At 51.5% G+C, this 71,463-nt stretch overlaps 3 protein-coding genes; all 3 read right to left on the reverse strand.

Annotated features, from left to right (window-relative positions):
- Nucleotides 1-24,458: 24,458 nt before the first annotated feature.
- CHC_T00001655001 (hypothetical protein) lies at nucleotides 24,459-24,572 on the reverse strand. XM_005712458.1 is given in 2 exon segments: nucleotides 24,459-24,497; nucleotides 24,498-24,572. The coding sequence occupies 1 exon segment, from the start codon at nucleotides 24,570-24,572 to the stop codon at nucleotides 24,498-24,500; it is 75 nt and encodes a 24-aa protein (XP_005712515.1). The 3' UTR covers nucleotides 24,459-24,497.
- Nucleotides 24,573-42,605: 18,033 nt separating this feature from the next.
- On the reverse strand, nucleotides 42,606-43,972 carry CHC_T00009401001 (sphingolipid delta-4 desaturase). XM_005712459.1 is given in 2 exon segments: nucleotides 42,606-42,898; nucleotides 42,899-43,972. 1 exon segment carries the CDS (start codon nucleotides 43,970-43,972, stop codon nucleotides 42,899-42,901), a length of 1,074 nt encoding a protein of 357 aa, XP_005712516.1. The 3' UTR covers nucleotides 42,606-42,898.
- Nucleotides 43,973-48,711: 4,739 nt separating this feature from the next.
- CHC_T00001656001 (hypothetical protein) lies at nucleotides 48,712-50,130 on the reverse strand. The gene has a single exon (XM_005712460.1). The coding sequence runs from the start codon at nucleotides 50,128-50,130 to the stop codon at nucleotides 48,712-48,714; it is 1,419 nt and encodes a 472-aa protein (XP_005712517.1).
- Between the last annotated feature and the right edge of the window lie 21,333 nt (nucleotides 50,131-71,463).

Raw genomic sequence — 71,463 nt, forward strand, 5'->3', positions numbered from 1 at the left:
TAAGGGGAGGCTTGCGGTCGAGATGATGGCGTGGCTCGGAGGAAAGTGGAGGTCTAGCGAAGTCCTCTTCGTGGCCCGGGTCCTCGAATTCACCTTCAGTCGGGAGAGGATTGCTCAGAGGCTGAGCATCGGGACGGAAACATCGAATGTTCTTCTACGTTGGCTGTCGGATAGGAGAGGGAGGATGTTTGAGGTTGCCTTGTTGGAGAGATGGGGCTTGCTTAACGCAATGGGCGTGTCGGAGCACGAGCAGCGCCGCTGGGAGGTTCGAAGGGTGGTGATGGCTTCCGGAAGGACTCATGGCTTCCGCCCGGGTCAGTACTACGCTTCACATCGGAGCGTAGGCGGGCGCAAGACCTTTTGGAAAGTGGACTTCCATACCGTCCAGGCCAGCGTGTTGTCCGTATTCGATTCGGCAGGAAGCCCAGTTACCAGCGACATGGAAGTGACTTGTCCGGGTGGGCAGGGGAACTCCGAAGTTGGGCTTGTCTTTGGTACTCGGAAGACAGCACAAGCCTTGGAATGGCTAGACGAGCACTGTACCAGTCATCAAGACGATTTCGTTGTTATTGGGGGTCTCGGGCATCGCGAAGCCACCGGACTCACTAGGCCTTATCGTACGCACCAGGCACTCTTCTGCCGCGCAACACACAGCGAGTGCGTGCGTGCTTCCTTCGCTAACGCGCTACACTCCGTTGTAGGAGAAGATCCGGCACTTGGAATGCTCCGCAAAGGACCCATCAAAGCTCGAAGCCTTGCAGAGTTACAGACCTGGAATGAAAAGCATCTCGGGAGGTATCGCCTCAAGAAATGCAGCGTCCCTGTGCTGGAAAGTCTTGTGGAGTAGATGGTCAACAAGGTGGACGGCACTTTCTTAATAAGAATCGCCGCTCTGGACGACCTAGGTGAACGTTTAGACCACGTGGTGGTTCTTGACGCCCAAAAAGGCCACGTTCTAGATCCGGTTGAGCGCTTTGCGCTTGATAATCGCCCGGAGTGCCGGGTGCGTGCCTTGGAATTGGTTGCGATGGCTTGAAATTGCTGAAGTTTGGAAGCTTGAATTGCAGCCAGTCGGGAAGGGGAAGAAGAATCGCAGGAAGTCTGGAAAACAGCGCAGCGAACGCAGGAAGACAAAGAAGAATCACATGAACAATGATTCGGCTGGTAGAAGGACTAAGAGGATGAGGGTAGTGGAAGACGATAGCGATTAAACGAGTTCGAAAGTTACATTGGCGTACTCGATGCTCTTTTGATCCGCCTTGAGCCTTGAAGAACCTCGTCTTCTAGAAGACCTTTCTGCATGATTCCATTGAGGATCATGAACATTTCTACGTTCCTCTTGGTTAATGCATGGGCAGGGTTTTGCGTACTGCATACCCATTGCATTACTGAAATTTCCCCATTTTCGAAGGAATCCCTCATCCTTGATACCGTCGGCCTCAAGCGGTAGTCTGCACCTTCCTGAACGGTGGTCACGGAGGAGTACAACCCGTGTGAGTCCAACGTCAGCACGAAGAAAAGCTTGACTGGGGCTTTCTGAAGAGTTTGCAGGCTCTCAGCCATTAGCAAGACTCTGTCTGATGATGTTGCTGTAGTGCAGTACCCGTCTCGGGTAGGGGGGAGGAAGGAAGTGAAGAAGGAAAAAAATTGGATACTGTAGTCCGGGTTTGGGGGACACACGTGTGTGACGAAGCGCACGATTATTTTAATTATTTAATTTATTTACTAATTAGATCTAGAATCTAGAGCCGGGAGCTACTGTACTCGCCCCGGCGGGGCTCTATATAACTTAGCCCTTTGACCGAACAAGTCAATAAACCAACCCGAGTTGCCGGAGTTGAATGTCGCCTTGGTCGAAGTCCGTCTCTACCAAGACGCTCCCTTTCACCTAAGCCTACGGCATCCTCTATCGCTCGGGGTTCCCTTTTCTCTTTCTTTTATTTCCCTATCCTTTTCTATCTCCAATTCTACCTATTTTTCCCTTATCTTGTGTTGGTGCCATCGGCCTCGGTTGCGACCGAACCGGTGTAGGTGTTTCGAGCCATCGGGCGGCACAGTTGACGTAGCGCTGCTACTTTCATTTCATCCCGTCGGGCTGCGTTGCGACGCCCTCGTCGAAGGCCTTGTCGCGTTACAAGGTGTCGAAGAAACTCAACGAGCATTGGCCTTACAACCCAGTGGAATCGGATTATCTACGTACGCGCCCCACTCCACACTCGTCGAGCAATTCTCTTCGCAAGTCTCTACCACACCGATCCCGGGCCGGGCTATTTCTCTGTGCCCCCCCCCCCATCAGGGATCTGAGCTACTACGAGTCGCAAGCTCGTTTAAACGGAGAAGGGAGAGTCGGACACTCCGTAGCGCTGTGCCATCGGCAGTTCTTCTTTTTGTTGCTGTTGTTGTTTTTGCTGGACCATCGGACCGCGGTCTCTGCCCGACAGGCGCATTGCACTACAAAAGTGGTCTCCCGACCTAGAAATTGTTTTATCTACGACAAGGAAGTGGTCTGGGTAACGGACTCTTTTTTTTCTTTTTGTTTGTAACTTTTTTGCTGCGTAGGTCCGCTCGTACGAGCGATGTCAACAAGCGCACCCGGGGACGTCGGTCCCGGGGCGAGTAGAAGCGGATCGGCACGAGCGTCGAGGATCCCGAGGGGTCCTCGCACCCGGAGCCAGGCCAATACGGCCACGGACCCTGGAGATCAAGAATCCCCTACGGGGATAGCCGCCGACAAGACTGACCTCGACGAGAACTTGGAGAAGATGAGCAGCGAAATTCGCGAAGAAGCGAAGAAAAATCTCGAGGCTGAATTAGCCCTCGTCCGGAAGCAACTGGAGTTGCAAGCATCCGAGTTCCACGCCGTTTTAGGAGAGCTATCGGCTCGAGTGGATCTCGTCGAGAAGGAGCGAGGAGATGCGACCGACGGTCTGGAGCCGGAGGTCCTAGCCTCGTTGAAAATTTCGGTCAAGGACGCGAGGCGCGACGCGAATCAAGCCTTGGAGTCCTTAGGAAAATTTAGAACAAGCATCGATGACCGATTCGATCGCACCGCGCAACGTCTCAAGGACCTGGAGCAGGCCGCGGATCAAGCTCCGCAAGGATCGGACGACGAGCCGCTCCCTTCGGGTAGAGAGGGCGACCGACGGTCGAAGAAGGACAAGCCCGCTCGGCAGCGGAGTTCCAAGTCGAAGCCCTCGAAGAAGGACAAGCGACGTGCAAGCAAGGGTCACTGTAGTGACGATCCGGAGAACCGCGACTCACAGTCGGAGTGGCTGGGTCCCTCCGAAGATGGTAACGGCGGTTCGTCGAACCATTCGGGCGATTCCGAACGCCGTTCAGAAGACGGAAACGGAATTTCGTCAAGCAAGAAAAATTCCTCCAGACGAGGCGGAGTCACTTCGTCCGCCTCGCGGAGAGACAAGAACGCGGAGCCCGAAGATGTCGCAACGCGGCGCGGGCCGCGATGGGAGGAGTTGGAGGAGCTGAATCCGACCAACTACCTCTTCAAGAAGTTACTTTCGTACCGAACGTACCGCTTGCGGAACCCGCAGACATATTTGTCAAGTTCCCGGCGGACCGCCGTGCGAAAAATCAGGAGAGATATTCCGCCTAAAGTGAAGAAGGACAACACGTTCACAGGTGAAGACGGGGTCCTCGTGTTGGATTTTTTGGCAAAATTAGTTCAGGAGTTTGATACTCAAGAAATGAACGAGGGGCAAGCGATCCGCCTGTTGCCTGAATTTTTAAGCGGCATCGCCTTGAGACAGTACACTTCGGTGTCTCAGACGGCCGGGGCCCATCACGGAAAGATATCCGTTTGGCCGCAGGCCGTACAGTGGTTGGTGAGGAGTTTCGCAACCGACGAGGCGATCCTTCAAGCCGTGCTCGCATTGCGAGAAGTTCAGCAAAGACCGTCTGAAGACGAGATGGAATTTTATATCCGTCTGACGGACGCAAGCAATCGATGTGGAAACGTATATTCGATGGAAGAACAAATGACGATGTTTATTGAAGGACTCGATTCGAGTATCAAGCCGATGGTATCTCAATACCGACAAGACAATCGGGACGTTTCGTTTTTGAGACTAGTTAATTACGCGAAGGCGCATGGCTCGGCGAGCCGCGCTAAGGACAAGAGGACCAAGAAGGTCACGATTCAGACGCCGTCGACAATTAGGGCGGGTAAGAAGCCGAGGGCTTCTTATCCCGGTCGCAAAAGTCACGCCGCAGTCCATTTAGCCGAGTCTATGTCCGCGTCAGATGAGCGCGGTGCGCATGGAAGTAGCAAAAATCACTACGAAGGAGCGTTAGTAGCGGAAGGCGAGTTCATTGAGCCATCGGAGGGCTACGGACACGAGGACTACGGGGACAGCGGATCGTCAACTTTACCGATGCCTGCATACACGACGGAGTCGTTTTCAGAGCCCACGGATCCCGTGATGATGTTTCGAGGGCGCGGCCACACGCCGGCGCCGCGCATTCCGATGGAAGACAAGGGTACGACGTTTCGAAGGCCAGGCTGGATGGGAAGGCCGCAACGTCAAGGAAGGCCGCCGGCCTGTGGAGGACCTAGGACGCCTTATCCCGTCAAGACGCACGGTCTGGTGTGCTATCATTGCTATGAAAAGGGGCACGCCGCGCCAACATGCATTCTTTCCCTCCGGGAAATGCACCGAGTTTTGGAAAATTATGAGGCGTTGTCTCCGATGGAGAGGTTAGGGATACCATCGACGAGTTACCTGAAGGTCAAGAATTGGTTCGATTCGCAGACGGCGAGCACGCCGAGTGCTTCAACGCCGAGGTCGAACCACCTCTTCAGAGGGCCTACCGCGGGGCCCGCGCCGTCGGATGTGAGAAGGATCCCGCAGCGGCAGGAAAACTAGAGAGGGGAATCTCGCATGAGTCGCGAGAGGCACAGGGTCGACGTACTGTGCCCGGGGCTCAGCCCCGTTCCCCGTCTCTAAAGGAAAAATCAGGCCTCGAGGAGGAGGTTGTTGGATTGGTGGATAAGCCCAAAGGGCCAGCTCAAGTCAAGAAAATTTTGAGCCGAGCCCGAGATCATCCGCTGGAAGAAGTTCGAAGATCCTGGTACAGGGTTAAGCGAAGGGAGTGTCCCGAGAAGATTTTGGTTCTTGCGCGAAAAAACTACAAAGTTTACGCGGACATCGGACCCACAATTGGATTGATGAGCCGGGTATTGTCTGTTTTAGACACCGGCGCGGGACCAAACCTTGTGCGAAAATCGGAACTCCCAGCTGGAATGGAATCTGTAGTGTCCTACGGACCGACCCAAGACATCGGCAACGCGAACAATAGGCCACTTCGGACTCTCGGCACAATTAGAATGCCTGTGAGGCTTGGAAAATTTGTGGCCGCAGCCGAGTTTATTGTATGCGAAAAACTAGCCGTCCCGCTAATTCTAGGCGCGGACTACTGTGACCGGTTTGTGGAAGCAATTTATCCAAGGAAGAAAACGGTTGAGTTGGTGGATTTCTCGGAGGTCCCGATAGTTAGGCGGTTCTCGACGAGAAGAGGGAAGAAGAATCTCGTCCCGGGAGAGGACGAGAATGATGGAAAGGGGGAGCGAATTTCCCCTAAGGTAAAAGTGGCAAGAGCCACGACTATCGAGCCAGGGACGCAACGCGTCGTGGAATGCACCTCGAAGAGGGCGGGCTTGGTTGTGGTTCAGCCGTACTCGTCGTTGTACGAAAGGCACGGGTTGACGTGCACGAATGGTGTCGTTCAGGTTGAGCCTGACAGGCCATTTCGTTTACTCGTTGCGAATTTTAGGGCGTACCCTGTCAGGGTGCAAAAAGGCCAAGTGGTGGCAGAATTATTATCGCACCGGAGAGCCGCGCTCGAGAGCAAAACCACCATTGGTGAAGTTCTCGGAATTCAAGAAAGGAAGAACGAACATTTTCGTAATTCCACCAAGACGCCCACGGGCGAGACAAGATGCGAACCGTCGGATCAAGCGCGCGAGGACCAGCCAGAAGAACGGTCGGCAGGGCTCTCCGCGTCGGCAGCTACGAAGCCGCAACGCAGGATTGAGCCGCCACCGCCGGACGTTGAGGACCTCGACCTGAGCCACGTGCCGGACCGGCTGCGCGAGCGGTTCCGTCGGATGTTGAAGAAGTATTCAAGGATGTGGGATGGGACGCTTGGCGAAATTAATACCACAGTCCATCGGATCGAGTTGATTCCCGACACTCGCCCCATCGCACAAGCCCCTTATCGGGCCGGGCCTAAAGCCCGCGAAGTAGAAGATGCAGAGGTGCAGAAGATGTTGGAGGCAGGAGTGATAGAACCAGCGCAGTCAGAATGGGCGTCGCCCGTGTTGCTGGTGCCCAAGCCGGACCGGTCAATGCGTTTTTGCGTAGACTACCGCAGGTTGAACGCAGTGACGGTGAAGGACACGTACCCCTTACCGCGCATGGATGAGTGCCTGGACTCGCTTGGTGACACCAAGGTTTTCTCCGCGTTGGACGCGATCTCGGGATATTGGCAGATGCCTATCCCTGAGCGCGACCGCGACAAGACCGCATTTTCGTGTCACTCAGGACTGTATCGCTTCTCAAGAATGCCCTTCGGGCTAACTAACTCGCCAGCGACGTTTCAGAGAGCAATGGATATCCTGCTCTCTCCGTTCCGTTGGAAGTGCTGTTTGGTGTATCTGGACGACATAATAATTTTTAGCAAGTCGTGGGAAGAGCACATCGTGCACGTGGATGAGATACTTTCTGTATTGGAGAAGGCAGGTGTGAAGCTCAAGCTTCGCAAGTGTGAATTTTTCGTCGAAAAGATCAAGTACCTGGGCCATGTCGTTCGGCCAGGTACATTGGAAGTAGACGCTGCGCGAACCGTCGCATTGGAACAAGTGAGGTACCCTCAAACGCAGACCCAGCTCAGGAGCTTCTTGGGACTTTGTAATGTCTACCGCAGATTCGTTCCGCATTATGCGAAAATCGCGCATCCGCTCAAGCAACTGTTGAAGAAAGGACAACCGGTCCAGTTGGAAGGATTCGACGAACGGTGGAAGAAAGCTTTTCATAAGCTCAAGGACGCCATCTTGGCACCGCCGGTGTTGGCGCTGCCGAAGAAGGACCTACCCTACTCGGTAGATTCTGATGCAAGCGACTACCAAATAGGCGCTGCACTATTTAAAACACACCCGGATGCGCAACGCAAACACATCGGGTTCTTTTCAAGAACGTTAGCCGCAGCCAAGAGAAACTATTCTGTATCAGAAAAAGAATGTCTAGCGGTAATTTGGGCCGTACAGACTCTAAGACCATATCTATATGGCGAGCACTTCATCGTGCATATCGACCATGCCTCATTGAGGTGGTTGATGAACGTAACCGACCCCAGCGAGAGATTAATCCGATGGAGGCTACGCCTCTCGGAATTCGATTTTGAAATCAAGTACAAAAAGGGAAAGGCTAACAGCCAGGCGGACGCTTTGTCAAGGTTGCGAACCGCAGGAGAAACCGTCGACGAAATCGACGACGAAATCCCATGCTTTATGGCCGAACCGGCCGAGGGTACAGTGGAGGACGAGGAAAGTATTGACGCGGCAGACGACATCCTCGCTCTTGAGGGGGGGACCGCCCCTGATCGCTTCGATCAATTCCAAGCTGTCACTCCGGAGAAGCTCATTCGCGAGCAAGCCGTCGACCCCTTCTGCAACCGCATCAAGGAAGAAATGGACGCCGGAAAGGTGAGAACGTTCAGCACGGAGACCGAGGAACTCGAAGGAACTCTATGCCGTACCGCAGCGGAGTTTGTACAAGTGGTAATACCACAATCGTTAAGGGACCGCGTCCTAGGGTTGAGCCACTACGCAAAATTGGCAGGCCACCCGGGAGGCAGGAAACTTTACAAGACTTTGAGAAGGTATTTTTATTGGCCTACGATGGCCCTAGACTGCTACGCAGTCGCGAAGAATTGCGCCGCATGTGCGCGGGAAAGGGTGAAGTTAAGAAAAAACACGAAGGAAATGAAGCTGTTCACGCCCAAAGCGCCGCTGGAATTTGTCGCCATCGACATCCTCGGCGAGCTAATTACAACTGAGCGAGGAAATCGGTATATTCTCGTGATCAGCGATCGATACTCGAAACTGGTACGAACCGTACCGTTGAAGAAGATATCAGCTGCGCACATCGCACAACCCTTCGTTCACCATTGGGTATTCGTGTACGGACCGCCGGTCAAGCTGCTGTCCGACAATGGAACACAGTTCACGGCCCGGTTCTTTCAGAACGTCTGTCGAATTCTTAGCATACGCAATGTGTTCACGACTACGTACCACTCGCAAGCCAACGGCCAAGTTGAGAGATTCAACCGCACGCTGACTTCCGCATTGCGAAAATACGTTGGAGAGCATCCCAAGGACTGGGACTTATTTAGCGACGCTGTGACGTTCGCCTACAATACACAAGTTCATCGAACTACGAACATTGCGCCCTTCGAGCTGGTGTTGGCTCGGGCGCCAAGAAACATTGCGTTACAAGCGCAACCAACATTGGAGAATTTCAGCTCGTCACGAGCATACTACCTGAAATGGCAGTCGTGGTTGGAGAGCCTAATGCGAAGCGCCGATAGCAGTTTGCGGAAGGAACAAGCCCGGTACAAGCGAAATTTCGACGCACGCCTTCGCAAACCGCAATATGAGATCCCACCGGGGTCCTACGTGTTCCTCCGGAAGGAGCAGGGCACGGCTAGCGAACCGAAACACAAGCTGGCACAAGTCGCTACAGGACCTTATCAGGTCAGAAGATCGGATCAACATACGGTAGTCATTGCCATTGGCGATCAGGAGGAACGCGTATCGCGAGACAGGGTGGAGTTAGCCCCAAGCCCGATGGAATACGCCGCGATAACTGGCCTACGTCAAGCGCTCGCTACAGTTCCTGGGAGCGCCGGAGCTAAACGAAGAAAGAGAGGCAATGGAGGACGAGAAACGTCCTCACACCCGTACGCCTACGACGTGGGACCTGAATAATTTAGTTGGTCAAACGCCGACAGCGGAGACACCTCCAAACCGACGCGAGCTCGGAACGTCCAGAGAAGAGGACGAGTTGGAAGATCTTCAGGAGGGGGAAGGAAACAGTTCAGAGAAAGGAGAGGAAACAGAGAACACGGAATATGTAATCGACCGGGTCGTCGACCACGATTATCAAAATGGTAATTTGATTCTCAAGGTGGAATGGTACGGCTATACGTCCGAAGACGCGACGTGGGAGCCCATTGAGCAATTACCCCGCAGTGCGGCCGTCACGTATTTCCGAAGGAAGAAGTTACCCTTGCCGCCGCAAGTCGCGCGCGCGCGAGTGGGATAGTCATCGTCAATAGAATCACCAGGTTATGGAACACGGAGGAGTCAGAAATTTGGAGCAGAAGGGATCCGCAAGCAAGGAAAGTCGGAGCGAGAGGAGTAAGGCAAGAGAACGCGGAACGCCTTTACGAGAGGGGAACGACGAGCGACGCGTTTTAAGGACTTGAAGTGATGCGGTGCCCCCGGACAAGGCATTGAGCCTACCGGAAGACGCACCCCCCTCATCAACGGATGCACGCGAAACGACAATCGAGATCAGTGTCCCGTCCTCGGACAGCAAGTTAATTCAAAATAATTACTTTTTTTTGTTGTTGTCGCCGCCGCCGACGGCACACACAGGGGACGTTCGCCGTCGATCTGCTAAGATTAAAGACCGAGCAAGACGCGCGCTTGTTTTGTACCACGTACTTTTACATGACCATCGTCCTCATCGAGGACTTACTTACCCCCTGACCACAGTAACCCACTATTTTTGTTTTTGTTTTTGTTCTACTCTGTTTTGTTTTTTTTCTTCTTTTTGTGTGCTTTTGGTTGTCTCTTGAAAGGACGCAGGGAGCAAGAACCCGCACCTCGGACGAAGGTGAATGAGCCCTACGACACCTATCGTTCGGCGACCCTCGGACGAGCGTACCCAGTCCCGTGCGAGCCGTCGATCGTAAGCAAGTTAATACGCTGTGTGTCGGGCCGAGGAAGAAGGGTATTCTACGAATAACTGAGCACGACGGACTGTGCCTAATTGAGTAAGTGTCTGGAAGAAACCAGACGGCGGAATGCAACGGAACGCGGAACGCAGTTGGAAAGGTGTAAGTGAAGGAAAAGTGTGGTGCTGTAGTCGTATGTGTGTCGTGTTACCGTCCAGGGAAAGGAGGAACAGACTACAGTATTCCCTAAGGGATAGCGGGCTGTGTCAGGCAGACGAGCGGGTCACCCTCGAGTCGAGGTAGAAGAAGTGGAAAAGAGGCAGTTGATGTAGAGGCGCATGCGAGGGAGGCTGATCAAGAGGAAGTCAATGATGCGGGACGCGATAAGACCGCGAGTGAAATGTTGAAATTGTATTGGGGATGATCCCTACCCGGAGGCTCTCAAGTTGGAAGTGATGCAGTGAACCGCGTCGCGGAGGGAGAGAGTAAGGACAGTCGCCGGAAACGAGATCCCTCAGAGTGAGGAGAAGGGAAATGAAATAACTTAAGCGATTTTGCCCGGGACCCTCGCCCATGAATGAAATGGCCTGCCCGGCCATGCCGTGGAATGAAAAATTTACTGTTGTCTCAGGCTAAGGTAATACACCTCCTTGGACGCGATCACGCGCTGCCGCCGCGCGCACGTGAAGGGACGCTTGGATCAGTGAGACGCCCTCGTGGGGCATGATTTAATAAAAAAATGGGGATGCTGGCAGGGAGCTGCTGGACGGGCGGAGAAAATCGAAAATCGAACACTGGTCAGCCTTCGAAATTTTAATCAAAATTAAGGGGGAAGTACAGTACTTGTTGGTCGCACGAAAAATGATTGCCGCTTGTTGCAGCCGACGGCACAAGTATCCAAGGTCACCCGACCGCATTGTCATCCGCCATCGCCCAAGACGCTGACAAGAGCGCACACGACGGCTCGTCAAACTCGCTATCGACGCTCTCCGAGCGGGAGCATTATTCTACGTGAGCAGATGTAATGCCGCCGTCGGCATGGCCGCATACAATGAGTTCCGTACATCGGCATAGAAAGGCCGTACCCCCTGCCCAAGACCACAAACATTTATTCCCGCGACACGCCTCCCTGTTCGAAGCAGCAAAAGAAAAGAGAAAACAGGGGAATGGCAACCCTCGCTTCAGCGATGACCGGTTTTTGATGTATTTATTGACAAGGCGATCGCGAGTCTCGCGCCACCCTCCAACACGATTGACCTGGAGGACCACGGCGGGAAGAGCAACTCCGAAGGAGAGAAATCGTCGTTCGATGAGCTCATTACCAATGACCCAGCTGTTGCTCGTAGCGACTAACGACGCCAAGCTCAAGTTCTTGTTGTTACGGCTAGCGATCTACCGAAACGATCCCCTCCTTTTCTTTCATTTACTTTCCTGTGCGTTGACTCTCTTTCTAGCTGTCTATTTTTTAATAGCTCTACGTTCCTTCTCCTGCTTACTTTTTTGTGAAGGCGGAACACGACTCCGCGCCGCGGCGTCAACACGCAGGACGACAAACAGGACGTCGATCACGACGAGACCCCCGCGATGGGAGGTAGATAAGCCAGTGGATCAAGACCGCTACGCACGACGTGCGGACTCGACAAATAATTGGAGGAACTGTCTTGTTAAGTCGAAACCCAAGGCTTGCGACACTAGTGAATCCGATAGACCATACAGGGGAGGCGCTGGCAGCGCCACACATAATGTTACGGGCACACTACGTCGGTGAGTGCTCCGATCTTTGAAGTTCGCAGAAGAATGGGAGACGTCTACCGTACAGGAGGAAGATATGTGCATACTCGCCGAATGTTTGAGATTGCTACTTGAAAATGCAAAGTAAGAGGCGGTCGCAGACTAAGGAAAAGCAGAAAGCCACGATGTGGATGACCACTCCGAAGTCGTCCAAAATGAGGACCTTTCATGATTCCGAATTGGGGCGCCCCCGTCGTAGGTCGCTCGCAATTGATAACAGTTCAAAGAGACGCTGATGTCCTTCGAAGAGCGTTGTTACGTAACGGGTGTCAACGAGTTACGGAAGACGCCAGGAGGAAAAAGGATCAGCGGACAATAGGAAGAGTGGCGTTTGCTGAAAGAACGCCGAGCTAGCAGCACTATACAGTGGCAATAATGAAATGCCGTGGTTGAGAGACAACACACGGTAGTGAGGAAAAATTATTACTCACGATCGTTTCGATCACAGTGGTGTGGCATTTTGTGTCACACTATACACGAAAGAGTACCTCGTAGCTTTGGGTGCTTTTGATAGAGACTGAAGAGGACCCATATGATTTTTTTTTGACCGAGCTCTGCCGAGTTGTCGCAAGAAAAAAAATGGAAAGAGACCAGTCAGAACCTGAGCAGCCTCTGCGAGTTGGCGTCACAAGCTTTTCTCACCCGCTCGATCTACATCGAGACCAGCCTTACGTGACAGTACGTCCGAACGGGAAAAAGAGGATCACCGAGTTGATGTCGCGGTGCCCAACGGGACCCGGACTGCGCGCGACAGATGCTCAGAAAAGAGACTTTCAGAGGGGGAAAGAAGAACAAGCCCCTACACTATGGAGAAGAGTCAAAGAGGTCATGTCGCGGACGAGACGATGGAAGTTTGGAAGGGCTTTGGCTGCTGACCGATAACGTACGTGCCAACAGTGAAACTGGATGGCTTGACGAAAATCTTGGGATATTTATCGTCCCCAAAAAGAGACACGGGAAGCTCCCGACCCACGTACGCTAGCCGAACTTCTGAAGCGAGTGTCAGAAAAGAGAGCCTCACGACTCTCGTAACTGTTTTAATTCAGAGGGATCACCGCCTGGGTTTCGGAAAGAGGAGGAAGTTGAAGGGTGAGGAAAACGAAAGGAGAAGGAAAAGAGGAGGGAACTGGCAATAAGGAGGTGCGACCGCGTTGACGGGGGCGCACGAAGAAAAGAGAATGGAGAAGGCAGAATGGGGATGCGACCGCAGAGGCGGGACGCATACAAAAAAAAGAGAGAAAAAAAGAGGAGGAAAGTGAAGGTAACGGGGGATACGCAGGTATTCATTTTATTATCCAAAAGCTACAGGATGACGTCAATAACCAGACGTCACCCCAAACGGGTAATAATCCCAGAACGGATCACGGGGAAGTCGCTCTAAGCGGCAGGTCATTGGGGCGGCACACCCAAGGATTTTTCCTTCGGGAGTGAGGTAACGAGTCGAGCAAGGACTCGCAGATCATCGAGGGAAGCCCCTTGGAGAGCTTCAACTTCGATGCAATGAGCGCGGAGCAATGTGCAGTAGATGTCAATGGCTCCGTCGCTCTTTTTGGGAATTGATGGGGACGGTGGGGAAGACAAAGCTTCCCTAACCGACAGAGTTTTGGTATGCCCTGCCGAGGGGATATCGACAGCAGGAGGAGCAGCAGCAGGGGCTGCAGGGAGAGGGGAATCTGGAGCAGACGGTCGGGGACAAATGTCGTCTGCGCGGGGATCTATGGCTCGTATGGGAGCTACGTCAGGGGTTCGAACTTGGTTGCCAAATTGGCGACTGAGGCGCGCTTCGGAAGGAGAGCACAAGGCGGATGTCCAAGGTTTGAACCAGACAAAGTCACCCGCTGCACTGTGACTTCGTCCGGGAGAAAAGGACGGGCGTCGCCTCGCGAAGGATCGGGATGAGTTGATAGAGGGAACAACATCCCAGTCGACCTGATTGATCTTTTCGAGTAAGGAGTGCAGTTCCAAGTCGGTGTCTGCTCCGCCCAAGGGCACAGTATAGTCCAAAAGGCACATGAGCTCGACGAGCTTCGGAGGAAGATACCAAAGCCGCCAACAATCGTATGCCTCCCAGAGCAAGGTGGCGGCTACCTTCACGCACCACTCCGTCAAAAAGACAACCCACAACCCGTGACGAGGATCAGTGAGATGGCTTCCAAAGTAGGTAAGGATGGGACCGAGCTCTGCCCAAAACCCTTGGCAGACCTCAAATTGTCCCCACCACGAGGGGAGTTGCTGGTACCGGTTGGGATAGTGTGACCGAGCAATTTCCCCCGCCTCAACCATTTGGTAAGCTAGGAAATATCCCGTGTCCGATCTCATCGTACGCTCGAATCGGACCGTATGCTGGAAGAAGGGGATGTTCCCGCGTTTCATATATCGGAAATTGAGGGGGAGGATTGCGCGCGTGTATGACATGGCATCGTTAGTCACCGTCAGTTGGTTATGCCACAGGCGGTCCGCCTCGAGCACGGGGTCACCCCGTGTCCAGCTGAGGAGGTTGTCGAGGTAATCACGCTCCCCCTCCGTGCGAAACATCCACGTGTCGCATCCGAAGGACGGAGGGATGAGGGCATCGGATAGGGATAGGTCGAGACGGTCGAGAACGGCTTCCATGAACCGCAGGGATAGGCCCTGTCGGCCACGAGGGGAGGAACGACGCAGGATAGAAGAGGGAATGGCGACACGGGCACGCCAATCGTAGGAGGAAATGGCTTGAAGGGGAAGGTGACCCGGCAGCATCCCGGCACCGTCGGCAAAGTCGCGCCCGATGCTAGTGACGTCGCGCACGTCGATGGCGGAAAACCAAGGAGTGGCCGCGTACAGTAAGGGATAGCCGCGCATGGATTTACCTTGGAGCTCGGCTAGTGAGGGGTATCGACAAGGGGCTGATGAAGGATGGAGAGCGGGATGAAAGACCGGTTCAGGAACGTTGGTGTTCGGGGGAAGTCGGGGTATGGAAGGAAAGTCGCTAGGAATGGAAGGCGTCTGTGAGAAGCCCACACCGCGGCGACCGCGGGCGGTATGTCTGACAGTAGGATCCGATGAAGGAAACATAGAGATCGTCTTACTCTCACGCAAGCGGCGACCGATGGTCGGAAGAAAAAGGAAGAAGTTGGGAAGCAAGGGAGTGAAGCCGCTGCGCGAGAGCGCTCAGAAGGGGGATATGTAGTGCAATACCCGTCTCGGATAGGGGGGAGGAAGGAAGTGAAAAAGAAAAAAATTGGATACTGTAGTCCGGGTTTGGGGGACACACGTGTGCGACGAAGCGCACGATTATTTTAATTATTTAATTTATTTACTAATTACATCTAGAATCTAGAGCCGGGAGCTACTGTACTCGCCCCGGCGGGGCTCTATATAACTTAGCCCTTTGACCGAACAAGTCAATAAACCAACCCGAGTTGCCGGAGTTGAATGTCGCCTTGGTCGAAGTCCGTCTCTACCAAGACGCTCCCTTTCACCTAAGCCTACGGCATCCTCTATCGCTCGGGGTTCCCTTTTCTCTTTCTTTTATTTCCCTATCCTTTTCTATCTCCAATTCTACCTATTTTTCCCTTATCTTGTGTTGGTGCCATCGGCCTCGGTTGCGACCGAACCGGTGTAGGTGTTTCGAGCCATCGGGCGGCACAGTTGACGTAGCGCTGCTACTTTCATTTCATCCCGTCGGGCTGCGTTGCGACGCCCTCGTCGAAGGCCTTGTCGCGTTACAAGGTGTCGAAGAAACTCAACGAGCATTGGCCTTACAACCCAGTGGAATCGGATTATCTACGTACGCGCCCCACTCCACACTCGTCGAGCAATTCTCTTCGCAAGTCTCTACCACACCGATCCCGGGCCGGGCTATTTCTCTGTGCCCCCCCCCCCATCAGGGATCTGAGCTACTACGAGTCGCAAGCTCGTTCAAACGGAGAAGGGAGAGTCGGACACTCCGTAGCGCTGTGCCATCGGCAGTTCTTCTTTTTGTTGCTGTTGTTGTTTTTGCTGGACCATCGGACCGCGGTCTCTGCCCGACAGGCGCATTGCACTACAGTTGCGGCGGCAAGAATCTCTGCCCCATCGATGAAAAGGCAACACAATTCTGCTTGCAGCTGATCTAGTCAAGGACGTGGTAGATCTCCGCGCCCCCTGCTGGCAGGTATAAGCCGGAGACATACCCTGTCTGGCCGTATGAGGAGCTACCTTGACTGGCGTCAGAAAAAGCGAGGTAGGAAGGATTGACGAGAGACGACGGCGTTCGAAATAGTAACGTCGGGGAAAGCGCTTTGATCTCTACAAGCAACTTGTTCCCGTTTATAATATCGGCCACCTTCAAGCGCCCAACGGCTTGCTGAAGGTAGCTGGCTGCGAAAGCCGCTTGCGGGAGAATGCCATGTCCGAGGAAATTGAGACTTCCAGCGAGAGCTTGGTATGAAGTCAACTCTGGAGCGGTGCACTTGTCTTGGTGTCGTCTTCTTCTTTCCTTTGAGACGTCGATCGGGAGAATTTTGTCCACGTACTCTTGCATATTAATGCTTAAAGAGCCGGAAGACTCCTGGTGGATATGAAGACGATTGAAGATCAAGTCCTTGTTCACGACGTAGCGTCCAACAATGAACCGGCGAGAGATAGCTTCGTGAAATTGATGGACGTGTGGAAGAACGCCAACCACGAGGAAGTCATCGACGACCTTTGCGACCAGTAGGTTTATCGATCCTTCGTCATTGTATTTGGCGAAGAGCTGAAGAAGGCCTGGGACTTGTACGAACGCTTGCGTGGACATCCATTACTCGGCGACGAGTTTCCATAGGCGTCCGGATTCTACAATTCCATAGGCCGGCTCGAGTATCTTCCAGACTGTTCCGGCAGAAGATGCCCAACCTTTCGGGGGTCGGACGTATATGTCCCTGGGAAAGTGGCCAGCTTGCAAATATGCTCCTTTGATGTCAATGGAGGCAACTGAGAAAGACATTATTGCCGCGACAGAGAGAACGATGCGAATTATTGGGAACTGCGCTGTCGCCGAGTTTTCCCGGAGGAATTATTTGTCTCGATCCCGGTTCCCGTGTGGGACTAGACGACACTTTAGCTTCAGCTTTCCTCCTTCTCCGTCGGTCTTGACTTGGAAGAAGTGGTGGGAAGAAATCACATTGGCATGTCGTTGGAGATCCCCATACGGAACTTCCTTGTATGCCTCGGCTTGTGCGTAGTTTTCTTTCTCCTAGGCTATGACCTGATCAACGATCCATCGCGGAGCAAATTGGAATTTGAATTCAGAGGTGGGCTTGTTCCCAACCACTTCCTGAATTTGTTGAAGGACCTTTTGCTTCGACGATGCAAGATGAAAAGGCAGCCTCGACGGAGCTACAACGTCTGTGGTTGCGATGCCTTTTTCCGGCTGCGGGGGCTCGTGAGTTGAGTTCAAATCGAGAGTGCTACTCGAATTTGAGACTGCATACCGTGTTCCAAACAAGGAATTGCAGCGATCGATGGACCTTGTGTTGACATCCAGCAAAGGGTTGTTCAACCTCTTCGGCTTTGAGGATGCTAATAAGCTCTTTGATATGGGGTGGGAAGCCCACAGAGCCTCTTCGGTCCTGAACTCAGAGATGTCCGTCAGATCGCCGGGGGGCTCCAAGTCAGGAAGGCTGTCTACATTCGCCGCCTCCTGCTGCCCTGCAGACCCTTCCGGTCTGCTTGGAGGCGACTTGTCACTCACATTCGGCATCTCTTCCAACTCCGAGAAGAGCGAAGGGGGTGCCGATGTTGGAGGGAACATATCTTCTTCAAAGTCCCCATCAATGACGGAGTACGACCGCGGGAATACGAAGTCTATGTCATCCAACTCAGCAAGTAGAGGGGAGGACGGAGTTTTCCGAAAGTCCTCATATCCCGCTCTTATGGGCTTACCAATGTGATCCTGACGCCTTGAAAGGACGAAGAAGTGGGGCTGTGGGTTCCGCACGAACGCGTGTTCCCACGAGCCAAACTTTTGGCCTCTCTTGAATTAATATACCGGGTCATCACGTGATAACTGGGCAGCTTGAAGCACTTGTGGACATCGCGACTTGTCGAGGAGCCTCAAAGCTCTTCGTGCCACCTGCTCGCTATGCGCAGTGATGAGATCAGAGGAAAGCTTTGCTTGAGGGAGACCAACAGGCGAGGGGGTGTAACCCCGAGTCATCTCAAAGCTGCTCAGTGACTTGCTTCCATATAGGATGTTGCTCAGATACACAGCACGTGAGACCACGTCTTTTCTTTCAACTGAGTCAACACTGCACGCGGAGGAGTTTGATCCATCCTTTAGAAGACGTTGGATAAGCACACGGACAACCGCATTCTTCCGCTCCGCGACGCCGGGTTCGTTATGACGTCGGGCTGGACGGGGTTCAAAACGTATTGAGAAGTACCTTAGGGCCTCGGCAAAACGGGAGTTGAAGAACTCGATGTCTCCCGATATGATTGACGGTACACCGTGAACGTTTACCCATGCGACTTCCAATTGCCGAGCTGCTCCGTCCATCTCACGGGTCCGCATGAGGGATGCTACTGAATAACCCGTATGGACATCAACCATATGTAAGATGGGGGCGTTCTGGAACTCCGCACAGAAGAAGAAGTCGAGTTGGACATGGTTGTTGAACGAGGCGGGTATTTTCCCAAAGGATATCTTCCGCGATTGGAGTGGGCCGCCTGTTTCTTTGCAGCTAGTGCACTTCTCGACGGCTCTCTGAAGTGCTTGTTTTAGCAAAGGAGTCATCACTCCTCCTCGACGACACAGCGTCTCCATGTCTTGAAGGGCAAGGTGTGAATATCCATGAAGCTTGTTGGCGAAGCGACCGGCGATTCTGCCATATCGAAACCTTGCCTTCATGGTTTCTGCCGGCGGGATAATGGACGCATATGAGATTTTGGTGGAGAAGAACGTCACAAAGGAGGATGTTTTGGACAGAACGACGAGAAGAAATGTGCGAACCGCATCGGGATCACTCGACATTGTTGGTTCGGTGTATGTCTTGAACGTGAGACGTTTTGACGAGACGTTTCTCACTCGTTTTGGAATAACCAAAAGGTTCTCCGGTCCAAGCTGGTACGAACGGTGAAGGATCGCGTTACCCAGAAGAAGGAATCCATCTCCTCTCGTGACGTAGAACAGAATTTTGACTTCCGTTCCACTCATGTCGGTCAAGGGAAGGTCCCACACTTCAATAGTGACCCCGGCGTCGCTACAATTCTTGCCATATCCGAGCAAGAACGGTTCACAGTCTAGCCTTCGAAGTTTGAACGGAATTTTCATGGCAGTGTAGAGGGCTGCGGCGCAAGAAATCCCTCCAACACTTCTGGGACATCCCGGATCAGTAATGCGATTTGGATCCAGGATTCTCGGATTGATATACGAGGAGGCTCCGGGATAGCTGACTAGGCTTGCCTGTTTGACGAGCCGCCGGAGCCTCTCCGAAAAAACGAGGGATATGCCCCGGAGCCGCCGTCACTGGGGTCTCGGCGCGTCCTCTTTTTCTTGGTGAAGGCGCTAGGTTCCTTGCAATCTGCTGCCCCTCTGTAGTGACCACGCTCTCCGCAGTCATAGCAAATGGACTGGGTCTCGTGATCCGAAAACAACTGCCTCTTGCGACTGCCTCAAGATGCGTTACCACGGCTAGAGGGTGGACCCATTCGATTGTCCTTCTTCTGCCCGTGACGTGAGCCGACTTCAGAGAGTCTGTCGAAGATGCTTGCAGGGCCAGGCTTGCCGTGGGTGCCAATGAGAGACTTGACATTGCGGTCAACCAAGGCTTGGAAGTCCTTCATGGAGAACTGGGGAGCATCCATTGACGTTGTCTGGGTCAGATTCCTCAGCACAATCACCGCGTCGTCAAGTTTGAGCCTGCAAAAAGTGTGCCGCGGCTGGAAAGAGTCAGCAGCTGACGTATTCGCAGCATTATTCTCTGCAGTCACCTTTAGGTCTTGGACTGGAATGTCTAAGGAGCGGATGAAGCTGATTGTTTGCGATCTGAAGTCGGACAGAGCGTTCTTATAATCATCGGCCGTGGACTCTGGCTCGCGGAGTGGAACGTCAACCTTCTTCAGCTTCTCGGATATCTTGAGGACTTCGTCGAGATGCACCTTGGATACCTTTTCAGTGTCGACGACTGCGGACTCCTCCTTGTTTCGGGCTTCTGCGTGCGAAATTAGTTGGGGCTTGGCATTGGTCAACGTTCCCTTCTCTATGTTTGCGTTATTGAGGAGGGTAATCGCCAAAACTTCACCTATCTGCGAAGAAGAAGAAGTGTTGGCGTGCAGCTAGTGCTTGGCTGCCAAACCTCGGAACCTCGAGACGAAGCTGGAGAGCTTCTCGTTCCTGTCTCGGCGACACGAGGTGACCTTCTGGTATGATGCGATGAGCCTCGTGACCATGGCAATCGGTGGGTCTACAGCAACAAGCTCGAGAATGGAGAGTGTCGCCTGCACGTGATCGTCAATCTGAAGGTAGTCGAGCTGTCCTTTGGACTGGGCTTCATCGACGATTGCCTTCTGAGCTTCCGGAAGGCCGCGCTCATAGAGCGTCCGTCCGAGGAGCTTGAACATCGTCTGAAAAGTGCGATCGGTGCCTTGGTCGTGGGCGACTTGAAGTGAGTCGACCCACTGTCCAACCTTCTTGCGCCAGGCTTCAAGATCGCCATCGGCGGCGAAGAGAGGCGGGTCGAAGAATCCTGATAATTTACTCATCTTTCCCCCTGGGCCCATGACTGTGGAAGAACGGGAACGATGAGGTTAGTAGTAACTGCGCTCGTCGCACGCAGCGGCAGGGGAAAGGAGTCGCGAGGGCGAAGGGGATGGGGATACTTCGGATGTCGAGTTTCGAGACTTTTCCCCGGCGCTGTCGCAGGGTAGCAAGATACCCCGGAGGGTCGGTCGGGATACCGCCCTCGGATTTTAATATATCCGGATTTCCCGCCGGCGCGTTTCCCAGATTTAGGGCTAACTAAATAAACTGCAATTTCTATCTTCCCACAAGATCACAACGCCGCCTTCATCTGCGAACTGTATTGCAGTGACCCTGTACTGTACGCCTGGTCACCGCCGTCGTGGGGCCGCGCTCCCCGCCTTTGACACGTGTACTGTGCGCGCACACTTGGGAAAGTACCCCACGTGTACCACACGTCGCCACATGTGTTCCACACGTGGACACACGTGTATGACAGTCGTATGACACGTATATGTTACGTGTACGACACCTGTACGACATGTATACGTGCGTGGTGCCCAACAGTTTCCACGCTAATTAGCGTCTAATGCCAAGTAGCAATTCTAATGACAGTAATTAATTTTTAATTACCAATTTAGTAACCGACGCCGACAACGGCGCTCGGCCTATATAGGTCGGGTGTCGGAATGAACTACAGTAAAGAGGCATCAGGTGATCGGACTCCATCTCTGGTAGGATCCTCTACGGTTCCTATCTGGTTGGCTAAGTCTGGTACCTCCACCCTTCGTCGTCATCCTTTTTCTTGTTTTTCCTTTACTTTTTTCCCTATTTTCTACGTTTCTACGCTACAATTCTCCTTCCTTCTTTCTTTTGCCTTCTTGTTTTGTTCTTCTTCGACGCTGTCGATAGCAGTCTGCGACGCGACTGCCACATTCACTCCTTCTAGTTACTCGATCCCGAGTACCCCTTCACGCGCTGACGGCGACTCTACCCGCCATTCTCGCGTTACCTCTAAGCTACCACGGACAGAGGGCCCCGAACACCCTGGTGGTGACTGGACATACCGCTTTCCCTCATAGCGAGATTTACGCCCTCGTTGGCGAGTGTGTCCACTGCACTACACGAACCGCGCAGACGTCTTTTTCGTCGCGACTACCTACACACCGCGCGTTGCGTTTCGCGTCTAGGGTACTGGAGTACCCGCCGGCACCGCGCCACCGCCGTCCCCTGCGTGCAGCAAATGAACGTGGGTCCCGTACCGCCCGCACCCGTCGTGCCCCCACGTCTTGTCACCGGGGGCCGTCTTTCTAAAAGGCCGTGCGTCTCCCTGCGAGCGAGCGCGACAGCACGGCGGGCGTGCGGCCCAGCCCCATGCGCGCGTCGATGACGTTGACGCAGCGCCTGTCGGCGACGTAGACGGTCTTGCGTTCCGCGTCTCGGCCGGCTACCGCTGCTTGCACGACCGGCGCGGCCACTCGCCCCGTCGGCGTGCACGCGCCCTTCTGCAGGTCCCACAGCTTGACGCACCCGTCAGGGCCGCCATGGCTCAGGACGGTGGTGCCAGGCCCCCGCCGGACCCAGCGCACGGGTCCGTCGCACCCGCGCAACACGGCCAGCCCGCGGCGGCCCGACGCCAACGGGACGCGCAGGGTCTTGTCCGCGCTCCCGGACACGTCGACGTCCCCAACGCGGGCCACGGCCGTAACGGCGCCGCGGTTCCTATTCATCACGCGGCCGAAGGCGCGTGTGCTTGGGTCGTACAGAGCCGCGGCGTCGTTGGCAAATCCGGCAACCTGTTCGTGCATCGATGCGTGCATGGCAGTAACAGGGTCTGTCTCGTGGGGCGCCAAACGGGTCCAAGTGTCCCTCCGGGCGTGGCAGTGGTGCATGGAGAAGGCAGTGCCGGCGGAAGCGTACAGAGAGGCGTCGCATAAGGCGATCTAGGCCGGGGCGTGGCCCTCCGTGTGCAGGGCGCGAAAGGGGGAGGTGGCGTGCCGGTGGTAGTCGTCGGCCAGGTCGTGTAGGGCGAACGCGGCGCGGCAGGGCGCGGGAATGCGGTGCGGCGGCGGGGTTTGGGGCGGGCGGCGTTGCGGAGGCGGTACACGTTGCGTCAGAGCGGGGTGTTGGTGGCGGCGAGATGGGCGCAGAGGACGCAGTGCGTGAGGGAAAGTGAGAGGCAGTCCTTTTGCGGGAGCAGGGCGGCGAATTGGGCGAGTATATCCCAAGAGAGCGAGGTCAGGGAGGCGCGAGGCGACCACTTTAATGCTCTGTACTAGGCGTCGCCATTGCCAATACATCGACAGAAGCAGCTGAAACTACATCCGGGTCAGAATGACAGCTGGCCCGCGCAGATATTGTACGCGAGGTCGGAGAGTTCTTTTCCTGTAGTAGGGATTGGATGAGCTTCTGTCCCTTTGTTCGTAGAAAAAGTGCTTTCATCTCCTTGTCTTCTGATGTCTCGTCTGGCATAGAAATATGAAAGGCGAGCATTGCGTTGTCGTCTTCCATAGCAAATCCCCTTTCTATTCATGCTCTCTCCTATAAAACGCAAGCATTGAACTGCCTGCCTCTGTCGCAGTGCGATCTCTTCATCTGCTTTGACGGCCCTTCTTCCCTTCATACCGCCTCGCGCCTGAAGTGATCGAGGAGTAGTGGACGGCGTGTCTTCATCGGGAATACCAGGGTTACTCTGGCTGCCAGTGACACTGCGTGTGGCATTTCCGGGATCCTCGTTACTGCCACCACTGCCAATAGAGCCACCATCCTCATTTACATGCCCGTCGCGAAGATCTTGTACGCTGCCTGTAGCAGCGTGCGGTGTATTATTATACTCGGAATCAACAGTATACTCGGAATCAACAGTATAATTTTGGTGCTGATGAAGCACTTTGCATGCTTTGACATAGACCCATTGATTAGCGTCGAAATATTTGAAGTTGTACATGTTCCGTGCCTCTACATTCGTGGACAACGGATTAAACTCTTTCAAGTGCCGGGCAACCGCCATTGTAAATATTTGTCTGCGCTCACACCTGTAGGATTGAACCCACGTACCTCTCGTAGACTCTTGTTGAACTTGGAAACTTCCTTGGATACATCTCCAACCTTCGCTCGAACGGGCAGCTTATCGCGCCTCTTATAGTTTTCATCCATAGAAATGAAGTTCCTGTGAAGCCCTACGCGGAAGGCATCACTCGTCTGGTCAATGCCGAGCACAGGGTTCTCCGTTGTTGCCACCCACTCCTCAGCCAAGTGACCGAGCTCTTTGTACGACCAGTTCGGACCGCGTACCATGACTCCAATTGCTGAGGACAGAAGCGCCACGTGAGATCCCGCGGTGGGCACCCCTCTTCGTCGAAGGAGGTGATTTCGGATGCCTTTTGAGGACCAGCTGTTCTGTTTCGCGAGCGCACATGTAGTTGCTAGCTGGCTTCCCGCCACCCCAGGTGTTTCTACTGTGAGATTTAATCAGAATTAATGGTCTTGCGCCCTAATCAGCTTGTGACGAGCTCGTGGCAATCATCGCTTTGGGATATATCTCGTTTCAAATCGGCCTGATTTGCCACGACAAAAACTCCAAACGCAGATTTAAAATTCGATATACGATGCAATTTGCGTCCTTGTGTCGCGGTGGAGACCAAACTTTACCCTGATTTGGTAAATATCATATTTGGACCGAATTTGCTGCCGCGGTGGAGATGCTCTAAAGAAATAAACAATCGACTTAAAATTAATCTTGTGCTCCAACTTCCTGTAATGCTCCTTGCAATTCTAAAAGATTTAAACCCCATTCAAATATTCGAACATTTCGAAATGATAATCAACGCGCTGCTTGTGCAACCCAGGGTTGCACATGTGGGAAAGCTAGAAAGCAGGATCTACTCTCTTTGCCGTGCCATCATTACCTCCTTTGAAACCTTTGCCCTTCCAGAGCCGTGGAAATGTGGTTACAGCTACAAGTAGCACACGTTGGAGAAAGGAAAGATGCAGAACGACGTTAAATTAATGTCGTGATCGCGTGATTGCGTGATTGCATGATTGCCAATCACGATGAATGGAGTGGCCCCATGGAATTACTCAATTCGGCACTATTGGGCGAGTCCTCTCTGTACTGTAACATGGACTCGGTCCCCGCCCCCTTCTCCGTATCGCCTTATTCCACTTTTGCTTACCATTTTTTGAAACGGCGTAAACCCGCAAAACCAGTATTTTCGGGGGAAATTCAGAACGGCACATGACTCATTTTTGCGGGTTTACCCATTTCATTGATCTTTGCGTATCGCCACCTTATACATCTCATTGCGTGGTGTGCTTCTATCTGCACTATCTTTCTATGGGCTTCTGTCTAAGTGTCTATCGGACCGTTAGTCCTCATATGAGGACAAAACGTATTTTATTTTTTCTCGACAACGCAACTCGCCATTTCACTTCTGTTGCATAGCCCCGTCCCACCTGCGTGCGGGAATTCCATCACGCTGGAATTTGGGTGAAAATTAAGTGAATTCGGTGAATCACCGTCTGTGCGTGAAACTCACCTGCCACCTCACCGGCTTCACTCAAATCTTCACCAACTTCACTCAAATATTCGCTGACCTCACCTAAATCCTGACAAGCCTCACGCAAGCCTCCACCTTCACACCGCTCAGGGACGCCTCAAAACCCCTTCCCTGTTCCCCGTCCGTCCGCAACCCCTCCCCTGTTCCCCGTCCGTCCCCAGCCCCTCTCCTGTTCCCTGTCCGTCCCCAGCCCATCTCCTGTTCCTCGTCCGTCCCGGCCCTCCCCTGAGCACATCCCATATTCCCCGTCCGCCCGGCCCTCCTCCCCTGACCCCATCTCGTGGTCCCCTCCGTCACCCACCCCTTCCCTGAACCCATCCCGTGTTCCCCGTCCGTCCCCCGCCCCTCCCGTGTCCCCCGTCCGTCATCCGCCTCTCCCGTGTTCCCCGTCTGTCACCCGCCCCTCCCCCGTCACCCTCCGCTCTCTGGTTTCCTGCAAAACGAGTCTCCTACGCGCTTTCTGCGCCCTATCGGCGCCTGCAGAGCACAGGGCCCCCACGTCTCACCAATTTGACTGCGCCCTGACTTCGGAGTTCCGCCCCGCCTGTAGCTCCCACACTGCTCCTCTGCTGCGCTGTGACACACACCGGTCCAAGACCGAGACTTTTCTCCCTGTGTGGCGACCAACATTGTGATGACCAACATCGATAGCGCTGGTCCGGCTGTGTCTGTGTTTGAACCCTCTCCTTTCAAAGAGCAAGAAGCAGACGTGCGCAGGTCTGTTTTCAAAGAGTTGCAATGTAATGTATTTTTACCTTAAGTCACTACCTGCGCATTAGTTCATTTGCCGCCAACACGGGAGCGTCCTCGGGAGGATCTCGGCCCCCGCTCTTGCGTATTGGTACGTCAGTCTACTGGAGCGCCCCGTGAGTCGTTTTTAGACCTGACCTTCTCCTCAAATGCTGCTCGATCATCGGAAGATATCGTTGCTCTGACTAGAATCTTTTCTGAATGCCATTTCTCCCAGCAGCGTTTACAAATTGCCTGTCTGCATGTCACACACCACTGTCGCATTCGTGCTCCCCCTTTCTTCCTTAAAATGCGTCTGTTCAGCTTTAACGAATAGCTGTATGAACATAAAGAACAGTAGCTATCCTTTCCTTTGACTCTCTGGTGTGAACTGTATCCTGTCAATCTTCGAGCAACGTCTGCGGGTCGATTGTACTTGGATACCGCATCCTTGACGTACAAAGGCACAGAATTGAACTGCACGCTCCTATTTCTACTTACATGACTTTGACTCTCTGAAGCTGTAAAATCCCTAGCAAGATGGCGAGCAAAACTGGATATTGTTGAGCATCTCGACACATTGTGTCGCACAGCGTTATAACCTTGCAAATAACCATTCTTGTAGGTCTCAAAATCTGGAAGAGCACCTTGCGCTTTTGCTACAGAGAAGAGATGTACCACCGCGACGTTGCTCACCTGAGCACAGAGTAACCTTCCCAACACGCTAACAATTGGGTTTTCGGAAGCGTTGTCGTATGCCAATTTCTTTAAAGCCCGACTAAACTCGTCTACACCCCCCTTGACATGATTCCAAAACACCAAATTTGATGGACGTATCATTCTGGCTAGTGGAAGTGGCCCGTGCTGTCCGATCAAATGCTTGTAGGCTTGACTTAAACTATAAAAAGATCAAAAGGAATACAAGTCCGTCGCGTGTGTATTTGTGAGCAGCTCGTCGTACTCTCTCGGGATCAGTCGTGCGGACTTCCCGACCCATTGAAAGCAGGAAAAGCGCAAGGATTCTAGAGAAAACTTATAATTGGCGATGAAAGATTCATGAAATTCGAGAAGGACAGAGTAAATTAATTTCCCAATTCCCAGTTCGCTGCCCTTGGCAATCACTAGTAAGACCCGCGGTTTTCCGAGAACATCACAATGGTGTAGGCATTGCAATGTGTACTGTGTCGTGGGAACCACATCACGAAACACACGTAGTGTTTCATCACAGCGACCAACAGAATTTAAACGTAGAATCGGACCGTATCTCTCTCGGGTATTCTCAGTTTTCTGAATAGTTCCCAATGCCGCCATAGTTTTGACTTCAATTGACCAAACGTTGATATCGTTGATATCGTCCTGAATCGCTGCGACACTATCTGGACTTCCGGCAATAATACTTGAAGACTTGGAGCCAATCACGCCAACAGAGCATATGTATTTCGCACAGTAGCGCATCGTCGAACCACTAAAAACTCCCAGAGCCATATTACGATCAAAGAAATCTGGCAGACCTTGTAGAACTTGAGTTTCGTTCGCGGAGCCCTCTTTCATCCCCGGAGTGCTTGTCAATGGCTTCATAAACCATGACCCTAGAGACGCAGTATACATTGCCCGACGAAATCTCCTCCAGCTTGCACCTCTACGCTCCTGATGGGTAATGTTGGTCTGCTCTGTCACATTAATTTGAATGGCACCGCTGATGAGACCCTGTCTTAATTCCAACAATTTCGAAACAATCTGGGGGCGGCGTGTACACGCAGGTTCCCTGTATCCTAGCGTGCACTGAAGGGATGAAAGATGTCTGACAGTGACTCTTCTGTCGCTAAGAGATTCTAGACTGCAGTTCCGCAACTCCTGGATGGCATCTGTAGTCGCGCCCTCGTCTGTACCAACTCGCTTTTGAAATCCCAGCGCGGCTGTTACGTCATCCCATTTGAATTTGATGGTAGATTCCGCCTCTTCGTCGTTTTGTGGTAGTGCTTCTGTGCCTCGAATGACGATTTGCTCACGTATCAACTCCGAGATACCATAAGTGTGCTGGTCAAATGTTGCACAAAAACCAGTAAAAAACGCATGAGTACATAAAAGCTCTCGCCAAGAACCACCACGGGTCTTCTGACTGAAGCAAGGTCAGGTGCTTCACACTTGAAAGTGCAAAGCCGACTCGCAATCGATCCACAGACATATCCAAAAAATGGGCACTTCTGCTACCGCTCCACATTCTGTTAATACTCTGCTCAACTCCTGTAGCACTGTAAATTTCCTGAAAGTGTTCAGCCGTTCTCTCACTATCGTTGCGGCCAGTCTTCCAGCGATACTCACTTTTTAGGATTAACGTAAACAAATGTGCGCCAAACAAACTCGTATTGTTGTGGTACACTGCCGCCACACGTCCTGTAAAGCTTTCCCTGTACACAATCGCTTGAATCTTTTTCCCTGATGCTCGAGCCTGCTTTCGTATTGCGCTATAGACCGCCCTGCAGCCTTTTTCACTAATTTTCATACCCTTGTGTCTTTTAGATATAGGTCCGTCACCAAAGACAAACGGATAATCCAAACTTCGCTTGTGCGTGCCAATTCCAGTGGCACCGAGAGTGCCATTCAAGAAATATACAGTTTCCTTTTCGTTATGGCCTCTGTCCGCAGCAAAGAACGCGTCGCTCATTGGTGCTATTGCGCCTGGTGTTGCAGCGCCTTGCAACAGTTGGACAAGTTTTTACCATACGTGAATAATGTTTTCTCTCGGCCTTGAGTAGTGACTGGCAAGAAATGCCGAGGTCAATGCAGAGCACAGGGCGTTATTGACGGGCCCCAAGGCCTTCTGAGGATTGTTAAGTTGTGACAGGTTTGTACACTGAGTAACCGCTCGTGAATGTAACCGCTGATGATCGTTGTCTAAGCTCAGAATAGTTTGACCTGGTATGTAAAGTATCGCGCGGTTGATCACTGCAAGTTCGTTTTCCAGCTTTGTAATGAGCTGGTTTCCTAACACGGGCCTATTTTGCCATCCGTCTCCCAAGTGCTGAACTCTTTGCCTCCGTTCCGTTGTCCCACTTAACGCCGACCAGATGTCATTGTACCGTTGCCTGCTTAGTTCCGTTTGAAAATAGAAGTCCTGATTCTCTGGGGCTGTTATGGTCGCCACATTGCTTCCATATGATGCTGCCTGGACGTGGGTTATTATGACTTTTCTTATCTCGTTCACAGTCGTAGGAGAATTTTTTCGTGCCTTCAGTACCCTGTTAAAATGTGCTTGGAGCTTACAAAGGAAGGCGTCCGGCAAAAAAATGTTCAAAATCCCCAACAGCGACAACAAACTCTCTGTGACGATCTGATCTTCCTTTGCGGTGACCTTAATTTCTCGTGCAGCGTTTTCTAAGACGCCATTCGCCTCCCGCACAAAGCGCTCACCTAACAGTTGATCAGCGTCGTCCAGCTTGATTTGTACGTCGTCAAAAGCAGAGGCGTACTCCCACCCAGGCAAACCACCATGCCGCTGTGCTAAAGAACGTGCAGATGTGCTTCCTCGAAAATCGCGGTCACCTTCCGACGCAGCAGCAATTTTACTCGACGTAGGCCCCTGCAAATCATCTCTCACAGTTCCTTCTATGTCAGTGGCTTCCCATAGACTTTCTGTCGGCTCAGAAAAAATGGCAGACCAAAAGTCTTCAGTTGCGAGTCTTCTCGCCACATTCTCGTTTGACGGAATTAATTCTCTAACATTCGGCTGCTCAGGAACTGCATCTCGGTACAGTTGCTCTATTTCATGGTCCGAAATGACGATTTCTGCTTGAGAAAGTGATTCATCAGAGCGGTGTTCATTTTCTCGAGAGCAATGGCCGTAGTAATTTCCCCTTCATCTACCTCAAAAACTGATGCCATAGGAGATTCCGTTTCGTCAGAAAAAGGACAATCGGACCCCGATAGGACATCATCTGTAACACGCTCGTCTCTATCTGCGTGTATGCATACGTTCTCAGAAGAGAAGTCCAGCTTACGGCGAATGCGTGCAGCTCCATCTGGTCCATTTTGTGCTTCCAACTCTGCTCCTGCCTCGAATCCATCACATTGCAACTCTTTGAAAACAGACCTTCGCACGTCTGCTTCTTGCTCTTCGACAGGAGAGGGTTCAAACACAGACACAGCCGGACCAGCGCTATCGATGTTGTTCATCACAATTTTAGTCGCTACACAGGGAGAAAAAGTCTCGGTCTTGGACTGGTGTGCGTCACAGCGCAGCACAGGAGCAGTGTGGGAGTTACAGGCGTGGGGGAGCTCCGAAGTCAGGGCACAGGCAAATCGGTGAGACGTGGGGACGCTGTGCTCTGCAGGCGCCCATAGGGCGCAGAAAGCGCGTAGGAGACTCGTTCGCAGGAAACCAGGGAGCGGAGGGTGACGGGGGAGGGGCGGGTGACAGACGGGGAACACGGGAGGGGGGGGACGGACGGGGGACACGGGAGGGGCGGGGGACGGACGGAGAACACGGGATGGGTTCAGGGAAGGGGTGGGTGACGGAGGGGACCACGGGATGGGGTCAGGGGAGGAGGGCCGGGCGGACGGGGAATACGGGATGGGCTCAGGGGAGGGCCGGGACGGACGAGGAACAGGAGATGGGCTGGGGACGGACAGGGAACAGGAGAGGGGTTGGGGACGGACGGGGAACAGGGGAGGGGTCGCGGACGGACAGCGAACAGGGAAGGGGTTTTGAGGCGTCCCTGAGCGGTGTCAAGGTGAAGGCTTGCGTGAGGCTTGTCAGGATTTGGGTGAGGTCAGTGAATATTTGCAGTCCATCAGATTTGACAAATTTTGAAATCGATTTGGAAACCTTGGTTCTGATTGGGGCAAGCATATTCTGATTCTGTCCCTGCTACCCTTATATCCACATCTGATGACCGTTACACTTCACTCACCGAATGTGCCCTGACCAGTCTTCAACTCCGAGCACTCTTTGAACTGCAGAGTGTTGCCACCCCACTCTCTATTTCCCCTTATCAAAGCGTGTTCGGAACGGCTCCAAACCAGCTGGTCCTATCTGTGTCATTTTACGTCCTCCTTATACGAGCATGACGCGTAGTTTGAGGGCCCAAACTTTGTACATCGCATGCACAGTGACCCTTCGTTTTTCGGTCGCCGAAAGTAGCTCTTAAGATCAACAAGATATTGTGTGGTTCTCATATGAACTTTGGGACATATGAGTACGGATTGCAGATGGGGTGGACAGGATGCTCTTCCGAGAAAAAAGTTATGGGATGTTCCTCGTTGGGTTGTTCTGACAGTATTTGGCGTGATTTGGTGGAGAATGTTTCTGTGCCGGGATATACTTTATCTGTTCTACAACTTCACAAACATTGCTGTCGAGGGAGAGGCTGCCTAGCGTATGTCATCTCTCGGAACGAAAATCTACCGACGGGATCTATCATTCAAAAAATTGTGGTGAGGAGAGATCTTGCCTTGAGACTGTATTGGAGATATTTGAAGAACGTTGCGATAAGAGGGGAAGTGGAACGGACCCATTCAGTGGTCAGTAGGGAATTCTTTCTCTCTGCAAAGACTGTCAGTGATGTACTTACAGGCATTGGGGATTACAAATTCTTACAGACACTATGCGAGAAAATGTGCAGAAAGTTCATTTCAAGGTTTAGCTCTGCATCGAAAACAGTGAGGCCATCCCTTTATTCACTCTGGATACTTACCTCATGCATTACTGTAGAGCTGTTTGCAGACGCTCTCAATGAAAGTGGAGTAATGCCTGTTTACTGTAGTCAAGAATACGATGATCATGTGTTTGGGTCGCTGGGTGCTTGAGAAGATATTGAAGGAAGGTTTGAGGGTGCAGGTGGAAATCCTCCATTCGAGAGGACGTTTCTCCAAAGAATGGTAACGCAATTTGACAACGGTGCTAGAGGAAGCTCCCCGTATTGCCGTTGTGTTTTGTTGCCACTATCAGGAAGGTTCGGAGTGGTTGACAGGACTTCCGGACTATCTTCACAAGGAATTATGCTGATGAGAATCCCCCCGGTTCTCTTTCATTTAGAAAGCAGGAAGGCTACTTTACCTCTAGGGCTTTGAAAGTGTATCACGGTTTTCAGGAGCTGAGTCTATTTACATGGCGTAATCGTTCGTATATGGAGAGGTATCCTCCTCCGAAGGATATAGAGCTTCTGTATCAACACCCTCACTATCTGCTCTGTGCATGACTTCCATGGCGCCTATAGGCATCTCGGTGACTCTATTTTGACATTTAAGGAAATTGCATTCGCATCCAATACACCCGACCCCGTGCTTGAGACATGAGCACTGCCTCGTGCTACAGCGTTGATTACACTTACACCTTGCTGTTAACGATTTCATTTTCTTACTAATTACGTCAATATCTTCTTCCCTTTCGAGCAGTAGAGCCCCGTCACTCATAAAGCCCGATGCGGAGTCGCAGCCGCCAATCGTTTCTGGTGATAAATCGTCATTGCATGCTTTAAGCCAGTACTTGAAGATAATGTGTCTCACTCGGTTTGCCTGATGTATGATGCGCTCTGGCGGGGGGACTAGTTCTTGTAACGATTTTGCCCGATCTGCAACAAACTTTCTAATATCAAGGCACCATTCCTCGGACCCAACTTCATGTTCGCTAATGAACAAAGCCTTCATTCGAGGCTGCATCTCATATTCACTCAAACCCTCGGACCTCCACTGGTCATGCAGTATACCATTTTGTCGATAGTCAGAATTTTCTAAACCCGTAATTTATCATCAAGTTTGACCGTTTCAAACTCTCCTCTCTTGGCACCCTCCCTCTCCCTTATAAGCTGCTTGCCAAATGAATCGCCTTTTTCAAACGAAGTAACAACTCCAAGCGCGTGCAAAACACTACGCCAAGATGCAGTACATTCTAGAATAGCTGCGGTGGACAATGTCGACGTCAAAGGTCCAACACAAACACGAGAACGCGAGTACACTATTTGTTCCAATAATTTAAGAACGCGAAGGCATAGCAAGTAATCTGCTCTTGAAATGGCAAGGTTGCCATCGCAGGTACGCAAAGAAGTACTGAAATAGTTGTCCAATTCTGCAACTGGGAAATGTTCTCGGTCATTGCACACGGGAAATATTTTGTGAAGGGGTATTTCGCTTGCTGTGCAAGCAACCTTCCACGATGCAATTTTGCTTGTTAGATGCCATATCTATGATGACTGAAGCCCACAGTTTCCCAGGAACAGCACATATCTCCTCAGACAAAAACCATGAGCCTCTTCGATATTCATCTCCTCGCGTTAGATAGCGCTGAGATAATTTGGTCAGCATTCGTCTTCGCTCCTTCGGACGCAGCAAAACCTCATCCATCGTAGATATATGCATAAACGAATTAAACGTCTTTGAAATCGCCTATGCTGTAGCATAACAGCGGAACTTCCTGGATAAAAAATAACAGTAAAATCTCCGAGCAGCTAACACCGGTGCAATACGAGATTCCACAGTCTTGCCACAAATATCCTTCGAGCCCTCAATGCTTTTAGAGTGTAACAACGTTCGCAGTTTTTGTACTTCACTGATGGGGAGGAAACAGGCATTTGGTACATCTGGGAGCGGAGCAACAATTTTGTGCTTTAGTTTCAGTGCTTCTATTTTCACTTCGTCATTACCACGCATATATACGGAGTCCACGTCAGTCTCAGCATTTTGTCGAGCGCAAAAAGAATGCAGTCGACCAAACAACGGTCCGTAGCGCACTTCAATACAGCAGTATCGACAAGCGGCTTCGTCCCGTTTGAACCTTTCGTCAAAATGTAACGACAGGTACCACATGCCTGTTTTCCAATCACTTCCCTTGGAGTCAAAGCACCACTACAGTGACTCATGACCGCGTCTTCAAAATCCCTGTATGATTCTACATCTTCCAAAGATTGCTGTCGAGGCGTGGGAAGGGGCCGTAGAACAAAACTTGTCTGTAAGCACCCATTGTTCCTGAAAATACAGAAACCCTGCTTCTCCCCTCGTTTTCTTGGCTCTATCTCAGACGCGAAATCTTTTGAATGCCGTGTTTGGTTGTGATGCAAGTAACAAAAATGTGCTTCTGGAAGTCTACATAGCAGAAACCGTGCGTCAGAAATGTTCATTCCCGAACGCCTGCTTAGATCGACACAAAAACGTTCTTGCGATTCATGTGTGTACAGAAGTAATTGCATGAGGGGAAGATTTCGTTATGATAGCTTTAGGTAAGGCGCAGACGCTTGTATATGCATGGATTCGAGGCATTGACAAATGCAGCATTCCAATGTTTTCGTATTTGACTTGGAGACGTTCTCCGCTTTCAAGGTTGTAGGGCAGAGCGCGATTTCGCCCCATACCTTCTAGGATCACATATGACCCTCCAACCGTGACTTGAAGATCGACAATCGGAACATTTAGCGGTGCGCAGGGTTATTAAAATGAACAGAGTGACTTACTTGTGTTGAATGGTTTTGCAAAGCGGTTCTTAAGTTGGACACACTTGGGGTTGCAGGTTGGGTGGCTCTCAGGGTTAGTGAGTGGTTGTGCCTGACCCCTTTTGCTTTCCCCGTCCGAACGCCGCGCCTTTTATAGAAATCGTAGCTGAAACTTAGAACAATACAGTACCTGCTAGACTATAATAAACTATCCTTTCACTCTACAAGTAATCTCCATACCATCGCTTATGTCCTTGCCTTCAATCTCCCCGACCATCCTCTTTAGTACTAGTGGATACTGTACTCCTCCTTTGACAATTCTTTTAGGTATGGCATAGAAATTATGTTGTAGTTCTATGGCATCCTTTTAAAGAATGGAGGAGCCAGTCCATTCAGGAAAGACACGCGCAGTATGTTTATAAAAAGTAAAACTACAAAGACATACATACTGTGCTTGTCCTTCAACCGTTACAACTCCTCCCCCTTTAAGATGGTTATTCGTCCTCGAATAAGCTTGGAGGTGGGTAGTAGGTGATGGAGTCGAAGTAACGTTGAATAGAAGGCTTGTGGCTTGGAAGGTCTTGTTCGTCAATCCATTTGTCTTGAAGTATGTTTCCTGAGTTTTCTGATACTAAGAAATCGATAGAGTCTTGAGTGTTGCGGTGGGAAATGATGTCAATTGTAGGCGGCATCTTGTCTTCGGTCTGAAATGCAGACTCGCGACCGATAGTTCTTCTATGTTGATCATTGTAGTATGGTTTGAGAAGAGATATGTGGAATGTAGGATGAAGGTTTTGATATTTCTCTGGTAGTTGCAACTTGTATGCGTTTCCGGACGCTAGGATGTCGATGACTTCGAATGGTCCAATGTACTTCGGTGATAACTTTTTGCTTCTTCCTGTCTTGAGTGGTAAGTTCTTCGTCGAGAGCATTACTTGGTCTCCTAGGTGAAATGAATGATCTCTTCTGTGTTTGTTGACTTGTTGGGCGTTTCGTTCGTTCGAAGCTGTGATGGACAGCTTTGCTATTTCATTAGCTCTTCTTATGTTCTCCAAAAACCTTTGTGTGGTCACAGTAGGTGTTTCTGATCCATCAGAGTGGAGGACGTCAGAAACAGAGAGTGGGTGCTGGCCATACTCTAGGAAAAAAGGAGTTTGTTTAGTTGTGTCACTTATGTGATTGTTGTACGCAAACTCGAGTCCTGGTAGGTGTTTACTCCAGTCTCTTTGCGTATAGCTAACAAAGCAACGTAGCATTTCTTGCAATGTTCTGAATGCCCTTTCTGATTGTCCATCAGTTTGAGGATGGAAGGCGGTTGATAAGTTTAACTTGACTCGTAGTAGCTTCATGATTTCCTTCCATAAAGTACTTGTGAATCTTGTGTCACGGTCTGATATTATCTTTCTTGGAAGACCGTGATGTTTGTATATCTCGTTGTAGAACACCTCTGCTGTATCTTTGGCAGTATGGTTTGATTCAATTGGAACAAAATGCGTGTGTTTCGAGAGTTTGTCCACAACAACAAGTATAGCAGTTTTGTTCGTATTCGTCCTCGGGAGGTCGAATATGAAGTCCATAGATATCTGTTCCCATTTCTTTAGTGGTGGCGGAAATGGTCTGAATTTTCCCAGTTTGTTCTGGGTTAGGCTTTTGGCTTCTTGACACTTTGGGCATGTCTTGATGTATTCGTGTAGTTCTTTGTTCATGCTAGGCCAATAAAAATGTCTCCTGACATATTGTAAGGTCTTTTTGAATCCTCGATGTGCACCAAAGAGAGATTCGTGATTGTCGTGCAACACGATTTCTCTGATCTTTCCTTTCGGAATACAGAGCCTATTCTCAAAGTAAAGGCGGTTTTTGTTCTTACTGAACGGAGCAGTTTGGGTTTCAAACGCATTCTTGAAATCGGGGTCCTTTCTGTACTCTCGTTCAAGGCTTTTGAGAATATTTTCATCCACCTGTACTAGTGTAAATGCCATCAACTGTTTCACAACACTGGCTGATGTCTGGTGCACTTCCTGGTACTGTCTCGATAATGCATCAGCTACTGTATTCTGCTTTCCCTTGATGTAATCAATGTGGTAGTCGAACTCTTGCATGAATTCAACCCATCTGGCTTGTTTTCGGGATAAGGTTCGTTGTGAATCCAAGTATTTCAATGGGTGATGGTCAGTCAGTATCTTAAACTTTGAGCCGTGTAGGTATGGTCTCCAAGTTTGTAAAGAGTACACAACAGCAAGAAGTTCTCTTTCATGTGTACTGTATCCTTGTTCTGCTTTATTCAGTTTCCGTGAAGCGTATGCTACTGGGCGGCATCCGGTTTCGTCAGTTTGCGTCAAGACAGCACCAACACCTGTTTGAGATGCGTCAGAAGTTACTTCATACGGTAAACTGGGATCTGCGTATCGCAGTACGGGAGCCTCTGTTAGTTTGCTCTTCAGTTCTTCAAATGCTCCTTTTGTGATGGCCCCCACTGAAAACGTGTACCTTTTCTTGTTAGATTAGATAAAGGAGTTGCTATCGTCGCAAAGTCCTTTACAAATCTCCGGTAGTAGTTACAAAGACCAAGAAAGCTTTGAATTTGCTTTACATTACGAGGAGCTTCCCATTTTTGAACAGCTTCAATCTTCCTTGGGTTCACTTGAATACCATTCTCACTTATTATGTGGCCAAGGTACTCAAGATTATGACAAAGGAATTTACACTTTGAAAGCTTTCCGTATAGTTGATGCTCCTTCAATATTTGCAGTATTGTCCTAAGATGGTTCAGATGATCCTCTTTCGTTTTACTGTAGATAAGGATGTCGTCTAAGTAGACAAGGACAAACTTATCTAAGTGTGGTCTGAAGATATTGTTCATGAGTGTCTGGAAGCATCCTGGAGCCCCTGTTAATCCAAAGGGCGTTACTAGGTATTCGTATTGACCATATCTAGTTCGGAATGCTGTCTTTTGAATATCAGCATCCCTCAACCTTATTTGATGATACCCCGATCTTAGATCAATGGTGGAGAAGTATTTCGATCCTCCTACTTGATCCCATACTTCATCGATTCTCGGTAAGGGTACTTGGTTCTTAATAGTCTGTTTGTTGAGTGCTCGATAATCGATGCACATTCTTAGGCCACCGTCTTTCTTTGGAGTGAACAGGACAGGGCTACCCCAAGGACTTATACTTGGGCGTATGAATCCATTTTCAAGGGCTTCTTCTATCTGGTTCTTCATTTCTTCCAGCTCTTTTCTTGAAAGTTTATAGATGGGACCCGTTTTGGGTCTTGCATCCATTTCTAAGTCTATTCTCATTTCAACGGATCTTTTCGGAGGCAATCCTTTAGGCAGATCCTGCGGGAATACGCATCTGTATTCTCCCAGGAGTCTGTCTAACTGTTTCATGTAATCGTCCTTTTCACTAGTCTCTATAGTATTTTCTCCTTCCTCTTGAGAAGGTTTCAATACGACATGATATATGGTGCTTTTCTGCTTTTTCGCTAACCTCACGAACTGTTTACTCGTAAGCATGTATGTCAGGCGGGCTTCCTCATGCTTATGAGCCTTTGCGTCCAGAGTTATTAACCTTTCTTCCTGTTTAAGGAGCATACGGTTCATTTTCCAATCGATTAAAGGGTTGGCTTCGAATAACCACGCTTTGCCTAGGATTAAGTCGTAAGCAATCCAGTCCACCACGTATGGCCGTACGGTAATGGTAGCTTCCCCAATCCGTATGATAAGGTTCTCGCAACACCGTTCCATAGGAACAAGTGTTCGGTCCCATAGTTCTGCACTCAGGTTAGTATTCTCCTTTCTCAACTTCAATTTCTTTGCATATGCCTTTGATATTACTATTTCTTCGCACCCACTGTCTACCAGAACAGTGCAACGGGAATTGTCGGTTGCATCTTGCACCTCCCCGTTGAATACTAGTAGAGCTTGCCTCTTTGTATTTCTTCTCTTCTTGTATGGTGAGAATGTACATACTTTGACGGACTCTTTACCGTTGTTCTCTCTTGAATACTGCTTCTTTTTGTCTTTTTGTTTTTTATCATTTTTTTTGTGTTTTTGTAGTTTTGTCTTCGGCTATAGTACATTTATCCGCCAATGTGCCGACTTCATTTAACGGAACAACTAGTTTTTCTTTTGGGTGAACGCGTTAGGTCTAGGCCTCTGATTGTTGTAGTGGTTTCTGGCTATGCAGTTTTGTTTACCACAGACGAAGCATAACCTATGCTCAATTCTTCACGATTTTTCTGCTGGGGACAGTTTCGTACTTCTGCGCGGTTGCATGTTCCCAATTTGCATTGGTGTAGGCGCAGAGGAGAAATTAGGCGTTGATCTTGCGAATCCAAAGTAGTTTTGACCACTATTGAAGAGACTATCAAGTCTGTCCGCAATTTTCATAGCGTCTTGTAATGATTGTGGTTCCGCCCGCTCGACCTCGATTCTTGTGCGGGTCTTAAGTCCCTGGCTGTAGTGGAATATCTGTTCCGCGGATGTCATACTTGGGATCTGCAAGAGCCATCTTGAGAACTCTCTATTATATTCCCGGACAAAGGTTAACTTGCCCATTTGTTTTAGATCACTCAACATTTTTCTTGCGGTCAACTCTCTGTTCACAGGTTCAAAATAGTTTAATAGTTCTTTTTGAAACTCATCATATGATGTTATAGCATTGTCATTTAGGTTTGCTAACTCCCACCATTGTAGTCCCGCACCCGTCATATAGCTTACGGCATAGTTGATTTTCGTATTGTCATCGATTGTATTGCTGTGCGCTGCAAAAATATTTGCTATACTTTTCAACCAGCTTCGGGCATTTTCACCGTTGAATTTTTCAGGTTTGCCAGTTTTTAACAAAAGGCTATTGCTATTGCTATTCGTGGTATTTACGTTAGAAATAGATTGGGTGGCGATAGCAACAGCTTGATTTGTCTGAGCTATTTGCTCCTGTAATGACTGATTAGCTTGAGCTACTTGCTGGCGGAGAGAGCTGATCTCATTTTGCATTCGGATTATTGAATCTGGCTCCATAGTGTACAGTAGACAATTTTCAAATTTTCAAACAAGGCAATTTTTTAATGCAAAATTTCTACTGTAGTCAACACCTCTAAATTGAACGTTTGGAGTATTTCTTGAAGTGCCCCAAGGTCTTCGATAGTACACCGGGGTTCGTTTTCCTTGGTTTAGTAACCTTGGTCCAACGTCCAATCACGCCCTTGCTGGATGCCAAGTGTACTAGTCGATGTAGTTCCTTGACACAGCGGCGGTGCTCGGCTTCAACCTTATGCGCGTTGAACAATAAGGCGTTCCTGTAGTTCGTATGACATAAATCGCACTTTATTGTAAGGATATTAGAGTGCTCGCGGTTAAGGTTTTCGACAGCAGGGCCGAATCCACGGCTTAAAATGAGGTCCCTTATATGGGACTCAGACCGGTTGTGCTCCGGCCACGATTGGTTGTACGGCTTGTTAAGTTGACAAGTGGAGCACTTCTCTCCGCTCGGTCCTGCGTTAGCCGACGGTAGCTCGAAGGTAGCCCCACGGTCGAGCTTACCCCTTTCCAGAGCAATATTAAAAATTAACTCTTTTTCAGCCGGCAGCGGTGTTGCAATCTTGTTAGCCGAGGTAGATTGGCTCTGAGCTTGAATTTCGACTTGTTTGTCGACAATAATTGGCTCCGGCTCGCTATTGGTGCTGCCTGTGCCACGTGTGGAATCTGCGCTGTTGGTGTTGATTTCGCAAACTGGAAAATTTTTGGTAAAAAATAGGGTTAGATCGATTTGGCGATGCTACCACTTTTAGCGGTGCGCAGGGTTATTAAAATGAACAGAGTGACTTACTTGTGTTGAATGGTTTTGCAAAGCGGTTCTTAAGTTGGACACACTTGGGGTTGCAGGTTGGGTGGCTCTCAGGGTTAGTGAGTGGTTGTGCCTGACCCCTTTTGCTTTCCCCGTCCGAACGCCGCGCCTTTTATAGAAATCGTAGCTGAAACTTAGAACAATACAGTACCTGCTAGACTATAATAAACTATCCTTTCACTCTACAAGTAATCTCCATACCATCGCTTATGTCCTTGCCTTCAATCTCCCCGACCATCCTCTTTAGTACTAGTGGATACTGTACTCCTCCTTTGACAATTCTTTTAGGTATGGCATAGAAATTATGTTGTAGTTCTATGGCATCCTTTTAAAGAATGGAGGAGCCAGTCCATTCAGGAAAGACACGCGCAGTATGTTTATAAAAAGTAAAACTACAAAGACATACATACTGTGCTTGTCCTTCAACTGTTACAGAACACAACAGAATGCTCTTCTGCGACAATTCAAGAAATGGGTTGTTTTGGTGTGGCGATGTAACTACATTCGCTCGCTTCTGGAGCTGTTTGTCGGTTAGGATAACAGTCTCGGTAGGTCTTTTCTTCGAATTCTGCCCACAAGCGTGGCAAGAATGAATTTCAGATACCGGAAAAGGGTCGGCTGTAACAGGCCTTAATTGGCAAGCCATTGCCGAAAGTCGCTCTGATGGATTTCAGGTCTTAAATTTGGCACATAGTTTTGTAACAGGGTAAAGGGAGGAGAGACGAATGTGGGCGGGTAGACGCAGACTGAGGATGAGAGAGAGAGTCTGACAAAGTTAGAGCGGTACATGGGACTGAAAAAGATGGATATTTAGAGGGCGACGGGGGTTTTTGTTGCGTAAATTTTGTGATATGTGGGATCATACCCACTCTGAAAACTACAAATTCCGAATTTTTCAAAGCGGACGGACTGTTTGGGTGAAGTTGGTGAAGATTTGAGTGAGGCCGGTGAGGTGGCCGGTGAGTTTCACGCACAGACGGTGATTCACCGAATTCACTTAATTTTCACCGAAATTCCAGCGTGACGGAATTCTTGCACGCAGGTGGCACGGGGATAGAGCCCTCAACGCAATGTTTCGATGCTACTAGTATAAAGTTAGCTTAAAGAAAAATACTTTCTGTAAGCCGGCTTTTCCTTTTGAACACCTTTATATGCATCCACAAGTTGGGTTTCGCTAGAATTGACAAGCAAATGCTTTACCTGCGGTGATGGCCTTCTGGTTTTTTTAAAAAAACGAGGTGAAATCGTGCGTTGGGTTGTCTAGAAAAAATAAAATAAATTTTTTCCTCATGTGACGACTAACGGTCCGATAGACACAGAAGATCCAAACAAAGTGTTGCCTTTCCCCGTTTCGCGGTATCCTGGTTGATCGCAGTACCAGTATGCGCTTCGGAAAGTTTTCCTGCAGTTCAAAGAGCGCCAAACCAACGTGCAGTACACACTGTACAGTACTACGCATTGTCGCAGGGTTCTGATCTACAGCCGCTTAGCTTAGCAGCGCGATAATGGATTGGCGACACGCTCCCAATAATACCTGTCCACATTTGGTCCTACAGAATTGCAAGCAGTGGCAAGCAGGGCAGTTGTCTGCTCTGTGGAGTGAGTTCTTATGTAAAGTTTACAGACTTTGTGCCGTAGACTCTACGGCATTTATGACGGGTCTGCTTACCTCTACGGCGTAGAGGTAAACAGACCCGTCATAAATGACAAGTCTACAGCAAGCACCTACACGTGTACCGGTTTTGAGGAAACATGCAAACATTGGATCTTACAGCCGAAATCAACGCAGAATAGGCTCTGCACATGGCAAGCGGGAAACCCATCATGCTGTTTCCCTCTTAGGATGGCGACGAAATTCAACAGGAAAAACAACATAGCCCCTATTTAATCAATGCCAGTCTCATCAAACGCCCTCTCTGTCATCTGCATGACTTACAAAGCAGATGCACATTAATTTGTCGACAGGAGCTCCTCAAGAATTTCTTTCTTGTCCTGCCAGGACATGGCGAGATGCCGCTTCGCCCACCACGCATCAAGAACCGATGAGCCATATTGTACAGAAGGGATCGTGTCCAGCTCCGTTCTTTCCAGGTCAAGCGCAGGCGGACATCTCGTTACCATGATGGCCGGCATTTGCATGAACATTATGTCAACACTTTTGCCTTCATCCGGATTCGGTGACCATATACGTTTGCGCACGTGCTACTAATATCTCCAGCTCAGCCCCGGCTTTCTAAATATAGTGCAATGTTGTCGTCTTGAAAAAGGATGCTGTGGAACACGATGATTCAATAGAGATAGGTTTTTGGGACTCATGAGTATATCTTGGGTGAGACGTGAGACTTCGTGGATGCAGAGGAGCCCAGGATGCAAATTACGTGCTCCAGCTAATATGCGAGCGAGACTCAGTGAAGACTTACAAACATGTAAGCGGTCTATTCTGAAGGACAGATAAAGCCAAGCCATTCCTTCGTCATCTCCAACCCCTGCCTCGAGGCCGAAGGCTACGTACGATCGTACCTGTGAGAAAATCGCGCCACGGCCGGCCACAATCCACCTGGGTGAGAGCCGGCAAGACACTTCTGGTTCAGAATAGGAGTTCGGTTGTATATTAGTTTATCGTTCAACGTAGAGTACAGAATAGAATGGGCACACAATCGGTGGTCAATTTCGAAACAACCAAGAATATACCTGACAACAACGAACAAGGTGTTTGTGTCGCAGTCGTTTGAGAGGTGCTACAAAGCGTTGTAGTTGATCCGTTTGTGAGTACAATGCCCTGGCGAGATTCGAAAAAATACATCTTTCAAGTCGCGTGGTATAAATACCATTGACGGTAGTCAGGGCCGAGAGAGCGCAAACGAATAAGTTGACAGAGTCAAAGAGCGCAGCCTACCGCTCCTTCTTTGTAAAAGCGTCAGCACCTGGTGATGCCTTCTCATTCATTTCGCGCTCCACTTCAAAGCGATTTGACAAACTCCACTTGCGCTCGAAGATGAAATCTTTCAAGAGCTCGGAGTAGCTCGTATAAGCGAATAGGGTATCATAGTACTCCGGCGCCATGGCCTTGAGAGCGGGCAATTTATTCCATGGGACGGATGGAAAATCGTGGTGCTCGACATGATAGCCAATGGCAAATGCGAAGCGGTTTGCAATACCATAATACGAGTAGGTGGCTTGGAAGGGCTGAGTCGGATAATGCTCCTGGATCCAACGCGCTCCGAGTGGGTGAAGTCCGATGGAGGAGATGCTAGCAAATGCTAGAAAGAAGATAGGCTTCCATCCGAAGTACAGGACAATAGGGGCGAGGGAAGCAATGTTTGTGGCCCAATTGAGCGCCATCCACATGACTTCGATGCCCTTAGGAATTCGGTATGTGTAGAAGATGGTGCGGAGAGCTTGAACAATGAAGAAAAACGCCAGCCAGATAGACTTACGGAAAGGGGAATTTCCGATTAGACGGGCCTCCCACTCAAAGGGAACATCTGGGTCTTTGTACGCTCGGTTGAGTTCGATATGATGCAGGATGTGATAGTAGCGGAACATCATGGCCGAGGGGAAAACATGGGGGATATTGCACAAGAGAAGGACAACACGGTTGGACCAGACATTGCGGAAGACGAGGTTGTGGGTAGCATCATGAATGAGGACCCATAGAGCATGGTCGACTATGGCGCCCACTGTGTAGCTGACTACCAAAGCGGCCCACGTAGGGAGAAAAGAAGTAGCTGCCACAGCGAGGGTTACCTGGAAGAAGACGAGGGCAAGGGACCAAAGCGCTGTGGGCGGATGGATGCCGAAGAGGGATGAGACATCGGGATGAGCTGCGAGGATCTCTGCGCGGCGCTGCCCGTGCGGGTGCTTGCGGTTCTTTGCACGGGCCACGACGGCTTCGGCGGCTTCGGTGGAGAGGAGGTTGCTGCGAGCGGAAGCTTCCGGGGTGGATCGTTCGGCGCCTTTACCCATGGTTTCGTTTAGGGGGTGGAGCGCTGGGGAGGGGGGGTGAAAGGCCTGTGGCGCGGGTTGAGAGGGATGAGGCCGTTAAGTAAAAAAGAATGGGGCAGGGGTACACGCGTAGGTGCCAGCGATGAGAGACAAGAGGGGGGCGCCGTTGTGGACTTGATGTGGGAGGGGTTTGGGAAGGAAATTGTAGAAATATTGAAGAAATATGGGCGGGATGAAACAGCGATGACATAGGTATGAGGATGATTGGCTGGATCGGGAATTCGTTTTTAAAAGTTTTTTTTTTACGGCGAATTGAGTGGACAACTAGTCGCGGATTGATTGGTAGGAAAAGACGAAAATTAAAAAAAACAATCCATGCATGGTGCATTGCTGTTCAATGTATCGACCGAAGTGCGAAAGTACACATCGAACACGTGTTATATCGCTTTCCAAGACCAGCGAGCGGATCTCGCTGCGGTCACCTGCATCCTTATTCATCTGTTCTGCTCGTTCTTATACTGTAAAGGTATGGTATCCAAGGGTGATGTACGGAACCCTTGGTACTGCTTGTACAAGCATCAAGCAGATTTAGCATCATCCTTCCGAAGGCTTTTGCTTCCACCTCTCCCCTCATCAACTGCGCGACGAAATGACTTCAAATCCGAGTGCTGTGCAAGGCGCATCATGCAATCATTGGACCTCTTCTCATTGCAAGTCCCGTACCATCTCCAAGGCCCTCGCGAAAGCGCTCGCCAAGGAGCTGGCAACCTCAGGCTCTTGTTGCTGCTGCTCCAAGAAATGCGAAGCCATTAAAATCAAGGTCAAGGTGAAGAAGCTCTAAGAACACCGTGTCGTCGAAGAAGAATAATTCGAGGAAAAGGAAGAGTAGCGCTGTGTTTGTCGTTGCCTATCGAGATTTAAGTGGTTATCCTTGTTGTTATGGTCCTCATTGGCCCCACTGTTTTAATATGTTTTCGGTCTCAGTCTTCTCTCGTCCATTGTTCTCTCCTTGTTGAGAACAAGCTACGCCGTTCATGACTGCAACCTATCATCCCGCTCGCCAGCGTACAGTTTCTCCGACCTTACATCACGTCTGCTCTAGAGGGATGTCAAAGTAATGATCTGATATTGACCGCCTGTTTTCTAATGTTTCAGATCGCGGTTTTTCGGACCGAAGCGTACTATTATATCCTGCGTAAATAACATGCATTGCATTTTGTAGAAACTGTGTGAAGGGTATCCTGTACACATATATTCATAATTTCGCGCGAGAGGATTAAGAGATTCCTACAAGTTTCACATCGACACATTCTCCATGTCTGCAAATGGTCAGGGCGGAGGCCATCGAGAAGATTTCGGTTTCCTTTCTGACCTTGGGAAGGCAAATGATGCAGTCTTTGACATCAATATTCTCGTCCATTGTCAGGCTTTCCCTTTAGCCGAACGCCGGAGGAGATAAGTAACTCTCCTTAAACTAAGTTCTCAGATAGAACACGCGGATTCCTTTTACAGTACACCCCTCTAGATACCGCACCCCCCTCTAAATACCGCACCCCGTGCTATACGTCGAAAAAGTGCGACACTAGCAAAGTGCGCTAATGATAAGCCTTAAGACGACGAGTCCCTGTTCAGTCTTTAAGCATTCTACGATACGAAGGTGTCTGGGTCTTTCGCTTCTTGCTTTGCTTCTAAATCGATGGACAAAAAAGTGGAGGTTTCTCTGGCCATCGCTCTTGTTCGGCGAGCTTTTCTGGTGCCACTCTTCACAGCAGTGCTGCATACGCTGCCACGTGGCAGGGTAGTGCCAAAGCATGCGAGGGTGTGATACTACTTTATCACCGGTGTGCAGTACAGGGGGGGGTCGCGATATAGTGCTACCCTGTGTCAGTGGGCCGAAAACAGCACTATATCGAACCAGGCACTGTTAGATAATGAGATTTACGGCTTTTTTGCAGCCACTTCCTTGCATCACTGCTCAGAAAGACCACTCGCAGGACGCCATCACTCATGCTTTGTATCTTCACTACAGACTCAAGTCTAATCAAGCATTTCTGTTATTACATGTAGGTCAACATTCTCTGCATCTTCAATCTCACGACTCATTACAACCTTCCCTGCGACCGTTCGTAGGTCAACTCAACGTCCGCAGACATGCAGAGGGACGCACGCATAACCGTGCTCATCGGCGGATGAGCACGATGGCATCCGGGACAATCGGACGAATTCGAGCATGGTAGGTGACGGCAGTTGCCGACCATCAGCAAAGCAAGCACCACAGCATACGGGAAGGACGCAGCGGAAGCAATGCAATAGGGCCTACCGGAGCCCTTGCAAGGGCGAACGTAGGCACGGCGATGTGGAAACGCGAAGGGGCGAGAAGGGGGAGTCGATGAGCTGACAATGGCAGTCAGACTACAGCAAACGCGACATCAGCGAGAAGCGAAAAGGCGCGTGAGCGAAGGAAGAAACCGGCCACCTTCAGGCATGAGGGAGGCTGGTTGGGCGACCGAAAACGGGTACTTCAAGCGAGCGAGTAGAAGCAAAGTAAAGATAGAAAGCAGATGCCCGCCTTAATGCTGATCGACTTGTGCACCATCCTCCCCGGTTCCTATCATTGTTGGCCACCAGCACCATGTCGGCACAAATGTTAACTGTACATTGAAGGGTACTGGTTTCCATGTTTTTTGACGGCTGGAAATCGTCGCCTTTGCCGCATGACAACATTTGATTCCACGGTGTCGTCATTCGTGTGTTGACGGGTCTTAGTAGGGCACCCCGCAGATACTAACGATTTGTGCGGGAACGATTATGAGCAGGCGGCATTTTCTGGACGAGATAAAAAGCGAGTGAGGTCGTGTACGCAGCTATTGTCCCGCACAAAGATGCCTTCTTGAGAGCAGGGTGTGACATTTAGCGTTGTCTCACGGCTGACAAAATTATGGCACAATATCAACCAGGGGACAACCTGCGATATCAGCACAGTGCGACAGTGCCGGCGCGACACGCAGTATATTGCTCCGACGCTCGCCGAAGCGAAACTTAGGCGATAATCATGCAAGACAGTGTCAACGGCGCGTATAGCGTTTTCGCGCACAGTATATCAAGTGTAGTCCACGATCCGCAACTGTGGTGCGGGAAAAAGCGCGGAGCGAACCGCGACGGTAAGGTTGTGGTTCGAGGGCCCAACGAGGAGCCGGGCAAGGCGTAGTTTTGCTCGTCGTGGCTTCTGGGCTTTTACGAAGCCAGTCTGCAAAAAGCGGAAGTTGGTGAGAAATGCACAAGTCGAAGCGAAAGACGCATAGCCTTGAGATATGTATTTAAGCCCGCATTTGATAAAGGCAGCACCATCGGGGGAAGAGAGAGAGAACTTGAAGAATCCCCCGCTTGGTGACAGTGCCCTCCGACTTTTGCTCAGACTCCGTCTCCCTTCGACACTGCCCGTCTCCCCAAAATCAATCTATCGAGCTCAAGCTACAGTAGTCGGATCACGCAGACCGTCATTTTTCTACACAGGGCTTCTCATCGGATCGGCTGTAAGCATTGAAGAGGGGAAGAGGGGCGGGAAGTTGTGAGCAAGGTTGAGTTGGAGGAGAGTAGGACAGGGAACGATGACGAAAGGAAGTGTAAGGGAATTTGCAGTTCCAGGACGAGGATGTAGACATATATTCGCGCGAAAACATTTGTTCAGGGGATTTGGCGAAGTGATCCCCCCCACGAGAGAGGCACCACTTCGTCAGAAGTGGCGGCTGTCCGCCAGATTTTCTGAGCGACGATTGGCCAAAAAAGTGGTACAGTGGTAATCTGGCAATTTCTGGATGGACCTACTGCACAAGTTATCCCTTCTTGTGCTACATCTGCCCCAACCTTCCTGTCACAGCTCTTGTTGACGCTACCCCCCATCACATTGAAGAAAATGAGTTGTTTCAATTTCCAAAATCCCTTCTTGCGCTGCCCTGTACTGTAGTGCAAGCAATTCCCTTTGCGCATAGATAATGCGTATTGAATTGAATAATGTTCCATTAAATATAGCTACTGCTTCACATCTGGATTTTTTGTCAAAAGCTTAATAAAAGTAATGTAGAGGGGTTCGACTCTGTTTACTCTTAGCATGCATATGAAAGCAGTATATGCTTTCTCTCGTGAAAAAGAACCATTTCTTTAAATCGTCCCTGCCACACAGGAGAACATAGACATACGATAAAAATGCGAAGGTTTTAGCTGGCAGTTCGAAAAGGATCGATACTTATTCAAGATCTATTCCACCTTCTCGCAAGCATTGACGAAAAACGCAGTAGAGTAAGAGTTTTGGGAAACCTCTTTTCATCTCTTGTCTGAACATCGTTCCATTCCATTCGGGAAAGTAAGAGATCTGCGACTGCCCTGCATCTGTACATCTATACACCCCAGTGGTGCGGCAAGACTCCTGCCTTCCGCTCTCTTCTTTCCAAGTTTTGCACCGATTCTTCCACACATTTTTTCACGTCATCACTTGTGGGGATTTCGAGACTTTTTCTTCCTATCCGTCGAAGAGTGGAACTCCGCTCCGCGGTTATAGCGACTAAAACCCTTACAAATGATTTTGCATCTCTTTCCTCGTCGTTCCGGCGCCATAACGATGACAACTAAAATGGACATGAACGGATTGCGGGAACAACTACTGATTGCGGTTCAATCGTCCATATGCGGAAAGTTGTGCATTTTCAAGATTTCAGTTTTACTTTATATGCGCTGTACAATACTGTCGTATAGATGTTTGAATACTACGACGTACTTGGAATGGAAGAAACAATTAGTTCCGCCGCAGCCACGCTTCCACAAGCATTTTTCTCCTTTTGCGAATACTTTTCTACTCTGTGAATTGTCTGTTCACTTAGAGCCTTCTTCAAAGCAGTTTTGTATGCGTCGGCTGTAGCGTCTCTCAAATTTGGTTCAGCAACACTTCCCAGTTGTCGGCCCTGAACAACGTGACCCCAAAAGAACTGATCGCAGAAAAGCGGGGCAATAATTACCGGAATCCCTGCTCGCAATCCAGCAAATGTTGTACCGGCCCCCCCATGGCATATTAGACCAGAGCACTGCGGCAACAACCACGCTAGTTGAGACGGTTCCTCTGAGAAAAACACATGATCATCTGCCCACCGCTTGAGCTCGGAGTCGCTTGCTGTCAGGTTGTGCGCCCCAAGATCACAGCTGCCCTTCAGTAGGACAACTTGATTAATCCCGGTAGCTCGAAGCGCCTTGAAAAGTTCCCGTGTAACGATTGTCTTCTTTTCAGCCACATTCATAGACCCGAAGCTAACGCAGATGGGCCGCTTTGCTGTCGAGAGGTACTCTTTCAGTTTTGGACACTTTTTCTCTGGTGACCATCCTGAGGGAATGTAGTCAGCTGCAAGGGCGGAAACTTGATGAACATGTTCTGTCCAATCCATGCTTCTTGGGATCAATTGAGGACTGAACGCATTGAGGACGTAGACATTTTCAAGCCGACCACTAAATAGAGCATCCACATCAGACATATCCATAGAAGGCAGACAACACGTCGAGCGATATGTGTTGATGTAGGAAAGAGAGTTCTTGTGTGCTTCTTGTTGAATTTCGTAACTTGCAATGTTCTGCCTGTTCTCTGGTGTTTCATCAAAGTGTGAAAACATTTGAACAACATTCTTTCCTGCCACAGCTGCCGTTTTATTGCCAGACATGTAGTACGGGTACGCCGCGGTCGGGGTAGTTGGCTGAAAGTTAATCAGCCACATAGGAATATTGAGTTGTTGGGCTAGGGTAGTAGCAATGAGACCACCAAGGGTTGTGGCGATTAATAATGATGGGTTTTCTTTGGTGGCAATTTCATTCAAAAAAGGGAGTTCTGGTACAAAGAATTGCTTTATGATGGAAGCGAGGCAGCGACGACTTGGGCGAGAAGCATCGAAATTGCGGGTAAAGAAGCTGAGGAATGAATCCTTGAAGTACTCGTAGTAGTACGTCTTTGCGAAGTTCTTCGTACTGAACGAAAACTGGTGGATGTGAATGCGGTTATCTGAAGGCACTAAATGCATGTATTCTGCTTGAATGCATATGTCGAGACGGTGGAAATTACCGGAATGAATCAATGATTTCGCCAAAGCAAAACATGGTTCAGTGTCTCCGCGGGAACCGAGTGCGATAATCAAGGCTGAGACCATGTTATGCGCGTCTTTTGTTTGCCCAGAAACTGGCAGAGTGTGAGCTGGGATATTTTTGCTGAAGTTCTTTTCTGGTCCAAAGATATTAAGGTTGGGAAATGATGATGTTATCCCTTTCCGACTTGTGTTCTCGACTTTGCAGGTCTCCCGATGAGATGTGCAAAACTTTCTGTGCTTTTATATGTAAGTGCTCTCGTTGACAGAGGGATGGATGATTTGCCATATTGGGCTTTGGCTCGGCTAAAAGGAGATCCCTTCAACTGATACCGTATGATATGTATATGTCTACTCGTTATGACAGAGGCCAGCCAAACATGTGTAGTACTTGCAGAATACATAAATAGGACTGTGAGCGAGAGTTTCACATGGCTGTGGGTGCTTAATGTCGTGTACATTGCTGGTGCCGCCATTGTCTAAAAGTACAGTAGTGGAATTGTAAAGTGGTTACATGTTGAAACTCGAGGCCGTCCTCGGAATCGAGTTGATGAGGGCGACGATCCGTGAAGTGATCGTTATGTCAAAGAAAGAAAGCATCACCAGCTGATTGGTTTAGATATCTGCCATTGAGAGATAGCGGCAAGGCATGATCATCAATTCGATCGTATGACCCTCCTCTGCATACACGTGTCCATACCAACAGCAATGAAGGCCGCAGCTACAGACTGTATCGTTTTGCACAATGGCATACTGTAGCCTACAGTATGCCATTGTGCAAAACGATGAGCACTGCGCGTATGCCACGCCTGCTTTTCCTGCTGTATCTATGATCCTTGCAAGTCCGGTTTACAGATAGTACGGAGAAAATGAGCTCTTTCGAGGACAACCACGCGAATACTCTTGGATTGACAGCATCCTCCTTCTTACTGCACGTGGAAAACGCATTCAAAAACCTTTGCTAGATTGTCAAGTCTTCATGCATGAGTAATTTCACAACGGACCATGTGGAGATATGCGCCGAAAAGTTCATACTATTTCGTTTCAAAAAAAGCAGATATCATTTGGTAGCAATCTCCGACCCCCTTTGAAATAGGCTTTGCTTCGCTCCATAAGCAACGCATTCTGGTATGGCCTCGTTCATTATTCAGTGGAGAGGGAGAAAAAAATTTGTAATTAAAAATATGCGCTCGATTTCTTGTCGAGCTTGTGCGCCTTCCATATTGTAAGACAAGAAAACTCCATCGGTAACGAGAGCATGGGGATGACGGACAGAAAAAAAAAAAAAAAATGTACCGTCAGGTTTTCCTGATGGCTGGCTGCTATGGTCTGGACATAATTTGCTCGTGCTCTATGTATGTTATCAACAGGTCCGTTTTTTCCCCATGGCTCTGATACAGTAGCATGTCAAATTGTTTTCGATGCTGCTGTTATGGCACGTGCACACATGCATCAATGTTTTTATGCTGAAAACCACTGGACAGAATATCCGCCATTTCCATGAACAAATGGACCTTGAATGCTCTGTAACCATGAGTGAAATCGGTCAACTCAACATTCAGTATACAGGGGGTCCCCTCAATAGTTCGCTTACAATAGTGCACATGGCCAAAAGTGCATCCCTTTCAGCGATGTCACCATTCATACCACGTGTACACCTGTGCACGTGGGCGATTCCGATGTAGATGCACACCGCTGCGTTGCCGATGACGACCACGACCGCATGCTTCAGAGGCACTGCGACGAACCAAACGAGCCCTGTTTGAAGCCTATCACCAACAAGCGCGCAAGGAGCGACGTCAAACGCTCATATCAGAGCATTTTGTGGCCGGTGGGCCGTGACCTGTGGATATACCTTCATTAGTTCGTGCTGTCAGTAGTGCGTATCTATAGCTTATGGCACAAGGATGCACTATTGAGGGGTACCTACTGTATATGGCTTCCATAACTAGACCTCAAGACACCACCATACTGTTATTTCTGTAGATATCGTGATGTAAAAGACGTGCAGTATCGTACTGTGAACTGTAAATGTTACATGGCCCCGATCTCCCCGATCGCCGTACAGGATGATTATAGGAGTATGTTTATTTACATGTTCCAAACAACAGTTGCGCCGCATATAAATAAACGAACGTGTCGCCAGAACTGGACAGATGAGTGCGCATAGAATTCAATGCAATAAATGAAACAGCCAACCAGATCTAGTATCCATATTCGTGCCAGCGGTGAGGGAAATAGCCTCTCCATGTGATTCACTCCACCACCGCCATGGGTGTTCTGGATGTGGTGAACTTGTCCTGTATCAGCGTACTATTTTTCAATAAGCAATATGATGGATTTGGTAGAATAAATCATGATATCCCTTCAAAGAAGCTACCATATAGTTAGTTCTACCTGTGGTTTTCAAAGGTGGCGGGGTGAGCAAAATACGCGCACCGCTGAAACAGAGGGATGGTTGAACGAAGTTTACCTTCTCTCTAATGGACATTTTAAAATAGGTTCAGTATTCACGAGAGGGCAAGACCAGTTCATAGCAACCCTGCGTTTTTCATCATTCCTGACAGGAGGCGGTACTGAACATTTCTTTAGCGGCCGAATGCCGTGAAGTTTATACTATGCGATAGAACACATAAGGTAATCTTGCGAGGACTATGCTGATGCGAGCAATTTTTTCTGTTAGAAGTAGAGCACAACAGTGAGCGACTTTTTCGTGATGCTGGATAAGTTTGTGAGAGGAGAGTTATGTTGGAGACAAGTTTTGGGCGGTTGTTCATGTGCCGGCGACATACTGTTCAGTTAGCCTAATGCGAAATCTACAAATGGTGAATGGTTGGTTGGCCGCAGCACCGTAAAAGAGAAACCTCCAAAGCCAGGCGTGCAATCTCAACCTGAACCTTACCCCTACAGCATTACAGTAGTCTCTCCTTATTTGTAACAGCCAGTATTTGCAAACACCTCTTTTTTGCAACCAAAAGCGGTCCACCAAGTTGGGAGAAGCCAAATTTTAATCAAAAACCCATGCTGTTCCATTTTCTATTAATGTAACCGGTTTAATGGCTTCTTAAATATATTTTGCCTGCACTGAGAGCAATAAACCGTCAGAAAACTCTGGTAGTGAACCGTTGAACAGTAGAAATGCTGCAAACCCTGCTTTCAACTGTTCAACGGTTCCGTTGCAGATTTTGAAAGAAAACAAAAACTGCCTTCTTACCAAACGAAATGGTGCCTCTTTCCGGCACGAAGAAGCAACTTAGAGTGCTTCCAATTGCGAAGCGCATCGTCGAGTCCACTTGTGATGATAATGCTGCGATTTTGCGTGCACTGCGCATTGCGCCGAGAACAGTAAGACTGCTGTAATCCGAAGCTCTACAGCAGAGCACCTTTCATGAGTATTTGAAATACATATGAGACATTCCAAACGATTGGTCAGGAACGCATGGTATGATACATTTCTTTGTCTGCAACCCCCCTTTTGTTGCAACCAGACCTGTCCACCAGGCGGTTGCAAATAAAGGGAGACTACTGTAACCCTGTGCGCCAAATAGGGAGAACTTCAGATTTTGAGATTATCAAAATTTGACCCGCGTCCCGCCAGAGTAACTCAGGGCCATTCCCTTCATCGTGATTGGCAATCATGCAATCACGCAATCACGCGATCACGACATTAATTTAACGTCGTTCTGCAAGTTAGAGCACAAGATTAATTTAAGTCGATTGTTTATTTCTTTAATGAGCATGACCATTTTTTAGGAAACGTAATATAAACAACCAACCACAAGGGAGCAGGCACCATTTATTGACGTGATTGCGTGATTGCGTGATTGCCAATCACGATGAATGGAATGGCCCTCACTTGTGCAACTGACGACCACTGATAGAACCGTCTGATCTCGCCGATTCTTTTGATACCATTGTCAAAGTCATAGGACGTCTAGTTCTCGTTTTATCTCTACTGCAGTCAAAAAAAGGGAGAACATTGTGGAGAACGTCTCCTTATTGTTCTCCTCATGGTTAATTTGTTCTCCTCCTGGGAGAACATCTCTTTGCGAGTAGAACTTCTCTCCCGTGAAGTGAACAATCGTAGTAAAATTGAACGTTGCTCCTGATTCGAAATAGAACGTCTCCATGTCGATTTGCAACTCCCCATTCCGAGTGGCCAATTTTGAAAGGGCGTCAAGAAGGCATTTTAGTTGACCAACATGTCTGATTTATCGCATCGACTTCCTAGCTTTGTTATTGAACCTACATATTTCTACCACAGGAATGACAGATTTTTGCAGATTTCTCTTCGAATGCCACGCACCCCAACAGTTCTTACATATAGGTTGTTTGCAAGTGCCACACCATTGTACCTCTTTTGCACCGCCCTTATTTTCAAAATTTCTCCCTCTGTAGGTAACCAAATGATTATAAGAGCAAAGGCTACAATATGTAGCCTTTGCTTTCACTCTCCCATGCGATTCAGGATTGTTCAGCCGTCTGGCGGCGTCTTCAGCGTGATAATATTTCTCTACCACGTTTGTGTAATACATCGGAGTTACTTTGCGTTGGTTAGTGGACTCAGATGGCAAGTTCTGGGATACGTTACTTGTTTGGAAGCTATGCATGTGGTCCGAGACAGACGATTTCTGTGTGATTTGTACATACTCCCGAACCAACTCCCTTGCCAAAGCACCAAAACTTTCGCAACTCGTCACTTGATGCCGTAAGTTTTTGTACGTTTAGAGAGTGCAACGCTCTCGACTCATACCGGGGAGCACTTCTCGTTGCTGAGCAATGGATAATCTATGAGTGATTGCTGAATTGCCCACCTGTGAACTGATGAGGCGACCAATAATGCTCACTATAGGGTTCTCGCTCGTACTTGTATAGGCAAGAGTCTTCAATGCTCTACTGAATTCGTCAACTCCACCTTTTCAGGTGTTCCAGTACACCAAAAGAGTTGGTCTGATCATGCGACTAGGTGACAGTGGACCGTTCTTTTGTACCAGATTTCTGTACGCTTGACTCAAATTGTAGAAAGAAGCTATTGAATGAAGATCCGCCGCGAATGTGTCCTCGAGTAAAGCATCTTACCGGTTCGGTATGCCAGACGCGTCTCCTCCAATCCAATTAAATGCTGCAACACGAATGCAATCTAGGACAAACATGTAATGATTGCGTAGACACTCAGTAAACTCCAACATAACAGCGTATATTATTTCTCCCACTCCGGTACGGCTTCCTTTTGCCACAATAAATAACACACGGCTTAACCCAAGTACAACGGCATGGTATATGCATTGAAAGCGGTACTCAGGCGTAATTACTAGTTTTTTTAAATTGCTTGTCTGCAAGCTCTGAACTTCCAATTCCACTCACTTTTGACAGTGGACCATACTTGTCTCTAAGCACCTTGGCATTGTCAATCGTGGCTGGAGATGTCATAGTTTTAACCTCGATGGCAGCACATGAATATATGTCACCAGTACTGTAGTACCCCAATAAACCATCTGGACTGTCTGCCAACATTGGGGCAGTTTTAGAGGCAACAAGCCCAAAACAGCGTATATAATCAGCTCTATACTTTTCGAGCATTGGTTCATGGGTGTTCATTGAAAATGTGCATGCATTCTCCCCCACCATGTGCTCCTGCATAAAGTGTGGAATAGCCCTAAGTACCTCGACCTCATTTATCGTCCCCTCCTTCATACCGGCCGTTGCAACGAGGGGTTTCATTGCCCATGCACTTTGAGATGCTTTGTATAGAGCACAAATTAGTTCGCCAGACGCATTCCGCTCTCTTATTTCATCACTTACAGTCTCTGATATAGGAGGGCACAAGACCAGCTCTCCATTGCTTACTAACAGCTGTATCTGCATGACCCTTTCAATAAGCTCATGTTTTCGTTTAGAAGCCCTTTCGCGTTTACCGACTGCAGCCAGCAAGGACAAAATTTCATCCTTACGCATATGTAGCAGTGTTTCTGTCGTAGTTCGCATAAAGCTGTCCACGGCGCTTGCTGTGACGCCTGGGGATGCTTCCCTTTCAGTGATTCCCACTGTATTTATGACAGTTTCCCATCGCTCTTTGAGAAATAGAGGTACGTCTTCTGTCCGGTCTGGCATAGCAGAGGTATCAGGCTGTAGCCGGACACCTTTTAGAGAGTTAGAAAGTCCAGTAAGGTGCACAATTGTGTTCCTACTGATGGCCGAAAAGAACACGCCTACTGTTCTTGACGTGAACATAAGAGCACGCGCCAAGAACCAGCCAGGGTCTTCTCCTTGACAAATGGTTAGCTGACGTACTTTGCTCATTATTTGTAGTACTTTCAGGCTGGAAATCATGTACTCCGACACTGAAATGCATAAATTGTAGATACTTCCAGCATTTTGTCCGGTATCAGTGCGCCTGTCGTAAATGACCTGCACCTCCTCAATCTGTTGGGAGATGAAAGAATTACGGTAGCTCTCCTTTGGAATGACACAGAATTTGTGCGCACCGAACCTGCTCTTGTCATTACTATAGACAGCCGCAATTCTGCCAGAAAAGCTTTCTCTATACACAGAAGCCTGCAGTGCCCTTCCTGTTCTCTTAGATGGGGGTTTCACTGCACTGTAAATTGCTCTGCAGCCTTTCTCCGATATGACCATCCCTTTATGGCGCTTCCTTATTGCGCTATCCCCAAAAACAAATAAGAAGCTCAGCGAGCGTTTATGGGTCCCTATGCATGATGCACCAAGGGTCTCGTTCAAAAAACTTATGGTGGCGACCTCATTGTAGCCTCTGTCAGCAGCAAATAAAGAATCCACCATAAGTCGGAGGGAACCAAGAGTTGGAACGCCCTGAATAAGCATCGCTAGACGCTGCCAAACGTCTATTATTTTCTCATTAGATGTAGTGTAGTGACTTGCCAGTACAGCGTGTGTCAACGCCGAGCAGGCAGCGTTGTTAACAGGCCCCAGAGCCTTTTTCGGATTGATGACTTGGGACAAATTCGTCAAATGTACAACAGACCTGGAGCTGAGTCTGTTATGGTCATCATCGACTGAGTATATATTCACTCCCTCAATGTTGACCAAAGCTCTATTGACGGCTGCAAACTCAGCTTCCAGTTCTGTTATAAGGGCATTTCCCTTTGAAGGCTTATTCAACCAACCGTTCCCTGTTTGCTCCACTCTACCGCGATAAGACTTAGAGCAGGTAGGGGAGCTCCAAATCTCCTTGTATCGGTCACCAGAAATGCCTATCTGGAAAAGAATGCCTTGTTCTCTTTTTTTGTCGTAGTGCTCACACAAGTCCCATAAGAAGCGGCTTACACATGCGAAATAATTGTAGTGCAATGTGCCTGTCAGGCCGCAACCAGGGTCCAACGGTCCAGGGACAACACAACCAACAAACAACAACCAACAAAAGTTGCCGACGGCACAGCCCTACAGAGTGTCCGATTCTCCCTTTCCCTTTAAGTGGGTTTGCGGCCCACAGTCGCTCAAGTCCCTGATAGGGGGGGCAAAAGGAAGAGGCCCGCCCCGGGACGAATGGTGGTAGAGTCTTGTACAGGCACCTGCTCGGCGAGTTCGGGGCGGTAATTAGGAAGCCGGGCCCGATGGGTCGTAAATCCAATGCTCGCGGAGCGCCTGTTACACCTTATACCCTTGATAAGGTCTTCGACGGGGGCGTCGCAACGCAGCCCGACGGGAATTAGCAAACACGTAGCAGCGCTACACCTCCGTACTGCCCGATGGCAAAGTACCGACACCGGAACGGTCGCAACCTGCATCCGATGGAACCAACACTGTCCTGTATACACAACAGGACCTTCGAGGGAAACGTCGTTGCAACAGCCTCCGTCGGGGGTCGTAAACAAGTAGCAGCGCTACACGTACGTGTCGCCCGATGGCCAAGACACCTACACCGGTCCGGTCGCAACCAACACAAGATAAGAGAATAGAAATAGAGATAGAAATAGAAAAGGATAGGTGAAATAAAGGAAAAGGAAAGGGAACCCCCGAGCGCAAAGGATAACGTAATCTGTGGTAAAAGGGAGCGTCTTGGGAAAGACGGACTTCGACCAAGGCGATATTCAACTCTGGCAACTCGGGTTACCTTTACTGACTTGGTCGCCAGAGGGGTAAGGTATATATCGCCCCGCCGGAGCCACTACAGTAGCTTGCGGCGCTAGATCCTAGATCTAATCTAGTGTCAGCAAAATTAATGCCAACTAATTAACTAAATAAAATAAAATAATTAAAAATTAAAACTGTGCAATTATTCACACGTGTGTCCCCCAACCCGGACTACTTTTCATATCCAAATATTTTCCTTTCTTTTCACCCCCCTTTTCAGGTGCGTATTGCACTACAATAATTGGGCCTTTCAGTTCTGCAATGGAACGTACTTTCCGGTTTCTGGAGCGCAATACTGAGTTGATGTTGGCGCGAAGCTTTTCCTAGATGGAAAGAGGAAGAAATATCTCAAAAGCAGAAAAGCGAGATAGAGAAGCAGTAGGTTCGACGTCGTCATGTTTTTCAGCCATTGCCAAAACACGATCCAAAATGAGGTTACACTCTTTGACATATATCGGGTAGAATTCGCGGTCCACACTGTCAACTTCTAGTACGAAAGGGCGGAAAGGTGATGCATATGCCCAGTCTCTAAGACCGCCGCATGTTCCAGTCCGCAAGGTGCTTCCTTGACCGATTTCTGGCATGCTCATACCCTCGCCTAATTCAGTATTTTCTGCCTCGATTGGATTCTCAAGTCCACATTCTGCAGTCGCCATAAACTCATTCATGTAGTCGGTGAAAAGTAGGGAGTTATAATCCTCCATCATAACTTCTGTGCGCTCCAAATCGTCAAACGTCCGCTTTTCGGAGTTCTCTACTGTCCTTGTGTTAAGAAATATAACCTCTGCTTCTGAGATCGCACTATCGTGCCCGGTGTGAAAAGAATCCTCGAAAGAGGACTGCATATTGTCATCACGAGAAAGTTCCTGAGAGAAAGGAAGGTCAGAAGAGGATAGTGTATTGTCCATCGTTGGATCTAGGCGTCTATCAGAATCCTCAAACTCAACCATGCAACACTCTAGCTCCGTTTCATGTAAGTTGTGCACCACTGTGTCATGGCGTGATGGCGGTTTCGAGGCAGGAAGTTCAAATGCTGGCTCAGACTGGCATGGTTGCGCCAATGGCACGAATGAATCAGTGTTGCATTCTGATCATTGAGGAAAGCGTTGCGGGGAACCATGTGGTTGAGGGGGGTTTGGAACGCGAGAGCGTCAAGACTGTCGTCTGCCGTGACAGATACGACGCTCCGCGGACGGAGCTGCGACATAACGAGCGCTAGATCGCGATGTGGAAGGATATACGAGGGAGTAAGAGGGATCGCTGTGGGGAGATTCTCTTGCTGGAGGAGAACTTCTCCACTTGTGGGGAGAACGTTCTTTCAACATGTTCTCCTGCACCTGTCAGGAGAATGTAGATTCTCCTGAAAAAAAGTAAAGTTCACTTCCCTGAGTAGAACAAATTTGATCACTTCAGCCGCACAGGGGTAATAGAGAGCCTTCGTCTGCATTAGCTCTTCTCTCCAGACCAGCCCTGGTGCTCGATGTGGTGAGATTCTGAGTGGAGAAATTAGCAAAAAGAATACAAAATTGTACGTGAGCTAGATTTTATGATTTCTAATTTCATAACGTTGTCCGTAAAACAACGCATTGTTTTTTCCATTTGCCCACAAACTCGCTGGACGCAAAGTAAACCCGAGTTTGAAAAATCCCACCACGAGTTTGGCGGACTGACCTCCAGCAAGGTACCTGCCCGCAACAAACGGAAGTCTGGTACAGTTGACCCTACGCATTAGTGCCGCCTTGTGTAAGGACTAATAATACGGCACTGATTCGGAGCGGCACAATCCGAAAGCAGAATCACTACCCTGCCAGAAGTCTGTTATTAGAGCATCTCCACCGCGCAGACAAATTGTGGCCATATCTAAAATATGGCGACTCAGGCTTGAGTTTAGTCTCCACCGCGCAAATCTGCACACAACTCTGTTTCACAAATCGTATGACAAATAGGATTTTTGTCTGGACGGCACACATATTTTTTGATTTTGTGGCGCGTCACGTCACAAATCCCATTTTTTGGCAACACTCTTCTGCTTGAACGGGCTGATTTTTTGTTACTTTTAGACATCGAAACAGCAAGAACGCGGGAAGCCACGGGTACACCTGACCCGCCCAAAACGTCTGAGCATGCCAAATTCGCAATCGACGGTCTATGCTCGCACTGCACATGCCCGCATCCACCCGCGCGCAGACATTGTGCACGCGTTAACACTTATTTATTATGGAAGTCCGCGGACGTGGATGGGGGCTAGCTGAACTCGACCATCTGGCAAAGGCGTGGGTGGCGACATCTGAGAATGCCGTCACCGGCATCGACCAAACGAGTGAGCGCTTTCGCACTACGCTTCATAAGACTTTTGTTGCGTATAGCAGTCTTTATCAAGACCGCGACGCGAAGCGCTTGAGGTCGCGCTTTGATGAGATGTCAAGGGATGTACTGAAGTTTGGGAAGTGTAGCATAAACACCCCCAGACGACTGGAGATGTATGCGCAGTTCGACCTGTAGACCCCGGATGGGAGAAGGGGTGAAGCGGGCCAACCAGCTACGGAACCGGGCTCGGGCCCGGGTAGCGGTGGTAGAGCGGGAGCGAGCAGGGACGCGCGCACGCACGAGCGGATCGACGCCTCGACGCCCCGGAGCAGCACTGGGTGACGTACCAGTGCTGACGGGCGGAGGCCGTTCCGTGCTCGCTCGCGTGCTGCGCGTCCACTCCGGCTCGGCTCCGACTAAACGTGCGCGAAGAGCGAAGGTGACGTTTAGAATAAGCTGGGTAGACTGACCTTGGCGGTCGGTTGAGGACAAATCCGTGCTTCTCTCCCTCCGCCGCCGTCGGTCCGCTCCATATTTAATATACAAAACAATCTATCATAACACTGCAGTACTGAGGTACTGTAGTGGGCTACTGTAGTGCAGGTCGGCCCGCACTGTAATACTGTCAGCTATGTCGAGGCTGACAGTACACGTATCACCCGTGGTGCGTGCGCGCTTCGTTCACGCGCTGTACACGTGTGCACGTGTATGCGCGTGTCCCTTGTCCCCGTGGTGTACACGTGGACACGCGCGGTTGTACTGTAGAGCTCGACGCTCTACAGGAGCTGATCTAGTTCTTGATCTAATCTAATTTAAACCCCCAAAGGGGGGGGTTATGCTACACGGCCCCCCCCTCAAGGGTGAACGTCCGCAGTCACGAGTGCTTGCGGTGCGAAACATGTCGGTGATTGAGATTGATACAAGTCACTCCCTCGTTCCGAGGCCTCTTTCCCTTCCGCGTGTCCTTCTGTCGATATTCCCCCTTCACCCCCGCGCGCTCACACGTGCGTTTTCTTACTCCACTCTTCATCCCGTCGTACTGTCTACGAGAGCTCGTCTCGGCGGTCGTCCGCCTTTCGTCGTACGTGTCATCCTTCCCCCTCGCGCCAGTGAGGTCTCGCGCGCGCTTCTTGTGCGTGCTCTGTCGGAGGGCCCCTACTGTCTCGACGTGATGACGGGTACACCGTCGCCCCTCGTGACTCCTTCACCCCTCCTACCCTCGTCGGAGGGCCCGTCGTTGAGCTCCCTGACTCCACCGCTGAGCGGGGGCGGTTCGGTGTTCGTTGTCGCAGCGGACGGGGGCGAGGCGCGTCGTCGCGCCCCTGCCGTCGCTGTCTCACGTGCGAGTCCGTTCCAGCGGGCAAGGGGGTCCCGGGAATCCACTCTTTCAGTAGAGTTGGATGCAGGGCCGGCGGTGGTGAATGAGGTTCGCGCCGGGGTCACGGAGGCAGACCCGGCCGCAGCAAGCAAGGAAGAGGGACCGATCCCTCTTGTATCCGGCGCCCCCGGGGGCATCCCGCGGGAAGCGTTATCCGCAGCGGGCGGCGACAGCGCCCCCTATCAGCCAGTCGAGGGGTCCTACGGCGCCTGTGGCAGCTGCCGACGTCCTGAGGTTCCTCCCGAGTCGACTCGAGATAGCGGGGGAGTTGAGCAGGAGGCTGCTAACACGTCCACGCAGTGGCTGGGCGTGCCGCTCGAGCGGTCCGCGCCCCTGCCGCTCAGTCGGCTGAGGTATCCGTGGCGTCTTCATGCTCGCTCTGGTGTCACGGTCGGTGAGCTTCTTACGAAGGATTGCCTCCGGCCCGACATGCTACGCATCCAGAGGCTGTACGAGGGCGGTCTCCCCGAGGAGGCGTCTCTCGCGTTAGGGCGCTTGCTTGCGGAGGGCGGCGGGGCGCCCTATCAGCTCCCGGACGAGATCCCGAGCGATCGGACCTTTGCGTTCGGCCACGAGGAAGTAGACTACGTCGACCGGATGGCCTGCTACTTGTTCAATCGGGACCCACGGGGTCCTCGCCGTTTCGTCCTTTCGGAAATCGTCGGGCTGTACGGCAGCCCGAGGCCCTACGCATACTCCAGGGCTCATGCCGCTCTTCAAAAATTCGCTTGTACACTGATGAGGCTTCATTCCATTGCGATCTCCCCACACGATTGGGCAGCCTATCGTCGCGCGGACGAGTCGGACGGCCGCGTGTTTGGTTCTGCCTCGTTCGAACGAGGCTTCTCAAAAAGCGACTTCCCGCCCCTTCCGGCGGCCGTACGGGAGTCTCCTCCTTCTCTCGGTGTTCACCCCTTACTTCCTTTGGCCCTCAAACATTTCGGGTTTGCGTGTGGGGACCCACGTCACCCGGCGTACGATGACCTGATCTATAACGTCGAACGAGAGTGGGCGTGGTCCTTGGGAAACGCCTTTATGAGCGAGGTTTCGCTGCACGGCCGCGCGTTTGTGCAGCCCATCGGGGTGTTGGCATCCCTCGGCAGGGTAGCGCCGTCGCTCCCTGATGTGCCGCTGCACCCTTTGGAGCGGTCTTCCCCGCACGTGGCGTGGACGCACTGTGCCGTTCTAGATCTGATGCACCGAGCTTGTGCCGTGAGCGTGCGTAATCGTCGTTCGTGGCCCGACTTCGCTACTGGCGTACGCAGCGCCTTTCTCGTGTATGATTACCGAAGCGACTCCTTCGTGGCTCGTCCTGTACCGTCCACTTCGGGTCCCTCGGGTAGGGGCGGAGGCGTGGGGTCCGCGTCACGGTTGGCTTACCGCAAGCGGTACCGCGATTTGGACGGGGAACCCGCGTCGCCTATGTTCGCGGGTACGGACCCGGTTCGCGCCCCGCTCGCCTCGAATGCGAGTTACTTTACAGCTACCGTCTCGCCCGTGCCACCCCTTCCACCTCTGGCCACCTCCGTGGGCGACTCGCCGGGTGGGAATGCCGTGCGGTTCTTGGCGCTGCCCCGGGACGAGATCAAGATTATTCCCGACTTGGGACGGGCCCTCGGGAGCTCGATCGATCGAGCGTGGCATGTCGGTACCCTGCTGAGCACCCTTTCCAGCTGGTACTTAGCCCGTAGTGAGGAAGCACGCCACCTCGGGGCGCAGCGATCGACGTACGCGTCGCAATACGACCGAGTGCGGGGCGAACTGGAGGCTCTCAGGGAGTCCTCGAGGCGTCAATCTGACTCTCTGGAACGTGCCACTGCGGAGCGCGATCGCTACCGCCGCGAACGCGAAACCCTCCGGTCCATACGTCAGGTTCCGTCCTCATTTTTCGCTCCGTCACGCACTCCATCGGCCTCTATGCCGCGTCCGGCGTTGCCGGACCCCTACGAAGGGGTGGGGTACGATTCCCCCATGGTCAACGCGCGTGCGGCCCCGGTCGGTCCGGGGCCTTCCTGGTCGCAGTACGGGGCGGTTGCCATGCCTCCGCTTGAGGACATGGACACGAGGGTGCCTTCGCACCCTAGTTATTGTCCTCCAGGCAGCTACGGTCCTACCCCGTCGGTGCCCCCCAACCGCCCGGGCCGTTGAGCCAGTGAGCCACTTATCCACGTCATCCTCTCTCTTCCCGTCCGTCATCCGTAAAGCCCCTAGGGCTCCTTGCCTCTCTGCCCCGAATATACCAGACCGCCAATCGTTGGCGTGTATCAGGGAGCCGGGAAGGGTCGGTAGGCGTCTGCCGACCGCCCTCTCCGCCGCTAGTACCGCGTCCTTCGCCATAACCCCACAGCACGGGTCCTATCCTCCCTTTGGTATTTTTACCTACCTCCCCGATGGTCCGTCGTCCCCCGCCACACGACGAGGGGGTGTGATCGTATCCTCTCGTGGTCAGCCCGGGCTATGTCGCTTGCCGCCACCTGTCGCCGCGCGCGTGCGTGCGTCAATGGATACGCGTGGGAAGGCGGCGACGTGACAGCGAGGGGGACTGATAGAGAGCTCTCTGGTGGGAGCGGGTGCTCCTTTCCTTGCTTTGCGATCCGTCCCGCCGGCTCGAGCCGGCCTACGTGGTTGGTCTGCGTCGGGGAGAAGGAGGGGTACGTACCCCCCTTCTCGTGTCAGGGCGTCGGTCGGCGTCGCCTGAGACTCTTCCCCGTGCGCGACGTCGGCGTGCTTCTTCTCGGCTGGTACGTTGGTCGCCCGGTCCGGTCACCGGCGGGTGTTCGGTTCGCCCCCCTTCCTTCCTCGGAGCGGAGGGGGTCCTCCTGTCACCCACGTCACGCCTCGCGGCGTCTCTCGTCACCGCCCCGCCTTTGGAGGTGGGGCCCGGTTGCGTCCTCCATATGATTGTCGGACTCGCCCGACTGGGGTCATCGTTCCGAAAGGGGGCCGTCCCCCTTTTCTCCTTTCCCGTCGTGGCATTGAATCGCGAGAGAGGAGGCGGGACCACCGTGAGCGTCGGCGGTAACCGTGGCGCGGACGGTGCGACGATACCCGAGACGCTCGACGGGGGAAGGAGGAGGCTACAATGCACGCTCTCCCATGCGTCCGTCCGGTTCGGACGGGGTGCTCGCGGATCCGTACCGTGCACCCATGGCGCCCTCCCGGCACGTGTCGGGTCAGGCGTCATGAGGCGGCCGGGCGGCGAACCGACGTGTCCCTTGGCATTGCTGTCGCGCCTTCCCCCATCGGTGGGGGAGGTTGGCCGTCGAACAACTACGGGGTGTGTGTGTCTGTGTCGCCGCTTGTGAGCCTGCCGAGGGCTATCGAGCGTGCGGCATACGGTTGCCGCCCGCCGTCCGTCTTCCCCGGGGGCTTTCCCCTCGTGATCGTACATGACGGGGGCGACGTGCCTCGGTGAGTCGGGGCTCCGGCGAGCGTCGTATCCCGCTGCGTCCTGCGCTGCGGCGTGGTACCTCAGTGTATTCGTCTCCACGTACGCATTCGCGACAACGAGGGAACGTCAGACCGCATCGTGGGGCGTCGGCGCGTGCCGTCGCACCGGTTGTACGTTCCCCTCCTGACTCACGCACGGGCGAGGCGTAACGCCGTCTAGCGCTTTCGACAGTGGCGCGCTCTAAGGCGTCGTAGTTGGCCTTCCGGCCCCTCCGGCCGTTGTCGATCCACGTCCCTCTTTCTCTGCCACAGCATGCTTGTTTGCGACTGCGGTTCGCGGTCCGCCTTTCCCGAATGGTGTCGTGCGTTTGACGTAAACCGCGGAGCGCGCGCAAAGCGCAACGAGAGGGTATTTATTCCCAATCGGCGAGAGCGGGGGAGGGGAAGGGGTTAGTGACGGACCGAGCGGGTTAGTAACGGAGGCTCGAATGCGGTGCGCGTCTCCCAGCGTCTCCCGCCTTCGGCGGCGGAGGTTCGGGTTCATCTTCTATCGTTCCGCGGCCGTCCAATCCTTCCTCGATCGCGGGAGGACGGCTTGGCGGGCATTATCCGGGGTTGCGCGGCATCCGCTCGGTGCGGGTGCTTGGATCGATCACATGTTCGCTTCCCTCCTCGGTCAGGGGGCGGACGTGTGTACCCTCGCGCGGGTACTCGTTGTACCCTCTGGCCGCGCCGTCCGGTTTTTGCCCTTGCTGTTCGTATGGCGCACAGTACGCGAGACACGTCCTAGTGTAATTCTCCCCGTTAATTTTCCGTTCTTTTCGAGGGACGGTGGCGGTGGTGGTTTGGTGATGACGCAAGCGGGGTTGGGGCGTGGCGTGCGCCTCCGGCGTCGCTCACGTGTCACGTTCTCATTTCCCCTAATTTTCCTTATTATGGGGCATGTGCCCGCGGCGGGTTTGAAGCGTCTCGCGTTCGTGTGCGCATCTCGGTGCTTCCCGATTGGGTGGTCCTTGCTTACCCCCCTTCCTTGGGTATCTTTACGCGTGTTACGGCGAGCGCAGCTCCATTTGCGGGGCCTTTGCCTGCGGGCTCGGCGCCGTTCCTCGCCCCACCGTCGAGTTAGCTGGCCCGAATGCGGCTTGAGGGCTATATAGGGGCGTACGTCTTCTGCGATCTGCCGACACGAGCGGTGGGCATTTCGGTCACCCGCGCGGCTCGCTGACGTGCTCCGGGAGGGGCGAGGGATTCGGATCCCTTGTGATCAGGCGGGAGCGTGAGTGGGCTCGCGTTTCGGCAGTCCTGTGTAACCATCGGAGAACTCGGTGTCCTCCCCCATTAATTGCCCTACTGTGGGCGATCGCCTTCACGTCGTACGTGTCGCCTCTTCTCCGACTTCGAGTCGGCGGCGGTGTTCCGCCGTCAGGTGGCTTGACTGTCGGTACGTCTCGGCGTCATCGCGGCCTCTCATATCTGTCTTGTGCGTCAATACGTCTTGACGTCTGGCGTTGTCCCATGCTGTGACCCTCCGATAGGGACAGTCGTCTTCTCGCGCATCCCCTTTCAGTCTGCTCGTGCAGGTTGACGTTAATCCGCGAAGGAGCGGTTGAGGGCCCCCTCTTCAAGCGTGAATGTCCGCGTTCACGTCTGAAGTGAGGTCTCTGCCCGTGCGTCTCCTGAGGCGTTGGGCGTAACCAGACACCAACTCCTCCGGGACGTGGGTCCGCGCGGTCCAGGTGGGCGTGTTGTAATCCGCCCACTTGATGAGGAACTCCGTAGTTCCGTCCTCCATGGTTCGATGCCGGAGTAGTCGTTCGACGGCATACTGAGTACCCTCGGTGACCTTGTCGGCAAGGTCATCCGGGGTTGTCGTGCTCGTCTGCGTCGCGCCCGTCGGCGAGGGCGCGTAGACGCAGCCGTCTGCGGAGACGCGTTCTGTAACTCCATCACGATCGGTCGTGATGGTGCGCTGGTCGTTTGCGAGAACCCGGTACGGTCCGACAGCCGGGGAAACGAGCTTGTTTGATGTCTTCCCCCCATCGGTGGGGTTCAGATATACGTATTCTCCGGGACGGAGCCGGAAATTAATACGTCGTATGCGCTTATCGAAGTCGCGCTTGTAGCGATCCTGCGTCCGACGCAGGCTCCCGTAGGCCTTCTGGATAGTCGAGTCTAAGGTCTTCAGGAACTCGGCACGTTGGTTCCCCCTATCGGAAGGGGGCGCGTCGCCGTCCGCCCGTCGGAGAGAGAACTCCGGCTGTGGCCTGCTGAGCACGAGCTCAAACGGCGTGGTGCGTGTGGTGCGATGTACGTGGGAGTTGTACGCATACGTAAGCGGCCGCACGTACACATCACAGTCGTCCTGGTGTTCACCCACGTAGTTCCCCAGCATCGAGGCGATTGTTCGGTTATATCGCTCGACGTGCCCGTTCGTCCGGGGATGGTACGCCGAAGTGTACAAATTCGTTATCCCCAGAACACGGCACGTGCGGTGGAAGAACTTGGCATTAAACTGAGGGCCGTTGTCCGAAAGCAACGTGCGAAAGACGCCATACTTGAGCACCCACGAGTCGCAGAACGCAACTGCGACCGTGTACGCTGTTATCGTGCGGAGCGCAACGCCTTGCGTCAGCTTACTGAAGCGGTCCGTGATCACGAGCAGGAATCGTTTTCCTGTCTTCGTCTTGGGGAGCGGCCCCAAGATGTCAATGGCGAGGCTCTCGAGAGGCCTCGTAGCTGGGAACAATCTCAATCGATTGAGATGTTTCCTCAGCTTGACCCGGTTCATCGCGCAGGTTCGACACCCTCGCACCGTGGCTGCGACGTATGCAGCCAGGTGGGGCCAGTAGTACTCGCGTCGAAGTGCGTAGTACATACGGTTCTGGCCCGGGTGCCCCGCGATGGCCGGGTTGTGACACAGGCGAAGGAGCCTGGCGCGGAGCTTCCGAGGCACCACCACCTGTACGATATCAGGGTCGAAGGGGTGTCTCCGTTTGAGCACCCCTTGGTGGTCCTCGAAGAACGCGGAGTCCCTGGACTCTGACTGTCGTGCCAAAACGGTTTGGCAGAAGTCATCCACGCGTTGCTCTTCGGCAATCTCCTCTATCGTAAGAGGAGCCCAAAGGTCGTCCTGCGGAGGGGCGACCGAAGAGTCGGGCGCGCCAGCCTCGGGGCCTTCGGTGCGCTGGATGTCGGCGGCGTCGAACTCGTCGTTCTCCTTCCAAAACGAATTAGGTCCTTGGAGAGCGGGGGCTTCGTCGTCGCCTCGCGGTTCGTCGCGCGTTCGTACGCGCGGCCTTGTTCGGGCTTCGGCTTGGTTCCGTGTCGTTACGAAAACATGGACGGCCGGATGATCACAGCTCGCGGTACAAGCGTGGTCCGCGAGCTCATTCGATACGTCTCGAACGGTCGTGCCCCCGTCGAAGGTGGGAATGTCGTCATCCACCTCGACAGTGGGGCAAGGGTCATCGGCGACCTTCGGTGACGCGAGGCGTGACAGGGCATCGGGCACCTGATTCACGCGCCCGGGGCGGTATTGAATGGTGAAATCGTATTCGGCCAGACGTAGCCGCCACCGGGTGAGTCTTCCGGAACTCTCGGTGAGGGACATGAGCCACCTCAGAGCGTCGTGATCCGTTCGGACGGTGAACTTGGTTCCCTCGATGTACGGCCGCAGTGTGCGGACGGCCCACACCACGGCGAAGCACTCACGCTCCGTAGCGCTGTAGTTCCGTTCGCAATCGCTTAGCGAGTACGACCAGTACCCAACGGGGCGCCAATCGTTTGGCTCGTCGTGCTCCTGTAGGAGGGTGCACCCGAGTTGGTATGCACTGGCGTCAGTGTCCAACAGGTACGGTCGGCCGTACCGTGGTAGCGCGAGGATTGGCGGGGAGATCATCGCCGCCTTCAGGCTTTCGAAAGCCTGAAGCTGAACCTCCGTTGGGTTATCGAAATCGTGATCCGAGTCCTTGCGAGTTATATCGGTTAACGGACGGGCGATCTTCGAGAAGCCCTTGACGAAGCGACGATACACGTTACACGCCCCGAGAAACGAGCGCACCTGCGTCAGCGTCCTCGGGAACGTGAACGTCCTGAAGGCGTCGATTGCCGTATCAGCCACGCTCAACTTACCTGTGGATATAACGTGCCCCAGGTAGTGCACCTTCGGACGGAAGAAGCTGCACTTCTTGAGCTTGAGGGAGATGCAGGCACTCCGCAACAAGCTCAAGACGGTATCGACATGCCTTGCGTGTTCCGCTTCCGTACGCGAGAACACGGTAACGTCATCGAGATAGACGAGGCATATTTGCCAGCGGACTCCGGAGAGTATGATATCAAGGGCCCGTTGGAAGGTGGTCGGCGCCCCTTTTAATCCAAACGGCATGCGCAAATGGCGGTACGTACCCATATTTGTCGTGAAGGTAGTCTTATCCCGGTCCTCCGGAGCGACCGGGATCTGCCAATAACCGGAATTGAAGTCCAACGTCGTAAAGACGGCTGCATCTCCTAACGAGTCGATGCAGTCGTCCATACGGGGCAGCGGATACGAATCCGCTGCAGTCTTCGCGTTGAGGCGCCGGTAGTCCACGCAGAACCGAAGAGAGCCATCTTTCTTCGGTACGAGCACCACCGGGGACGCCCACTCGGTGCTCGCGGGCTCACTAACCCCTGCATTCAACATCTTGTTGACCTCCTTCGCGACCATTTCGCGCATGGCCGGGCCCTTCCGATAGGGCATAGAACGAATCGGCTTCGTTCCCGGTTCGAGGGGAATGCGGTGCTCTGTGGCTTGGATCGTTCCGAGCGCACCGCTCCACAGGCTCGAGTGCTTACGGAGCATCTCGAGCACGTGTCCACGGAGCTTGTCATCGTCGATGTATGACAAGTCAATCTCTTTTTCCCAATCCGTCGGTGGATTTTCGGGATCCTTCTGCTGGGGGGGTACAGTACCCTCCGCCGTCGGTGAGAATATAGGTGACTGTTCGTCCGGGTCAACCCCCTCACTCCCAGCGGTTGCCTTCTCGTCGGAGCTGGATCGGCCAGCTCCTACCTCTTCGACTTGATCGGTCAAGTCGGTCAGGTGCAACGCGTGCGCGACCCCCTCAGCGACTCGACGTTCGGGCGTGAGGATCGCGAGGGGGTTGCGCTTCGCGTATGCCACGACGGTGTGCTTCGGAAGCCGCCTCTCCCGTCGCGAGAAGTTCGCGAGGATGACTTCGAATGTCTGGTTCGGCAGGACTTCCGCGACGCCATTCGTCAGCCTCACTCCATGCCGGTGTTGGAGTGAGGGCTTGGGCTCCAGGAACACGAGACCCCTCCCCGCGGTTGTCACACGCACACGGGCTTGCGACATCGCCGGGATGGTAGCCCAGCGGCCGATTCGGATCGCCTGCGGGGCCTCCTTGCGTACCTCCGGACGGCTCGTTTGGCGACCATGTCACCTGGTGGGGGGAGTCGGTTCCCCCTTCCCATTGACGATGGCTACCGAGCCACCGTGACGAAGTTCGAGCTTCTGTCCGTCGATGTCGATGCTGCGTACGTGAGCATCAATGAACGCGGTCCCAAGTAGAACGGGAACAGCGAGTTTTTCGGCCATTACGAAAGGTATGCGAAACGTCGTGTTCCGCAGCCGGACCGCGAGGCGGACGACCGCCGTAAGTCGAAGCGGGTTACTGTTCGCGCCAGCTAGGCGTGGTAATGGCGCGTCCCGTACTACGTAGCGGGCCCAGTCGGGAGGGAGATCGGCCTTCCTCACCAAGTTGTAGCCCGAGCACGTGTCGACGGCGGTCGTGTGGGGCTTAAATGCGTTGCCTTCGGTGGCCACGGAGCCCAAGACGTTACATATTTTCGACGTCATGAGGCATACGAGGCCATCGACCACCTTGGGCGCGACCTTATCGGTGAGGTCGTTCCGTCGGGGCCTTCGACTTCGGCGTTGGCCCCTCTTGCGTTTTCTTCGGCTCGAGCCGGAGGAGGTTCGCGTCTCAGTGACGCCCATCCCGGTGCTGGAGTCCGTACGAGGCCGACAGTTCGTCAGCGACCTTGGACTCACGGGGGTCAGGAGGTCGACCGACTCGTGTCGGTCGTCGTTAACCTCGTCTTGCTTGTTGCGCGTCACTGGGACGTCGGGTGTCCCGGTGATGCCTTCTTCCAACATCGGGCCTACGTGGGCCTCGGTGTTGGGGTTCTCCAGCAATGTCGACATTGCTGGAGTC

Source organism: Chondrus crispus, genomic scaffold (assembly GCF_000350225.1).
Source record: "Chondrus crispus Stackhouse genomic scaffold, scaffold_107, whole genome shotgun sequence".
In the NCBI taxonomy this organism is placed as follows: Eukaryota; Rhodophyta; class Florideophyceae; order Gigartinales; family Gigartinaceae; genus Chondrus; species Chondrus crispus.

Excerpts from the sequence above, each read along its gene's own strand:
- CHC_T00009401001 (XM_005712459.1), bottom strand. The coding sequence starts at position 43,972 with ATGGGTAAAGGCGCCGAACGATCCACCCCGGAAGCTTCCGCTCGCAGC.
- CHC_T00001656001 (XM_005712460.1), bottom strand. The coding sequence starts at position 50,130 with ATGGTCTCAGCCTTGATTATCGCACTCGGTTCCCGCGGAGACACTGAA.